The sequence below is a fragment of the Pelodiscus sinensis genome, chromosome 1 (assembly GCF_052426305.1).
Source record: "Pelodiscus sinensis isolate ZL-2025 chromosome 1, ASM5242630v1, whole genome shotgun sequence".
Taxonomy (NCBI): Eukaryota; Metazoa; Chordata; order Testudines; family Trionychidae; genus Pelodiscus; species Pelodiscus sinensis.
Window position 1 is genome coordinate 354,343,981 of NC_143052.1, and position 69,385 is coordinate 354,413,365.

Here is a 69,385-nt window from a genome sequence, read left to right on the forward strand (position 1 = left end):
TGCTGCCACGGCCACTGCCACTCACCTTCTCGCTGTCTGGGGCTCCTCACTGCCCGGTCCTGCTGGGCCAGCTCCTCTGGTCTCCCCCAGCCAAGGCCCCAAGCTGAGGTCCCTGCCCCCACTGAGAAGCAGTACAGACTGACCCACTTCAGGTCCAAGGTGAGTGCAGTTTGGGGCCCAGCCTCCTGAGAGAGCACTCCCCACATAGGATCAGACCCCAACGAATTAGGGGTTTTAACAATATATTGTGCGCACTGGTTGTCCCCCTCTGCCCCCCGAGGTAACAATTACACTGGGTTTGATAGAAAGTAAAAGTGATTTTATTAAGTACAAGCAGTAGGATTGAAGTGGTGATAAGTGAAAACAGGCAGAGCAAAGTAGGTTACAAATCAAAAGACACAAAACCACTTGGCTAATTCTCCACTGAAACCTCAGTACAAACTCTTCAAACTCACCCTAGAACCACTTTTCCAGCTGCCCCTCCAAACCAGGGCTGTCTCCGCCACCCTGGGGTCACAGGCTCCTTCCTTCAGGTGCAGCCCAGCCAAAAGACCAAGGCCTCTCCTTTCCTATTCCGTTTGTTAAGGAATCGAGGCCACTCTCTCTCAACCACTGCTAGGACGTAAGGACAAAAGAGATTGTTCAACAGTTGCTCATCAAGACCTTGAAGGTAACACCCTCCATGTCTCTCATTCACACATTTGAAATGCACAAAGTATTCCCACTCAAGAAGGCCAATTTTGCACACAAAATTGATACCTACATCAAAGTAAGGTAAACAGAACCAGCAGATTGTGACATGAAGATTAATGGGTTACACGACATAATTTGCTCAACGCACTTTTGATTTATGTATATTCATGTCCATAGATCCATTTCATAAAGCAAGGGGGTTGTCCATCATGCCACCATCATGTTCTGCTGGGCCAGATATTCTGATCTCCCCCAGATGAGGCACAGAGTTGGGGTAACCAGACTCCCAAAGAGCAATGCAGACTCTCCACCTCTTCAGCCCTGGGAGAATGCAATGCCAGGGCAAAGTATGCATGAAACCAAATTTCAAAAGAGATCACGTCCCCACATAAATCCGTAGTTCCCTGAGTAAAAGTTTTACACAAAGGAAACTCATGAGGATGTTTGCCCTCTTTATCAATGAAAGTGAAAGCACCCAGACAAAAATCATTTACTAAGCTCAAAAGAAAACACATAGCTAGTGCTAATTCACTAAAAAACACCCTATATTGTAAGCAAGACCACCCACAATGGTATCTTGACAGAATCCTTCAGCATGCTCTCAGGAGTGTGACAAGGGTGCCTGTTGTCACCTTTCCTGTTCTTGATCACAATGAATGACCATCAACGGGGCATGTAGTGGACACTTTTCAAACAGCTAAAGGACGTTGATTTTGCTGACAATACCTCCCTCTTTTCACACCAACATGAAAGCATGGAAGAAAAGGTCCCAACGCTAGACTAAACTGCCTCAATGTTTGGACTGAGCATTAACAAGGGAAAGATCAAGACAATGAGTCCAACCAGTCCAACAGCAACACCATGACACTGAGAGGGGATGACCTGGAAGATGTGAGCAGTTCATCTTCTTGGGGAGTATTAAGGGCAGCGATGGAGGAACACACAAGGATATCAATGCTAGGACAGGGAAAGCAGCAGCTGCATTCAAGACTCTTCATCCCATAGGGTATGTCTAGACTAGCTCGTTAGTTCGAGCTAGGTAGGCAATTGAGGGCAGCCGGAGTTGCAAATGAAGCCCAGGATTCAAATATCCCGGGCTTCATTTTCATGTTCCCGGGTGCCGCCATTTTGAAAACCCCCTTAGTCCGAACTAACTGCCCGCGGTTAGACGAGGAGTAACAGTTAATTTGAACTAAGGAGTCAGTTCGAATTAACGTTTAACTGCCGCGTCTAGCCATGGGCAGTTAGTTCGGACTAAGGGGGATTTCAAAATGGCAGCGTCTGGGAACATGCAAATGAAGCCTGGGATATTTAAATCCCGGGCTTCATTTGCAACTCTGGTTGCTCTCAGTTGCCTACCTAGCTCGAACTCATGAGCTAGTGTAGACATACCCATATGGAGTTCACAAATCATATCTGTGAACATGAAACTGCAGATCTTCAACACAAATGTGAAGAGTGTGCTCTTGTATGGATGTGAGACCTTGCATACTAAAACGTCTTCAAACCACAAGCTACAGACATTCATAAACAGATGCCTGAGTTACATCCTTCACATCAAATGGCAAGACTTTGTCACAAACGAGAAGCTTTGGAACAGAGCAGGACAAGAACCACTTGACATTCAAATCAAGAGAAAAAAGTGGGGATGGCTAGGCCACACTCTGAGAAAACCATCATCCAGCATAGTCTGTCAAGCTCTCACATGGAACCCACAAGGAAAATGCAAAAGAGGTAGACCTCGGACAATGTGGAGAAGATCTACTGAGACTGAAGGACAGCAACAACTGGGGTATTCCTGGAGTCAGCTAGAAGTTTTGTCTCAAGACAGAATGAAGTGGAGGAGACTTGTAGATGATCTATGCTCTACTCGGAGTACAAGGGTTTAAGAAGACGATTGTAAGCAGATTCTTTTCCTAAAGAGCTATACTTGATCTAGGCATAATTTTCAGGACAAAGATGATATTTTACTCTGACCTGGATCCTCAGCTCTTTGTACCCTTCCAGGATTGTCTTGACCAGCCAAAGACAAAGAGCTTCCCCTTGCTTGAATAGTCTTCTCCCCAAGGTGGGGATCTTTTGTTCTATATTCTCTCTTCCATGAAAACTACCTGGGTCAAAAAATGGAATCCCAGTTCCAGGTGGCACAGTCACATGTCTTACTAGTCCAATCACCTTTGGACTTACAAGACAAACAAGGTTGTTTACAAGTTGCTAAGTTGATCATCCAATCATCCAGGCTTCCGGAGCACCAGTAACGGCTCTCATTAGCACATTAAATCATAAAGTCATATACTTCATATTTCTATCTTTACATACAAGAATGATACTTGCACCAAAATAGGATATACAAATGAAGCGGTCTGTAACATTAACATTGATAAGTTACATGAGGTATTTTCTTTAAAGCATCTCCAACTTATGCATATTCATATTCATAAGCCAATTTTCATGCAGACTGGACAGGAACTATCATGCAGATAGGTTATTGTTGGAGGGTTTCGAATGTTCTTCAGAAAGATTTAACACTCATCAAACAAAGCACAGAAAACTTACCCAATAACAACTTTACTGACACAACTGTCAGTTCACTTTCAGCCTCTAGAGAATAGTCGCACAATCCCCTTGTGAATCTCTTTCATTTTCACACTGTAAACGATTGGGTTTAGCACAGGAGGGACAAAGATATAGACATAGGACATAAGAATATGCACAAGAAGAGGGGCATTTTTCCAAAACCTGTGGATAATGGGGACAGCAAGTGTTGGGACATAGAAGAGTAGGACGGCACAGATGTGGGAGATGCAGGTGTTCAGGGCCGTGAGGCGCTGCTCATGGGATGCAACATTTAAAACAGTCCTCAGAATCATGATATAAGAGAGGGTGATGAACAGTGAGTCCAAGCCGTATGTGATGAGAATGGCAAATAGTCCGCAGATGTTATTGAGGGTGGTGTCTGCACACGCCAGCCTCATCACGTCTGAGTGCAAGCAGTAGGCGTGGGACAGCACGTTACTTTTGCAGTATGGCAGCCTCTTAATCAGAAAGGGGAAAGGGAAGAGCATGCTGGTACATTTAACCACAATGACCAGACCAATTCTTACGATCCTGGGATTGGTCAAGATGGCCGCGTAGCGCAGCGGGTTACAGATGGCCACCAAGCGATCGAACGCCATGGCCACTAAAATCCCCGACTCCATGAAGGAAAAGAAGTGAATGAAAAACATCTGGGCCAGGCAGGCGTTGAAAGCGATGTCTGTGAAGTGGAAGCAGAAGGTGCCGAGCACAGTGGGCAGGGTTGACAGAGCCATCCCGAGGTCGTTGACTGCCAACATGCAAAGGAACAGATACATGGGCTGGTGGAGACGCCGGTCTACCCAGACAATGCAGAGAACAAGGCAATTCCCCACCACGGCAGTGACGTATAACACAACGAAGGGGACGGCGATCCAGTGGTAAACCGCCTCCTGGCCTGGGAACCCGGTCAGCTGGAACGTCGCAGGCTGGAAGCTGGTGCTATTGAAACCCACCATGACCAGCCAGCTGCAAACTCCTGTGTACATGCAAAACGAATCCATGAGTTTCCCTGCGACCAGGTGACTGGGGAGGGACGTGCAGTTCTACATTGATTTGCTGAATCCCAACACACAAGAGCCCTCTCTTGCTGGCCTGGGGCTGCTCTCACAGGTATCAGTGGGGACCTGTTTGGAAGGAGCCGGAGGAGCCACGCTCCAGGAATTCAGGGTCATTGCTCTGCAGAAATGGAGCTCGCTTTAGTAGCTGATTTCCAGCAGTAGCTCATTTAAGGGAACCAAGGGATTCTGCCCCCCGCAGCTCTGCTGCCCACCGCTCCAGAACCTTTTGAGGAAGAGGCTGTAGCCATTAAGCTCCCATTGTTTCCAGCAGGGAGAACTCCCCCTTGGACTGACCTGGAATGCCCAATGGGGCCTGCGTGTCCCTGAGCTCTGCAGGGCGCTGTGAATTGCCGGCCCTCTTGGGCATGTGGAGTGCGGGGAGAGTACAGATTTCTCATGGCCCATGGGACGGGCCCAGGTGCAGGGGCATATCAGCACGGCACGGACGGGGAACGAAACAGGCCCAATGACGAGCACTCACAAGGCCCAGGCTGAGTAGGGCTGTGGGGTTCAGGGGGCCGGACGGTAGGTCAGTCGGAGCAGGATTTGTCCATAAGGCTCCAGCTGCAGAAAGAGCTGGATTGTCATTCCCATCACCTGCAGGCAGACTCCTGCCAGCTCTCACCCAGCCGGAGCATTGGAGGAGATGCAGTCGGGGCAGCAGGCAGAGGCGCCGGGCTGGGGGTAGCAGGGAACACCAGGGAGAACAGTGAGAGCTGGATGAGATTCCCCACTCCTGCCATGGCCTGGTGCCCCCAGAACCACCCACCTCCTGCACCAACCAACCCCAAAACACGGGCCAGCGGCAATTGGACAAATATCTAGTATACGACAGAGCTTAGGGACGTGGACTCTCACCCAGAGCAGAGGAGATCTGGGCCTTCAAAGACTTATGTACAAAAATCCACTCCAGCCCGATCCCCTGCTGCCTGGTTTGCTGCCTGGGCATGACAGAGATTTGCTGAGCACCTGGCGTTTGTGCCCTTCTGTCCCAAGAGGATTTGCCTGGAACCAACTGACTGGTGAGGGGCAGAATTTGCCCAGCAAAGATAAGAGAATAGAAACATATTAGGCTTTGTGGGGCTCGTCTTTCCCCTGGAGTCTCCCCACAGAGGGGTCAGAGAATCACCCCCCGTCTCTCCGCGCAGCCGACTCACCGGGTGGGCAGGACAATGATCTTCAGTGGAAGGAACAAGCCCCCGGGCCCGGCTGCCTGGAGCGCAGGCTGCAGCCTGCCAGGCACCGGGAGTATTTATCCAGCATCCTGCCAGCAGCGCCGGGCACTCTCCCCGCCCCTGGGACGCAGGCGGAGGCTGAGGTGTGACCAGGGGCTAATCAGGCACAGACGCCTCGTACAGCAGCAAGAGCTAATTGCCCCCGGCCTGGAGCCTGCCCAGGAACAGAGGCCCAGCCGGCGTGTGCCCAGGGATCCCAGGCAGCCAGCCGAGGGCACTTCTTGTATGCAGCAGGTCACCTGGACAGAGGCCAATCTCTGTGTTCCCTGCTGGCTGCTCTCAGGTGACAGCCCCCATTCTTTGGGTGTGTCCATAGCCCATTGAGAGCCATTGTTCCACAGGGCCTCGGTAATTAGCATGTCCACAGGCTCGGCCCTGCCCAATGCTCAACCACATGCAGGGAAATATTCAGTGTCCATACAAGTACATGCTAATAATTGCACACACAGACATTATACAAACACATGAACAGCGTACATAGGATTAGCAGATAATAAGTTTCTATTCAATACCTCACATGGCCCCCTCCTATACCATTTTTGTGACCAACACCCCCACCTATGGGTGCATCAGTGCTCTGGCTGCTCCCCTCAAGATCCAGCAACGTGACAGGGCCCTGGGCTGGGACCCGTGAGAGAGGGCAGGCCCGGGCCCCCCTACTCCCACGTCCCGGCAATAACGGTCGAACCAAGCACCCGGCGACGGAGGAGAGCCAACGGCAGGTACTGAGGACCTACCCCAGGTGGGGGGGAACACAAGTGGGGCAGCTACGAACACGTCTGGCTCAGTGGGGCTGGCTCACCACTCGTACAGCGAGGCAGGATTTTAGCCTTTCCAGACTCCAGTGGGGAACCAGACAGAGACGCCTGCGTGTCATTTAGGGACCCAGCCTTCTGCATCACATTTGGCTGAATCATGCCCCTCTCTCAGGGTATGTCTACACTGCCACCCTAGTTCGAACGAGGGTAGCAGTGTAGACATACCCCCAGAGACAGCAGCGTGGCCTAAGGGACATGGCGTTAGAATGGGCTTCAGGGGACACAGAGACTAGACCTAGTTCTGCCACAGTCTGAGTGTGTGACCTTGGGTGAGTCACTTCAGCTTCCCATGCCTCAGTGTCCCCATCTATAAAATGGGGCTCACACTCTGCCCTCATTAGGTGCTCGCCTTGTGATCTGCTGGCGAAAGGGGCCATGTAAGAGCTCAGGGTTGTTAATCGTTAGGTCTGGTGGCCTGTGCCCTACAGAAATCCTGCTTCTGGCCTGGTTATGAAAGGGAGAAACCCCCAAGCCAGGCAAGGGTGAGCAGAGACTGAAATCTGGCCATGGCTGCTTCACCAAAGATGTGTCCAGGTGTGGGCCGGAGAATTCTGCCTTTGCGAGAGTCCCACCGGCTCCCCGGACCAGGAATACTTGCCGGCATCCCATCTGGAGCCATCTTTAAACATCAGCGCCCACCGGTCTGCACCGTCCCTTGGATCCTCCCCAGTGCAACAGGCCGGAGCCCACACGGCCCGTGGGAACAATGAGTGTGAGGGGGCGGGCAGAGATGGGTCGGGGGGGACGTGTAGGGTCCGGTACTCCCCCTCCTCCCTGAGGTGGTGGGAGTGGGCAGCGCACGGGGCCGAGGCGGGACCAGAGCGGGAGGGTGAGACTGGAGCCTCTTGTGTCAAATCAGACTGGGAGAGCACCTGGCTGCCGCCTGTCCGGACTCGGCTTTTGGGGTCAGCAGCCAATGAGGCAGAGCCTCCCCCCACCCCACCCCCCAGGCTGCCCCTAGTGCCCCTCCCCAGCCTGGCTCCCTCCCAGGCACCGGGCTACGCTGCACAGAGCAGGGACCGGGGCGGCTCCGACCCCCTTCCCGCCCCGTCTGGCTGCCAGGGAGAGCAGGCGAATGCGCCGGGGGGCTGGTGCAGCGGGAGGGCAGAGCTCCTCCCCACGGCAGGACCCCTGGGACGGCACGGGGACCCCAGGCTGGGCGCAGGGTGCGGAGGGGACAGGTGGGAGGGTCACACGTCCCCCCGGGAGCTTGTGTCCCCTCAGGGTGGGAAGGGCCCTGCCATGGATGTGGGAGGGGAGCCCACAAGGAGTCCCAGAGACCAGGCAGGGGTGGCTGTGCCGGCACCTTGCAGACCATGGGTCACAGGGGAGGGACTGTCTGTGTCTGGCCTTGGCCCTGAGCGCCCTGCGTGTGTGCGGCAGAGGGCAATTCCAGCAGCGTGTGTGTGTGTGTGTGTGTGTGTGTGTGTGTGTGTGTGCGCGCAGTAGAGGGGAATCCCAAAAGCACCCATGGTGTGTGTGTGTGTGTGAGCGCCCTGTGGGTGTGCAGCAGAGGGGAATCCCAGCACCACCCATGGTGTTTGTGTATGTGTGTGTGCGGCAGAGGGGAATCCCAGTGGCACCCGTAGGGGGGGTGTGAGTGGCCGGGAGGGTCCCCGGCGTCTGGGGCACTCTGGGATGGGGATGTCCCCTCACTGGCCCTGTCCCAGGCCCACCTCAGAGAAGGGCTGAGCAGGCGACCGTAGGGATTCGCTGCCTGTGGCAATGGGGCCTCCCCAGCGCCTGATGCCCAGCACACGGAAAAGAAAAGAGCCGGGCTGTGCAGCCCCCTGCGGGCTGGGAGCTGGCCCGTTCCATGGATGTGTAGCGGCTCACACCCCATTGTTCCCACTGGTGTTTAATGACGGTGCCGCTGCCCTCCCTTGGCCCGAGCTGCTGGGCAGTGAGACGTGCACACACCGGAGCAGACACACCTCGCGCCAACACACACACAAACACACACACACACACAAACACAAACACAAACAGGAGCAAGCAAGAGAGAGACCCTGCTACAGTCACAAAGCGTCACTGGTAGAGCAGAACCCTGCTCCCTGGGCTCCCTGTCCTGTGCCCTGCGTCTCCGGCAAAGAAACTGCCCCAAAACCTCCCCGTGCCCAGCTCTCCACAGGCACCGCTAGCTCCTCCCTTAAACCTTTCTAGCCCTCTGAGGTCTGTGTGAGCCAGGGGCGAGCGCGGGGCCAGAGAGGGGCCCTGGCAGTGCGACCCCGGGCAGGGCTTCGCTCTCACACCCCGTCAGCCAGGCTGGACATCCCCGCTGGCACGTGCCTCCCACCCTCCCTTGGATCTGCACCAGGGCAGCGCCCAAGAGGCCCGCAGGGCTTGGCACTGACCTGCCAGCTCTCCAGCACGCTGAGCCTGCCGGGGAGCGGGGTCCCATGTTCATCCTTGCGCACGGAGCAGCCCCAGTCTGGCCCTGAGAGCTGTGTCATTAACACCGGGGGGAGGTGAGATGGCAGCCGGCCAGGGGCAGACGAAAAGTTACGGAGGAGCAGCTCTGAGCTGACGCCCGAGCTGCTGGAGGAAATCCCATGTACGATCGGCTGCTGGAACGGCTCTCGAGGTCGTGTGTCGGGTTTGCATGGCTTTTATTTATCAGTCATTTGCAATCTCCCCTCGCTCCAGCTACCGAGTGTGCAGCTGTGATACAGAGGACATTCACGCTGGGCACCGTCTGCCTCACACAAAGAATTGTGCATAAAGAATGAATAAGAGACAAAACATCTCCCAGAAGGCCACAGTTCACCCACCTCATGTCAGAGTTGGTGTCGTCTCTTTTTGCATGATCAGCCAGACACCTGACACACAAGGAATGTCCTACATATGAAAGGGGACTAGAGATTTTGGTGGCTTCAGTGTGTAGATGCCTAAACCGAGATGTCTTCATGTGCCAGTTCTCGGAGAACCAAAATCCAGCCCTTTAAAAAACCAGGTCCTGTGCAGTATCTTCAGTGAGATGCCCCAGAACAGAAGACCCCCGAATTATTAGTGACTTCAATATCTTGAAAACATCCATCCATCCATCAGCCCATTTCTCCCATCCAGCCAGCCATCCCTCCATCCAGCTATCTCTCATCCATCACCCTACTTCTCCCATCCATCCATCCATCCCTCCATCCCTCCCTCCCTCTCACATCCATCACCCTATTTCTCCTATCCATCCATCCATCCATCCTATTTCTCCCATCTACCCATCCATCCATGTACTTACAAACCAAAGAGAGTTACATCAAGAAACCATCCCACACCCAGTCACCTAGAGAACATTTTGAGGATGCATTTTCGAATCTCCTTGGTTTTTATAGTATAAATGATGGGGTTTAACACAGGGGGTACGAAGAGGTAAAAAGTGGACATTAGGGCATGGACCACGTGAGGGGTGTTCCTGCCATACCTGTGTATGACAGAGACTGCGATCATTGGAATGAAGTAGATTAGCACAGCACAGACATGGGAGACGCAGGTGTTCAGGGCCTTGAGGCGTTCCCGCCCAGAGGCTATATTGAAGATGGTCGTCACAATTACAACGTAGGAGATGGAAATAAGCAACAGGTCTACTCCGAAGACAAAGAGAACAGCAAATAAGCCATAGATATTATTGACTGAGATATCCGCACATGCCAGCTTCATCACGTCAGGGTGCAGACAGTAGGTGTGGGAGAGGGCATTGGAGCGACAGAACGGCAAGCGTTTAATGAGAAAGGGAACTGGAAACATCACGCTGAAGTTTCTAACCACAACAGCCAGCCCGATTCTCACGATCCTGGGGTGGGTCAGGATGGCCGCGTAGCGCAGCGGGTTACAGATGGCCACCAAGCGATCGAACGCCATGGCCACTAAAATCGCAGATTCCATGTGGGAAAAAAAGTGAATGAAAGCCATCTGGGCCAGACAGGCATCGAAAGCGATGTCTGTGAAATGGAAGAGGAAGGTGCCGAGCACAGTGGGCAGGGTTGACAGAGACATCCCGAGATCATTGACTGACAACATGCAAAGGAACAGATACATGGGCTGGTGGAGACGCCGGTCTGCCCAGACAATGCAGAGAACAAGGCAATTCCCCACCATGGCAGTGACGTATAACACAACGAAGGGGACGGCGATCCAGTGGTAAGCCGCCTCCTGGCCTGGGAACCCGGTCAGCTGGAATGTCGCAGGGTGGAAGCTGGTGCTATTGAAACCCACCATGCTGAGCAGTCGCTGTCCCGGCCAGCTCCCAACTCCTGTGTCAGTGCAAAATGAACCTGTGAGTTCCCTTGCGATCAGGGGAGAGACGTGCAGTTCTACACTGATTTGCCGAATCCCAACACACAAGAGCCCTCTCTTGCCGGCCTGGGGCTGCTCTCACAGGTATCAGTGGGGACTGTTTGGAACGGAGCCGGAGGAGCCAGGCTCCAGGAACTCAGGGGCATCTCTCCCCAGAAAAGGAGCTCGCTTTAGTTGCTGATTTCCAGCCCTAGCTCATTTCAAAGGAACCAGGGATCCTGCCCCCCGCAGCTCTGCTGCCCGCAGCTCCAGAGCGATCGCTAGGGAGGAAGTTGATACCTTGGCCCCACACTAGTCACAGTCAGGCCAGACCTGAGGTCACATTGTTACCGGCCGGGAGATTGAACTCCTGGAAGGGCCAGAAAAGTGTCCCTGAGCCCTGCAGGGCCCGGGCACTTGCTGGCCCTCTCAGGCGCATGGAGCGCAGCGGGAGTACAGATTTCTCACGGCCCATGGGACGGGCCCAGGCGCAGGGGCACATCAGCATGGACGGGGGACGAGACAGGCCCAGCGACGCGCACTCACAAGGCCCAGGCTGAGCAGGGTTCAGTGGGGCTGGACGGCAGGTCAGTTTGTCCCCCTGGCTCCGGTGGCGCTAGGAGCTGGGGTTCGATTCCCTGCACCTGTAGGCAGGTCCCTGCCAGCTCTCACCCAGCCAGAGCGCAGGGCACCAGAGGGAGAATGGGGGCAGGGCTGAGCCGTGCCGGGTACAAACCGACCTGCCCCTGTGACTCTGGCCTGGACACGGATCAGCCCTGCCTCTGCGACCGGCCAGAGCGAGCCCAGAGACCCTGCCATGGAGATGCGCCCGGCTTGCTGGGAGCTAGTCTGTGTCTGCGAGCGCTGGCCAGGGACGGGCCCAGCTCCTAGTGTGGGAACCTGAGGGAGCCAGAGTGAAGCCGGGGGAGAAGCCAGCGGCAGAAGGTGGAGATGGGAAGGAAGAAGCCGGTGGGGAATGTGCTGGCCTGTGTGTCTCTTCCCTGGGCACTCCTGGGTTTTACTGCCCCTTGCAGCAGGGTGTGAGCGCGTGAGTGTGAGCGAGCGTCCCTGTGTCTCTGTGTGTTTCTGCATCACACTTTGTCTGCGTGAGTCTTAGCGTGGCAGTGTCAGGGTGAGTGAATGTGTGTCTGTGTGAGTGTCAGTCTGTGTCTGTTTCTCTGTTTGTGTCAGTGTCAATATGAGTGACTGAGTGTGTGTGTGTGTGTCTGACTGGCTGTAACATGCTGAGATGTTCCCATAGAGGGGAGGCGCAGTCGGGGCAGCAGGCAGAGGCGCCGGGCTTGGGGGTAGCAGGGATCACCAGGGAGAACAGTGAGAGCTGGATGAGATTCCCCACTCCTGACATGGCCCGGTGCCCCCAGAGCCACCCACCTCCTGCACCAACCCCCCCAGCAGTGGGCAGAGGAACCCTGGCCAGCGGCCCTGGGACAAATCCCTCCTCTCAGGACAGAGCCCGGGACAAGGCAGAGCAGAGATGGTCTCAGCTTTGAAAGACTCACTGGAAAAATCCCCCCCCCACCCCTTTCCCTGGTTCTGTGCCCGGGCGTGACGGGGGCCTTGCTGTGCACACTGGTGAGGGGGTTGGCTGTTCACTAGGAAAATCGTCCAGAACCACTAGCAAGCAATGGGCAGAATTAGAGAAGCTTTGTGGGGCTGGTCTCTGCCTGGAGTCTCCCCACAGAGGGGTCAGAGAATCACCCCCCGTCTCTCCGCGCAGCCGACTCACCGGGTGGGCAGGACAATGATCTTCAGTGGAAGGAACAAGCCCCCGGCCCCGGCTGCCTGGAGCGCAGGCTGCAGCCTGCCAGGCACGGGGAGTATTTATCCAGCATCCTGGCAGCAGCGCCGGGGACTCCCCCCGCCCCTGGGACACAGGCGGAGGCTGAGGTGTGACCAGGGGCTAATCAGGCACAGACGCCTCGTACAGCAGCAAGAGCTAATTGCCCCCGGCCTGGAGCCTGCCCAGGGATATAGACACGGCCGGCGTGAGTCAGACCCAGGGTCCATCTAACCCAGGATCCATCCTCTGCCAGGGGCCAGGGCCTGGTGCTTCTCAGGGAATGAGCAGAACCGGAGAATTGATCTAGTTCATTATTGACTTCGTCCAGTCCCAGCTCTGGCCCTCAGAGTCAGCAGCACCCGGAGCAGGCGGGGGCCTCCCTGGCTAATCGCCTTCCCTGGATACGTCCCACAGGGTCATTTCTGAACGTGTGATAACCCAGTCAAGCTTTGGCCTGTGCATCAGGCCCTTCAAGCCAAAAGCCTGGAGCAAAAGCTGTCATCTCACCTCTGCCCTGAGTCTCCCTCCCTGCCGGGCAGGGCAGTGGGTGGCACCTGCCCTCCCACCAGCCTGAATCCTCCCTGCTCTGGAGAAACCAGTACAGCGTGTGAGGGGTTTACTTCAAGGCCCCTTGCCAGTCACTTCCCAGCTCTGGGCCACTGCCAACCATGGCCAGATTTCAGTTTCTGCTCACCCTTGCCTGGCTTGGGGGTTTCTCCCTTTCATAACCAGGCCAGAAGCAGGATTTCTGTAGGGCACAGGCCGCCAGACCTAACGATTAACAATCCTGAGCTCTTGCATGGCCCCTTTCGCCAGCAGATCACAAGGCGAGCACCTAACGAGGGCAGAGTGTGAGCCCCATTTTATAGATGGGGACACTGAGGCATGGAAAGGTGAAGTGACTCACCCAAGGTCACACACTCAGACTGTGGCAGAACTAGGTCTAGTCTCTGTGTCCCCTGAAGCCCATTCTAACGCCATGTCCCTTAGGCCACGCTGCTGTCTCTGGGGGTATGTCTACACAGCTACCCCAGTTCTAACTGCTGAGCAGCAAAGGGGAACACAAGGAAGAGTCCTCGGCATCTGCTTTGTAAAACTGGCAGCCTCAGCCACCTCTGAAATTGGCTATAGGCCGAAGCCAGTGGATGCGAACCACACACACCTCCCGGCATAACGACCCCCGTCTCAGCTCTGGCCATCCACAGCAGTTAGAAATGTCGCCCCTTGGGATGACGTCTCTGGTAGGAAGAAGAGAACGGAGAAGCAGGAAGAAACGGGTGTTGCCTGACTTCAGGGAGACACGCAATGAGCGTGTGCGGTGGGACGGACGGACACCCGCGGTCCCTGCTGTGCGCAAGGGATTCCGCTGGCAGATGTGACAAAGCATGTGGCCTCCCCCAGTCACAGCACTTGGTGACCCATGGCTACTAGGACTGTGCTATCCGTCCCCCCTCACCCACCCCTGCCATACTAGGCACTGAGCACACCACAGAGTCTGTGCGGCAGAACGGACGTCAGCTCAGACCAGCGAGTTCTCTGTTTTACAGGTGTGTTTCCTTCCTCCTATTTCCCGTTTATATTCAGCAAGGGCGGTGCGTGGAAGGCTGGGTTGGAGAGCAAAGCCCCAGTCCCGTCGCTTCTGTCCAAGGCTCTGCCCCTTGGCTATGTCTACACTTGCGGCTTCTTGCGCGAGTAATATGCAAATGAGGCTAAGCGTGGAATATCGCTGAGCCTCATTTGCATACCTAATGAGCCACCATTTTTTTCAGAAGATGTTCTTGCGCAAGAAGGAGCATCTACATTGCCCCTTCTTGCGCAAGAAAACCCCTCTTGCGCGATGCCGTTACACCTATTACTTTTCAGGAAGAACGGCGTTGCACAAGAGGGGTTTTCTTGTGCAAGAAGGGGCAGTGTAGATGCTCCTTCTTGCACAAGAGCCTCTTCTGAAAAAAATGGGGGCTGATTAGATATGCAAATGAGGCTCCGCGATATTCCACGCTTAGCCTCATTTGCATATGACTCACGCAAGAAGCCGCGAGTGTAGACGCAGCCCTTCTGTGCCGACTGCAGCCCAGCCCTCGTGCCCACGCAGAGTAGAGGGAAATTACATCCCTTGCCAACGTCATCTGCTGCCCATGGGAGTCAGATCGCAGCCAGCAAGTGTCAGGTGCTGCTCACAGACACTGGACCCCACAGTCCTTCCCCCAAAGGCTTTGATCTCCTTTTACATCTAAGACGGCAATTTAAAGATGTAGAAGGAAATTGCAGAACTTTTTGCAGGCCACTCGCTTTACACCGTTTTAATTACGCAGGTTGTGACAGGGTACGATAACAAAAGACCCCTTGGGGCTCTTCCCTCTCGTGTCGATTATGCCACTGACACCGCCACCTTGCTCTCTGGGGCTCCCCGCCTGTGATGGGGGGGTCACAGATGACCCCTCGGGGGGCCTCTCAGAGTGCTGCCACGGCCACTGCCACTCACCTTCTCGCTGTCTGGGGCTCCTCACTGCCCGGTCCTGCTGGGCCAGCTCCTCTGGTCTCCCCCAGCCAAGGCCCCAAGCTGAGGTCCCTGCCCCCACTGAGAAGCAGTACAGACTGACCCACTTCAGGTCCAAGGTGAGTGCAGTTTGGGGCCCAGCCTCCTGAGAGAGCACTCCCCACATAGGATCAGACCCCAACGAATTAGGGGTTTTAACAATATATTGTGCACACTGGTTGTCCCCCTCTGCCCCCCGAGGTAACAACTACACTGGGTTTGATAGACAGTAAAAGTGATTTTATTTAGTACAAGCAGTAGGATTGAAGTGGTGATAAGTGAAAATAGGCAGAGGAAAGTAGGTTACAAATCAAAAGACACAAAACCACTTGGCTAATTCTACACTGAAACCTCAGTACAAACTCTTCAAACTCACCCTAGAACCACTTTTCCAGCTGCCCCTCCAAACCAGGGCTGTCTCCGCCACCCTGGGGTCACAGGCTCCTTCCTTCAGGTGCAGGGCAGCCAAAAGACCAAGGCCTCTCCTTTCCTATTCCGTTTGTTAAGGAATCGAGGCCGCTCATCAAGACCTTGAAGGTAACACCCTCCATGTCTCTCATTCACACACTTGAAATGCACAAAGTATTCCCACTCAAGAAGGCTAATTTTGCACACAAAATTGATACATACATCAAAATAAGGTAAACAGAACCAGCAGATTGTGACATGAAGATTAATGGGTTACACGACATAATTTGCTCAACGCACTTTTGATTTATGTATATTCATGTCCATAAATCCATTTCATAAAGCATGGGGGGTGTCCATCACACCACCATCATGTTCTGCTGGGCCAGATATTCTGATCTCCCCCAGACAAGGCAGAGAGTTGGGGTAACCAGACTCCCAAAGAGCAATGCAGACTCTCAACCTCTTCAGCCCTGGGAGAATGCAATGCCAGGGCAAAGTATGCATGAAACCAAATTTCAAAAGAGATCACATCCCCACATAAATCCGTAGTTCCCCGAGTAAAAGTTTTACACAAAGGAAACTCATGAGGATGTTTGCCCTCTTTATCAATGAAAGTGAAAGCACCCAGACAAAAATCATTTACTAAGCTCAAAAGAAAACACATAGCTAGTGCTAATTCACTAAAAAACACCCTATATTGTAAGCAAGACCACCCACAATGGTATCTTGACAGAATCCTTCAGCATGCTCTCAGGAGTGTGACAAGGGTGCCTGTTGTCACCTTTCCTGTTCTTGATCACAATGAATGACCATCAACGGGGTATGTAGTGGACACTTTTCAAACAGCTAAAGGACATTGATTTTGCTGACAATATCTCCCTCCTTTCACACCAACATGAAAGCATGGAAGAAAAGGTCCCAACACTAGAAAAAACTGCCTCAATGTTTGGACTGAGCATTAACAAGGGAAAGATCAAGACAATGAGTCCAACCAGTCCAACAACAACACCATCACACTGAGAGGGGATGACCTGCAAGATGTGAGTAGTTCATCTTCTTGGGGAGTATTAAGGGCAGCGATGGAGGAACACACAAGGATATCAATGCTAGGACAGGGAAAGCAGCAGCTGCATTCAAGACTCTTCATCCCATAGGGTATGTCTACACTAGCTCGTTAGTTTGAGCTAGGTAGGCAATTGAGGGCAGCCGGAGTTGCAAATGAAGCCCAGGATTTAAATATCCCAGGCTTCATTTGCATGTTCCCGGGTGCCTCCATTTTGAAATCCCCCTTAGTCCGAACTAACTGCCCGCAGTTAGACGAGGAGTAACAGTTAATTTGAACTAAGGAGTCAGTTCGAATTAACGTTTAACTGCCGCGTCTAGCCATGGGCAGTTAGTTCGGACTAAGGGGGATTTCAAAATGGCAGCGTCTGGGAACATGCAAATGAAGCCTGGGATATTTAAATCCCGGGCTTCATTTGCAACTCTGGTTGCTCTCAGTTGCCTACCTAGCTCGAACTCATGAGCTAGTGTAGACATACCCATATGGAGTTCACAAATCATATCTGTGAACATGAAACTGCAGATCTTCAACACAAATGTGAAGAGTGTGCTCTTGTATGGATGTGAGACCTTGCATACTAAAAAGTCTTCAAACCACAAGCTACAGACATTCATAAACAGATGCCTGAGTTACATCCTTCACATCAAATGGCAAGACTTTGTCACAAACGAGAAGCTTTGGAACAGAGCAGGACAAGAACCACTTGACATTCAAATCAAGAGAAAAAAGTGGGGATGGCTAGGCCACACTCTGAGAAAACCATCATCCAGCATAGTCTGTCAAGCTCTCACATGGAACCCACAAGGAAAATGCAAAAGAGGTAGACCTCGGACAATGTGGAGAAGATCTACTGAGACTGAAGGACAGCAACAACTGGGGTATTCCTGGAGTCAGCTAGAAGTTTTGTCTCAAGACAGAATGAAGTGGAGGAGACTTGTAGATGATCTATGCTCTACTCGGAGTACAAGGGTTTAAGAAGACGATTGTAAGCAGATTCTTTTCCTAAAGAGCTATACTTGATCTAGGCATAATTTTCAGGACAAAGATGATATTTTACTCTGACCTGGATCCTCAGCTCTTTGTACCCTTCCAGGATTGTCTTGACCAGCCAAAGACAAAGAGCTTCCCCTTGCTTGAATAGTCTTCTCCCCAAGGTGGGGATCTTTTGTTCTATATTCTCTCTTCCATGAAAACTACCTGGGTCAAAAAATGGAATCCCAGTTCCAGGTGGCACAGTCACATGTCTTACTAGTCCAATCACCTTTGGACTTACAAGACAAACAAGGTTGTTTACAAGTTGCTAAGTTGATCATCCAATCATCCAGGCTTCCGGAGCACCAGTAACGGCTCTCATTAGCACATTAAATCATAAAGTCATATACTTCATATTTCTATCTTTACATACAAGAATGATACTTGCACCAAAATAGGATATACAAATGAAGCGGTCTGTAACATTAACATTGATAGGTTACATGAGGTATTTTCTTTAAAGCATCTCCAACTTATGCATATTCATATTCATAAGCCAATTTTCATGCAGACTGGACAGGAACTATCATGCAGATAGGTTATTGTTGGAGGGTTTCGAATGTTCTTCAGAAAGATTTAACACTCATCAAACAAAGCACAGAAAACTTACCCAATAACAACTTTACTGACACAACTGTCAGTTCACTTTCAGCCTCTAGAGAATAGTCGCACAATCCCCTTGTGAATCTCTTTCATTTTCACACTGTAAACGATTGGGTTTAGCACAGGAGGGACAAAGATATAGACATAGGACATAAGAATATGCACAAGAAGAGGGGCATTTTTCCAAAACCTGTGGATAATGGGGACAGCAAGTGTTGGGACATAGAAGAGTAGGACGGCACAGATGTGGGAGATGCAGGTGTTCAGGGCCGTGAGGCGCTGCTCATGGGATGCAACATTTAAAACAGTCCTCAGAATCATGATATAAGAGAGGGTGATGAACAGTGAGTCCAAGCCGTATGTGATGAGAATGGCAAATAGTCCGCAGATGTTATTGAGGGTGGTGTCTGCACACATATCTGTGAACATGAAACTGCAGATCTTCAACACAAATGTGAAGAGTGTGCTCTTGTATGGATGTGAGACCTTGCATACTAAAAAGTCTTCAAACCACAAGCTACAGACATTCATAAACAGATGCCTGAGTTACATCCTTCACATCAAATGGCAAGACTTTGTCACAAACGAGAAGCTTTGGAACAGAGCAGGACAAGAACCACTTGACATTCAAATCAAGAGAAAAAAGTGGGGATGGCTAGGCCACACTCTGAGAAAACCATCATCCAGCATAGTCTGTCAAGCTCTCACATGGAACCCACAAGGAAAATGCAAAAGAGGTAGACCTCGGACAATGTGGAGAAGATCTACTGAGACTGAAGGACAGCAACAACTGGGGTATTCCTGGAGTCAGCTAGAAGTTTTGTCTCAAGACAGAATGAAGTGGAGGAGACTTGTAGATGATCTATGCTCTACTCGGAGTACAAGGGTTTAAGAAGACGATTGTAAGCAGATTCTTTTCCTAAAGAGCTATACTTGATCTAGGCATAATTTTCAGGACAAAGATGATATTTTACTCTGACCTGGATCCTCAGCTCTTTGTACCCTTCCAGGATTGTCTTGACCAGCCAAAGACAAAGAGCTTCCCCTTGCTTGAATAGTCTTCTCCCCAAGGTGGGGATCTTTTGTTCTATATTCTCTCTTCCATGAAAACTACCTGGGTCAAAAAATGGAATCCCAGTTCCAGGTGGCACAGTCACATGTCTTACTAGTCCAATCACCTTTGGACTTACAAGACAAACAAGGTTGTTTACAAGTTGCTAAGTTGATCATCCAATCATCCAGGCTTCCGGAGCACCAGTAACGGCTCTCATTAGCACATTAAATCATAAAGTCATATACTTCATATTTCTATCTTTACATACAAGAATGATACTTGCACCAAAATAGGATATACAAATGAAGCGGTCTGTAACATTAACATTGATAGGTTACATGAGGTATTTTCTTTAAAGCATCTCCAACTTATGCATATTCATATTCATAAGCCAATTTTCATGCAGACTGGACAGGAACTATCATGCAGATAGGTTATTGTTGGAGGGTTTCGAATGTTCTTCAGAAAGATTTAACACTCATCAAACAAAGCACAGAAAACTTACCCAATAACAACTTTACTGACACAACTGTCAGTTCACTTTCAGCCTCTAGAGAATAGTCGCACAATCCCCTTGTGAATCTCTTTCATTTTCACACTGTAAACGATTGGGTTTAGCACAGGAGGGACAAAGATATAGACATAGGACATAAGAATATGCACAAGAAGAGGGGCATTTTTCCAAAACCTGTGGATAATGGGGACAGCAAGTGTTGGGACATAGAAGAGTAGGACGGCACAGATGTGGGAGATGCAGGTGTTCAGGGCCGTGAGGCGCTGCTCATGGGATGCAACATTTAAAACAGTCCTCAGAATCATGATATAAGAGAGGGTGATGAACAGTGAGTCCAAGCCGTATGTGATGAGAATGGCAAATAGTCCGCAGATGTTATTGAGGGTGGTGTCTGCACACATATCTGTGAACATGAAACTGCAGATCTTCAACACAAATGTGAAGAGTGTGCTCTTGTATGGATGTGAGACCTTGCATACTAAAAAGTCTTCAAACCACAAGCTACAGACATTCATAAACAGATGCCTGAGTTACATCCTTCACATCAAATGGCAAGACTTTGTCACAAACGAGAAGCTTTGGAACAGAGCAGGACAAGAACCACTTGACATTCAAATCAAGAGAAAAAAGTGGGGATGGCTAGGCCACACTCTGAGAAAACCATCATCCAGCATAGTCTGTCAAGCTCTCACATGGAACCCACAAGGAAAATGCAAAAGAGGTAGACCTCGGACAATGTGGAGAAGATCTACTGAGACTGAAGGACAGCAACAACTGGGGTATTCCTGGAGTCAGCTAGAAGTTTTGTCTCAAGACAGAATGAAGTGGAGGAGACTTGTAGATGATCTATGCTCTACTCGGAGTACAAGGGTTTAAGAAGACGATTGTAAGCAGATTCTTTTCCTAAAGAGCTATACTTGATCTAGGCATAATTTTCAGGACAAAGATGATATTTTACTCTGACCTGGATCCTCAGCTCTTTGTACCCTTCCAGGATTGTCTTGACCAGCCAAAGACAAAGAGCTTCCCCTTGCTTGAATAGTCTTCTCCCCAAGGTGGGGATCTTTTGTTCTATATTCTCTCTTCCATGAAAACTACCTGGGTCAAAAAATGGAATCCCAGTTCCAGGTGGCACAGTCACATGTCTTACTAGTCCAATCACCTTTGGACTTACAAGACAAACAAGGTTGTTTACAAGTTGCTAAGTTGATCATCCAATCATCCAGGCTTCCGGAGCACCAGTAACGGCTCTCATTAGCACATTAAATCATAAAGTCATATACTTCATATTTCTATCTTTACATACAAGAATGATACTTGCACCAAAATAGGATATACAAATGAAGCGGTCTGTAACATTAACATTGATAGGTTACATGAGGTATTTTCTTTAAAGCATCTCCAACTTATGCATATTCATATTCATAAGCCAATTTTCATGCAGACTGGACAGGAACTATCATGCAGATAGGTTATTGTTGGAGGGTTTCGAATGTTCTTCAGAAAGATTTAACACTCATCAAACAAAGCACAGAAAACTTACCCAATAACAACTTTACTGACACAACTGTCAGTTCACTTTCAGCCTCTAGAGAATAGTCGCACAATCCCCTTGTGAATCTCTTTCATTTTCACACTGTAAACGATTGGGTTTAGCACAGGAGGGACAAAGATATAGACATAGGACATAAGAATATGCACAAGAAGAGGGGCATTTTTCCAAAACCTGTGGATAATGGGGACAGCAAGTGTTGGGACATAGAAGAGTAGGACGGCACAGATGTGGGAGATGCAGGTGTTCAGGGCCGTGAGGCGCTGCTCATGGGATGCAACATTTAAAACAGTCCTCAGAATCATGATATAAGAGAGGGTGATGAACAGTGAGTCCAAGCCGTATGTGATGAGAATGGCAAATAGTCCGCAGATGTTATTGAGGGTGGTGTCTGCACACGCCAGCCTCATCACGTCTGAGTGCAAGCAGTAGGCGTGGGACAGCACGTTACTTTTGCAGTATGGCAGCCTCTTAATCAGAAAGGGGAAAGGGAAGAGCATGCTGGTACATTTAACCACAATGACCAGACCAATTCTTACGATCCTGGGATTGGTCAAGATGGCCGCGTAGCGCAGCGGGTTACAGATGGCCACCAAGCGATCGAACGCCATGGCCACTAAAATCCCCGACTCCATGAAGGAAAAGAAGTGAATGAAAAACATCTGGGCCAGGCAGGCGTTGAAAGCGATGTCTGTGAAGTGGAAGCAGAAGGTGCCGAGCACAGTGGGCAGGGTTGACAGAGCCATCCCGAGGTCGTTGACTGCCAACATGCAAAGGAACAGATACATGGGCTGGTGGAGACGCCGGTCTACCCAGACAATGCAGAGAACAAGGCAATTCCCCACCATGGCAGTGACGTACAACACAACGAAGGGGACGGCGATCCAGTGGTAAACCGCCTCCTGGCCTGGGAACCCGGTCAGCTGGAACGTCGCAGGCTGGAAGCTGGTGCTATTGAAACCCACCATGACCAGCCAGCTGCAAACTCCTGTGTACATGCAAAACGAATCCATGAGTTTCCCTGCGACCAGGTGACTGGGGAGGGACGTGCAGTTCTACATTGATTTGCTGAATCCCAACACACAAGAGCCCTCTCTTGCTGGCCTGGGGCTGCTCTCACAGGTATCAGTGGGGACTGTTTGGAAGGAGCCGGAGGAGCCACGCTCCAGGAATTCAGGGTCATTGCTCTGCAGAAATGGAGCTCGCTTTAGTAGCTGATTTCCAGCAGTAGCTCATTTAAGGGAACCAAGGGATTCTGCCCCCCGCAGCTCTGCTGCCCACCGCTCCAGAACCTTTTGAGGAAGAGGCTGTAGCCATTAAGCTCCCATTGTTTCCAGCAGGGAGAACTCCCCCTTGGACTGACCTGGAATGCCCAATGGGGCCTGCGTGTCCCTGAGCTCTGCAGGGCGCTGTGAATTGCCGGCCCTCTTGGGCATGTGGAGTGCGGGGAGAGTACAGATTTCTCATGGCCCATGGGACGGGCCCAGGTGCAGGGGCATATCAGCACGGCACGGACGGGGAACGAAACAGGCCCAATGACGAGCACTCACAAGGCCCAGGCTGAGTAGGGCTGTGGGGTTCAGGGGGCCGGACGGTAGGTCAGTCGGAGCAGGATTTGTCCATAAGGCTCCAGCTGCAGAAAGAGCTGGATTGTCATTCCCATCACCTGCAGGCAGACTCCTGCCAGCTCTCACCCAGCCGGAGCATTGGAGGAGATGCAGTCGGGGCAGCAGGCAGAGGCGCCGGGCTGGGGGGTAGCAGGGAACACCAGGGAGAACAGTGAGAGCTGGATGAGATTCCCCACTCCTGCCATGGCCTGGTGCCCCCAGAACCACCCACCTCCTGCACCAACCAACCCCAAAACACGGGCCAGCGGCAATTGGACAAATATCTAGTATACGACAGAGCTTAGGGACGTGGACTCTCACCCAGAGCAGAGGAGATCTGGGCCTTCAAAGACTTATGTACAAAAATCCACTCCAGCCCGATCCCCTGCTGCCTGGTTTGCTGCCTGGGCATGACAGAGATTTGCTGAGCACCTGGCGTTTGTGCCCTTCTGTCCCAAGAGGATTTGCCTGGAACCAACTGACTGGTGAGGGGCAGAATTTGCCCAGCAAAGATAAGAGAATAGAAACATATTAGGCTTTGTGGGGCTCGTCTTTCCCCTGGAGTCTCCCCACAGAGGGGTCAGAGAATCACCCCCCGTCTCTCCGCGCAGCCGACTCACCGGGTGGGCAGGACAATGATCTTCAGTGGAAGGAACAAGCCCCCGGGCCCGGCTGCCTGGAGCGCAGGCTGCAGCCTGCCAGGCACCGGGAGTATTTATCCAGCATCCTGCCAGCAGCGCCGGGCACTCCCCCCGCCCCTGGGACGCAGGCGGAGGCTGAGGTGTGACCAGGGGCTAATCAGGCACAGACGCCTCGTACAGCAGCAAGAGCTAATTGCCCCCGGCCTGGAGCCTGCCCAGGAACAGAGGCCCAGCCGGCGTGTGCCCAGGGATCCCAGGCAGCCAGCCGAGGGCACTTCTTGTATGCAGCAGGTCACCTGGACAGAGGCCAATCTCTGTGTTCCCTGCTGGCTGCTCTCAGGTGACAGCCCCCATTCTTTGGGTGTGTCCATAGCCCATTGAGAGCCATTGTTCCACAGGGCCTCGGTAATTAGCATGTCCACAGGCTCGGCCCTGCCCAATGCTCAACCACATGCAGGGAAATATTCAGTGTCCATACAAGTACATGCTAATAATTGCACACACAGACATTATACAAACACATGAACAGCGTACATAGGATTAGCAGATAATAAGTTTCTATTCAATACCTCACATGGCCCCCTCCTATACCATTTTTGTGACCAACACCCCCACCTATGGGTGCATCAGTGCTCTGGCTGCTCCCCTCAAGATCCAGCAACGTGACAGGGCCCTGGGCTGGGACCCGTGAGAGAGGGCAGGCACGGGCCCCCCTACTCCCACGTCCCGGCAATAACGGTCGAACCAAGCACCCGGCGACGGAGGAGAGCCAACGGCAGGTACTGAGGACCTACCCCAGGTGGGGGGGAACACAAGTGGGGCAGCTACGAACACGTCTGGCTCAGTGGGGCTGGCTCACCACTCGTACAGCGAGGCAGGATTTTAGCCTTTCCAGACTCCAGTGGGGAACCAGACAGAGACGCCTGCGTGTCATTTAGGGACCCAGCCTTCTGCATCACATTTGGCTGAATCATGCCCCTCTCTCAGGGTATGTCTACACTGCCACCCTAGTTCGAACGAGGGTAGCAGTGTAGACATACCCCCAGAGACAGCAGCGTGGCCTAAGGGACATGGCGTTAGAATGGGCTTCAGGGGACACAGAGACTAGACCTAGTTCTGCCACAGTCTGAGTGTGTGACCTTGGGTGAGTCACTTCAGCTTCCCATGCCTCAGTGTCCCCATCTATAAAATGGGGCTCACACTCTGCCCTCATTAGGTGCTCGCCTTGTGATCTGCTGGCGAAAGGGGCCATGTAAGAGCTCAGGGTTGTTAATCGTTAGGTCTGGTGGCCTGTGCCCTACAGAAATCCTGCTTCTGGCCTGGTTATGAAAGGGAGAAACCCCCAAGCCAGGCAAGGGTGAGCAGAGACTGAAATCTGGCCATGGCTGCTTCACCAAAGATGTGTCCAGGTGTGGGCCGGAGAATTCTGCCTTTGCGAGAGTCCCACCGGCTCCCCGGACCAGGAATACTTGCCGGCATCCCATCTGGAGCCATCTTTAAACATCAGCGCCCACCGGTCTGCACCGTCCCTTGGATCCTCCCCAGTGCAACAGGCCGGAGCCCACACGGCCCGTGGGAACAATGAGTGTGAGGGGGCGGGCAGAGATGGGTCGGGGGGGACGTGTAGGGTCCGGTACTCCCCCTCCTCCCTGAGGTGGTGGGAGTGGGCAGCGCACGGGGCCGAGGCGGGACCAGAGCGGGAGGGTGAGACTGGAGCCTCTTGTGTCAAATCAGACTGGGAGAGCACCTGGCTGCCGCCTGTCCGGACTCGGCTTTTGGGGTCAGCAGCCAATGAGGCAGAGCCTCCCCCCACCCCACCCCCCAGGCTGCCCCTAGTGCCCCTCCCCAGCCTGGCTCCCTCCCAGGCACCGGGCTACGCTGCACAGAGCAGGGACCGGGGCGGCTCCGACCCCCTTCCCGCCCCGTCTGGCTGCCAGGGAGAGCAGGCGAATGCGCCGGGGGGCTGGTGCAGCGGGAGGGCAGAGCTCCTCCCCACGGCAGGACCCCTGGGACGGCACGGGGACCCCAGGCTGGGCGCAGGGTGCGGAGGGGACAGGTGGGAGGGTCACACGTCCCCCCGGGAGCTTGTGTCCCCTCAGGGTGGGAAGGGCCCTGCCATGGATGTGGGAGGGGAGCCCACAAGGAGTCCCAGAGACCAGGCAGGGGTGGCTGAGCCGGCACCTTGCAGACCATGGGTCACAGGGGAGGGACTGTCTGTGTCTGGCCTTGGCCCTGAGCGCCCTGCGTGTGTGCGGCAGAGGGCAATTCCAGCAGCGTGTGTGTGTGTGTGTGTGTGTGTGTGTGTGTGTGTGTGTGTGCGCGCAGTAGAGGGGAATCCCAAAAGCACCCATGGTGTGTGTGTGTGTGTGAGCGCCCTGTGGGTGTGCAGCAGAGGGGAATCCCAGCACCACCCATGGTGTGTGTGTATGTGTGTGTGCGGCAGAGGGGAATCCCAGTGGCACCCGTAGGGGGGGTGTGAGTGGCCGGGAGGGTCCCCGGCGTCTGGGGCACTCTGGGATGGGGATGTCCCCTCACTGGCCCTGTCCCAGGCCCACCTCAGAGAAGGGCTGAGCAGGCGACCGTAGGGATTCGCTGCCTGTGGCAATGGGGCCTCCCCAGCGCCTGATGCCCAGCACACGGAAAAGAAAAGAGCCGGGCTGTGCAGCCCCCTGCGGGCTGGGAGCTGGCCCGTTCCATGGATGTGTAGCGGCTCACACCCCATTGTTCCCACTGGTGTTTAGTGACGGTGCCGCTGCCCTCCCTCGGCCCGAGCTGCTGGGCAGTGAGACGCGCACACACCGGAGCAGACACACCTCGCGCCAACACACACACACACACACACACACACACAAACACAAACAGGAGCAAGCAAGAGAGAGACCCTGCTACAGTCACAAAGCGTCACTGGTAGAGCAGAACCCTGCTCCCTGGGCTCCCTGTCCTGTGCCCTGCGTCTCCGGCAAAGAAACTGCCCCAAAACCTCCCCGTGCCCAGCTCTCCACAGGCACCGCTAGCTCCTCCCTTAAACCTTTCTAGCCCTCTGAGGTCTGTGTGAGCCAGGGGCGAGCGCGGGGCCAGAGAGGGGCCCTGGCAGTGCGACCCCGGGCAGGGCTTCGCTCTCACACCCCGTCAGCCAGGCTGGACATCCCCGCTGGCACGTGCCTCCCACCCTCCCTTGGATCTGCACCAGGGCAGCGCCCAAGAGGCCCGCAGGGCTTGGCACTGGCCTGCCAGCTCTCCAGCACGCTGAGCCTGCCGGGGAGCGGGGTCCCATGTTCATCCTTGCGCACGGAGCAGCCCCAGTCTGGCCCTGAGAGCTGTGTCATTAACACCGGGGGGAGGTGAGATGGCAGCCGGCCAGGGGCAGACGAAAAGTTACGGAGGAGCAGCTCTGAGCTGACGCCCGAGCTGCTGGAGGAAATCCCACGTACGATCGGCTCTCGAGGTCGTGTGTCGGGTTTGCATGGCTTTTATTTATCAGTCATTTGCAATCTCCCCTCGCTCCAGCTACCGAGTGTGCAGCTGTGATACAGAGGACATTCACGCTGGGCACCGTCTGCCTCACACAAAGAATTGTGCATAAAGAATGAATAAGAGACAAAGCATCTCCCAGAAGGCCACAGTTCACCCACCTCATGTCAGAGTTGGTGTCGTCTCTTTTTGCATGATCAGCCAGACACCTGACACACAAGGAATGTCCTACATATGAAAGGGGACTAGAGATTTTGGTGGCTTCAGTGTGTAGATGCCTAAACCGAGATGTCTTCATGTGCCAGTTCTCGGAGAACCAAAATCCAGCCCTTTAAAAAACCAGGTCCTGTGCAGTATCTTCAGTGAGATGCCCCAGAACAGAAGACCCCCGAATTATTAGTGACTTCAATATCTTGAAAACATCCATCCATCCATCAGCCCATTTCTCCCATCCAGCCAGCCATCCCTCCATCCAGCTATCTCTCATCCATCACCCTACTTCTCCCATCCATCCATCCATCCCTCCATCCCTCCCTCCCTCTCTCATCCATCACCCTATTTCTCCTATCCATCCATCCATCCATCCTATTTCTCCCATCTACCCATCCATCCATGTACTTACAAACCAAAGAGAGTTACATCAAGAAACCATCCCACACCCAGTCACCTAGAGAACATTTTGAGGATGCATTTTCGAATCTCCTTGGTTTTTATAGTATAAATGATGGGGTTTAACACAGGGGGTACGAAGAGGTAAAAAGTGGACATTAGGGCATGGACCACGTGAGGGGTGTTCCTGCCATACCTGTGTATGACAGAGACTGCGATCATTGGAATGAAGTAGATTAGCACAGCACAGACATGGGAGACGCAGGTGTTCAGGGCCTTGAGGCGTTCCCGCCCAGAGGCTATATTGAAGATGGTCGTCACAATTACAACGTAGGAGATGGAAATAAGCAACAGGTCTACTCCGAAGACAAAGAGAACAGCAAATAAGCCATAGATATTATTGACTGAGATATCCGCACATGCCAGCTTCATCACGTCAGGGTGCAGACAGTAGGTGTGGGAGAGGGCATTGGAGCGACAGAACGGCAAGCGTTTAATGAGAAAGGGAACAGGAAACATCACGCTGAAGTTTCTAACCACAACAGCCAGCCCGATTCTCACTATCCTGGGGTGGGTCAGGATGGCCGCGTAGCGCAGCGGGTTACAGATGGCCACCAAGCGATCGAACGCCATGGCCACTAAAATCGCAGATTCCATGTGGGAAAAAAAGTGAATGAAAGCCATCTGGGCCAGACAGGCATCGAAAGCGATGTCTGTGAAATGGAAGAGGAAGGTGCCGAGCACAGTGGGCAGGGTTGACAGAGACATCCCGAGATCATTGACTGACAACATGCAAAGGAACAGATACATGGGCTGGTGGAGACGCCGGTCTGCCCAGACAATGCAGAGAACAAGGCAATTCCCCGCCATGGCAGTGACGTATAACACAAGGAAGGGGATAGCGATCCAGTGGTAAGCCGCCTCCTGGCCTGGGAACCCGGTCAGCTGGAATGTCGCAGGGTGGAAGCTGGTGCTATTGAAACCCACCATGCTGAGCAGTCGCTGTCCCGGCCAGCTCCCAACTCCTGTGTCAGTGCAAAATGAACCTGTGAGTTCCCTTGCGATCAGGGGAGAGACGTGCAGTTCTACATTGATTTGCTGAATCCCTGCACACAAGAGCCCTCTCTTGCCGGCCTGGGGCTGCTCTCACAGGTATCAGTGGGGACTGTTTGGAAGGAGCCGGAGGAGCCAGGCTCCAGGAACTCAGGGGCATCTCTCCCCAGAAATGGAGCTCCCTTTAGTTGCTGGTTTCCAGCCCTAGCTCATTTCAAAGGAACCAGGGATCCTGCCCCCCGCAGCTCTGCTGCCCGCAGCTCCAGAGCGATCGCTAGGGAGGAAGTTGATACCTTGGCCCCACACTAGTCACAGTCAGGCCAGACCTGAGGTCACATTGTTACCGGCCAGGAGATTGAACTCCTGGAAGGGCCAGAAAAGTGTCCCTGAGCTCTGCAGGGAGCCGGGCACTTGCTGGCCCTCTCAGGCGCATGGAGCGCAGCGGGAGTACAGATTTCTCACGGCCCATGGGACGGGCCCAGGCGCAGGGGCACATCAGCACGGACGGGGGACGAGACAGGCCCAGCGACGCGCACTCACAAGGCCCAGGCTGAGCAGGGTTCAGTGGGGCTGGACGGCAGCTCGGTTTGTCCCCCTGGCTCCGGTGGCGCTAGGAGCTGGGGTTCGATTCCCTGCACCTGTAGGCAGGCCCCTGCCAGCTCTCACCCAGCCAGAGCGCAGGGCACCAGAGGGAGAATGGGGGCAGGGCTGAGCCGTGCCGGGTACAAACCGACCTGCCCCTGTGACTCTGGCCTGGACACGGATCAGCCCTGCCTCTGCGACCGGCCAGAGCGAGCCCAGAGACCCTGCCATGGAGACGCGCCCGGCTTGCTGGGAGCTAGTCTGTGTCTGCGAGCGCTGGCCAGGGACGGGCCCAGCTCCTAGTGTGGGAACCCGAGGGAGCCAGAGTGAAGCCGGGGGAGAAGCCAGCGGCAGGAGGCGGAGATGGGAAGGAAGAAGCCGGTGGGGAATGTGCTGGCCTGTGTGTCTCTTCCCTGGGCACTCCTGGGTTTTACTGCCCCTTGCAGCAGGGTGTGAGCGCGTGAGTGTGAGCGAGCGTCCCTGTGTCTCTGTGTGTTTCTGCATCACACTTTGTCTGCGTGAGTCTTAGCGTGGCAGTGTCAGGGTGAGTGAATGTGTGTCTGTGTGAGTGTCAGTCTGTGTCTGTTTCTCTGTTTGTGTCAGTGTCAATATGAGTGACTGAGTGTGTGTGTGTGTGTCTGTCTGGGTGTACCATGCTGAGATGTTCCCAGAGAGGGGAGGCGCAGTCGGGGGGGCAGGCAGAGGCACCAGGCTGGGGGGTAGCAGGGAACACCAGGGAGAACAATGAGAGCTGGATGAGATTCCCCACTCCTGCCATGGCCCAGTGCCCCCAAAACCACCCACCCCCTGCACCAACCCCCCCAGCAGTGGGCAGAGGAACCCTGGCCAGCGGCCCTGGGACAAATCCCTCCCCTCAGGACAGAGCCCGGGACAAGGCAGAGCAGAGATGGTCTCAACTTTGAAAGACTCATTGGAAAAATCCCCCCCCACCCCCGCCTTTCCCTGGTTCTCTGCCCGGGCGTGACGGGAGCTTTGTTGCGCACGCTGGCGAGGAGGTTGTCTGTCCATAAGGAAAATCGTCCAGAACCACTAACAAGCAAGGGGCAGAATTAGAGAAGCTTTGTGGGGCTGTTCTCTGCCCTGGACTCTCCCCACAGAGGGGTCAGAGAATCACCCCCCGTCTCTCCGCGCAGCCGACTCACCGGGTGGGCAGGACAATGATCTTCAGTGGAAGGAACAAGCCCCCGGCCCCGGCTGTCTGCAGCATAGTCTGCAGCCTGCCAGGCACCGGGAGTATTTATCCAGCATCCTGGCAGCAGCGCCCGGGACTTCTGCCGCCCCTGGGACACAGGCGGAGGCTGAGGTGTGACAAGGGGCTAATCAGGCACAGACGCCTCGTACAGCAGCAAGAGCTAATTGCCCCCGGCCTGGAGCCTGCCCAGGGATATAGACAGGGCCGGTGTGAGTCAAACCCAGGGTCCATCTAGCCCAGGATCCATCCTCTGCCAGGGGCCAGGGCCTGGTGCTTCACAGGGAATGAGCAGAACCGGAGAATTGATCTAGTTCATTATTGACTTCGTCCAGTCCCAGCTCTGGCCCTCAGAGTCAGCAGCACCCGGAGCCGGCGGGGGCCTCCCTGGCTAATCGCCTTCCCTGGATACGTCCCACAGGGTCATTTCTGAACGTGTGATAACCCAGTCAAGCTTTGGCCTGTGCATCAGGCCCTTCAAGCCAAAAGCCTGGAGCAAAAGCTGTCATCTCACCTCTGCCCTGAGTCTCCCTCCCTGCCGGGCAGGGCAGTGGGTGGCACCTGCCCTCCCACTAGCCTGAATCCTCCCTGCTCTGGAGAAACCAGTACGGCGTGTGAGGGATTTACTTCAAGGCCCCTTGCCAGTCACTTCCCAGCTCTGGGCCACTGCCAACCATGGCCAGATTTCAGTCTCTGCTCACCCTTGCCTGGCTTGGGGGTTTCTCCCTTTCATAACCAGGCCAGAAGCAGGATTTCTGTAGGGCACAGGCGAGCACCTAACGAGGGCAGAGTGTGAGCCCTATTTTATAGATGGGGACACTGAGGCATGGAAAGGTGAAGTGACTCACCCAAGGTCACACACTCAGACTGTGGCAGAACTAGGTCTAGTCTCTGTGTCCCCTGAAGCCCATTCTAACGCCATGTCCCTTAGGCCATGCTGCTGTCTCTGGGGGTATGTCTACACTGCCACCCTAGTTCGAACTGCTGAGCAGCAAAGGGGAACACAAGGAAGAGTCCTCGGCATCTGCTTTGTAAAACTGGCAGCCTCAGCCACCTCTGAAATTGGCTATAGGCCGAAACCAGTGGATGCGAACCACACACACCTCCCGGCATAACGACCCCCGTCTCAGCTCTGGCCATCCACAGAAGTTAGAAATGTCGCCCCTTGAGATGACGTCTCTGGTAGGAAGAAGAGAACGGAGAAGCAGGAAGAAACGGGTGTTGCCTGACTTCAGGGAGACACGCAATGAGCGTGTGCGGTGGGACGGACGGACACCCGCGGTCCCTGCTGTGCGCAAGGGATTCCGTTGGCAGACGTGACAAAGCGTGTGGCTTCCCCCAGTCACAGCACTTGGTGACCCATGGCTACTAGGACTGTGCTATCCGTCCCCCCTCACCCACCCCTGCCATACTAGGCACTGAGCACACCACAGAGTCTGTGCGGCAGAACGGACGTCAGCTGAGACCAGCGAGTTCTCTGTTTTACAGGTGTGTTTCCTTCCTCCTATTTCCCGTTTATATTCAGCAAGGGCGGTGCGTGAAAGGCTGGGTTGGAGAGCAAAGCCCCAGTCCCGTCGCTTCTGTCCAAGGCTCTGCCCCTTGGCTGTGTCTACACTCGCGGCTTCTTGCGCGAGCAATATGCAAATGAGGGTAAGCGTGGAATATCTCTGAGCCTCATTTGCATACTTAATGAGCCACCATTTTTTTCAGAAGAGGCTCTTGCGCAAGAAGGAGCATCTACACGGCCCCTTCTTGTGCAAGAAAAACCCTCTTGCGCGACGCCATCACACCTATTACTTTTCAGGTAGAACGGCATTGCGCAAGAGGGTTTTTCTTGCGCAAGAAGGGGCAGTGTAGACGCTCCTTCTTGCACAAGAGCCTCTTCTGAAAAAAATGGTGGCTCATTAGGTATGCAAATGAGGCTCCGCGATATTCCACGCTTAGCCTCATTTGCATATGACTCATGCAAGAAGCCGCGAGTGTAGACACAGCCCTTCTGTGCCTACTGCAGCCCAGCCCTCGTGCCCACGCAGAGTAGAGGGAAATTACATCCCTTGCCAACGTCACCTGCTGCCCATGGGACTCAGATCGCAGCCAGCAAGTGTCAGGTGCTGCTCACAGACACTGGACCCCACAGTCCTTCCCCCAAAGGCTTTGATCTCCTTTTACATCTAAGACGGCAATTTAAAGATGTAGAAGGAAATTGCAGAACTTTTTGCAGGCCACTCGCTTTACACCGTTTTAATTACGCAGGTTGTGACAGGGTACGATAACAAAAGACCCCTTGGGGCTCTTCCCTCTCGTGTCGATTATGCCACTGACACCGCCACCTTGCTCTCTGGGGCTCCCCGCCTGTGATGGGGGGGTCACAGATGACCCCTCGGGGGGCCTCTCAGAGTGCTGCCACGGCCACTGCCACTCACCTTCTCGCTGTCTGGGGCTCCTCACTGCCCGGTCCTGCTGGGCCAGCTCCTCTGGTCTCCCCCAGCCAAGGCCCCAAGCTGAGGTCCCTGCCCCCACTGAGAAGCAGTACAGACTGACCCACTTCAGGTCCAAGGTGAGTGCAGTTTGGGGCCCAGCCTCCTGAGAGAGCACTCCCCACATAGGATCAGACCCCAACGAATTAGGGGTTTTAACAATATATTGTGCACACTGGTTGTCCCCCTCTGCCCCCCGAGGTAACAACTACACTGGGTTTGATAGACAGTAAAAGTGATTTTATTTAGTACAAGCAGTAGGATTGAAGTGGTGATAAGTGAAAATAGGCAGAGGAAAGTAGGTTACAAATCAAAAGACACAAAACCACTTGGCTAATTCTACACTGAAACCTCAGTACAAACTCTTCAAACTCACCCTAGAACCACTTTTCCAGCTGCCCCTCCAAACCAGGGCTGTCTCCGCCACCCTGGGGTCACAGGCTCCTTCCTTCAGGTGCAGGGCAGCCAAAAGACCAAGGCCTCTCCTTTCCTATTCCGTTTGTTAAGGAATCGAGGCCGCTCATCAAGACCTTGAAGGTAACACCCTCCATGTCTCTCATTCACACACTTGAAATGCACAAAGTATTCCCACTCAAGAAGGCTAATTTTGCACACAAAATTGATACATACATCAAAATAAGGTAAACAGAACCAGCAGATTGTGACATGAAGATTAATGGGTTACACGACATAATTTGCTCAACGCACTTTTGATTTATGTATATTCATGTCCATAAATCCATTTCATAAAGCATGGGGGGTGTCCATCACACCACCATCATGTTCTGCTGGGCCAGATATTCTGATCTCCCCCAGACAAGGCAGAGAGTTGGGGTAACCAGACTCCCAAAGAGCAATGCAGACTCTCAACCTCTTCAGCCCTGGGAGAATGCAATGCCAGGGCAAAGTATGCATGAAACCAAATTTCAAAAGAGATCACATCCCCACATAAATCCGTAGTTCCCCGAGTAAAAGTTTTACACAAAGGAAACTCATGAGGATGTTTGCCCTCTTTATCAATGAAAGTGAAAGCACCCAGACAAAAATCATTTACTAAGCTCAAAAGAAAACACATAGCTAGTGCTAATTCACTAAAAAACACCCTATATTGTAAGCAAGACCACCCACAATGGTATCTTGACAGAATCCTTCAGCATGCTCTCAGGAGTGTGACAAGGGTGCCTGTTGTCACCTTTCCTGTTCTTGATCACAATGAATGACCATCAACGGGGTATGTAGTGGACACTTTTCAAACAGCTAAAGGACATTGATTTTGCTGACAATATCTCCCTCCTTTCACACCAACATGAAAGCATGGAAGAAAAGGTCCCAACACTAGAAAAAACTGCCTCAATGTTTGGACTGAGCATTAACAAGGGAAAGATCAAGACAATGAGTCCAACCAGTCCAACAACAACACCATCACACTGAGAGGGGATGACCTGCAAGATGTGAGCAGTTCATCTTCTTGGGGAGTATTAAGGGCAGCGATGGAGGAACACACAAGGATATCAATGCTAGGACAGGGAAAGCAGCAGCTGCATTCAAGACTCTTCGTCCCATAGGGTATGTCTACACTAGCTCGTTAGTTTGAGCTAGGTAGGCAATTGAGGGCAGCCGGAGTTGCAAATGAAGCCCAGGATTTAAATATCCCAGGCTTCATTTGCATGTTCCCAGACGCTGCCATTTTGAAATCCCCCTTAGTCCGAACTAACTGCCCGCAGTTAGACGAGGAGTAACAGTTAATTTGAACTAAGGAGTCAGTTCGAATTAACGTTTAACTGCCGCGTCTAGCCATGGGCAGTTAGTTCGGACTAAGGGGGATTTCAAAATGGCAGCGTCTGGGAACATGCAAATGAAGCCTGGGATATTTAAATCCCGGGCTTCATTTGCAACTCCGGTTGCTCTCAGTTGCCTACCTAGCTCGAACTCATGAGCTAGTGTAGACATACCCATATGGAGTTCACAAATCATATCTGTGAACATGAAACTGCAGATCTTCAACACAAATGTGAAGAGTGTGCTCTTGTATGGATGTGAGACCTTGCATACTAAAACGTCTTCAAACCACAAGCTACAGACATTCATAAACAGATGCCTGAGTTACATCCTTCACATCAAATGGCAAGACTTTGTCACAAACGAGAAGCTTTGGAACAGAGCAGGACAAGAACCACTTGACATTCAAATCAAGAGAAAAAAGTGGGGATGGCTAGGCCACACTCTGAGAAAACCATCATCCAGCATAGTCTGTTAAGCTCTCACATGGAACCCACAAGGAAAATGCAAAAGAGGTAGACCTCGGACAATGTGGAGAAGATCTACTGAGACTGAAGGACAGCAACAACTGGGGTATTCCTGGAGTCAGCTAGAAGTTTTGTCTCAAGACAGAATGAAGTGGAGGAGACTTGTAGATGATCTATGCTCTACTCGGAGTACAAGGGTTTAAGAAGACGATTGTAAGCAGATTCTTTTCCTAAAGAGCTATACTTGATCTAGGCATAATTTTCAGGACAAAGATGATATTTTACTCTGACCTGGATCCCCAGCTCTTTGTACCCTTCCAGGATTGTCTTGACCAGCCAAAGACAAAGAGCTTCCCCTTGCTTGAATAGTCTTCTCCCCAAGGTGGGGATCTTTTGTTCTATATTCTCTCTTCCATGAAAACTACCTGGGTCAAAAAATGGAATCCCAGTTCCAGGTGGCACAGTCACATGTCTTACTAGTCCAATCACCTTTGGACTTACAAGACAAACAAGGTTGTTTACAAGTTGCTAAGTTGATCATCCAATCATCCAGGCTTCCGGAGCACCAGTAACGGCTCTCATTAGCACATTAAATCATAAAGTCATATACTTCATATTTCTATCTTTACATACAAGAATGATACATGCACCAAAATAGGATATACAAATGAAGCGGTCTGTAACATTAACATTGATAGGTTGCATGAGGTATTTTCTTTAAAGCATCTCCAACTTATGCATATTCATATTCATAAGCCAATTTTCATGCAAACTGGACAGGAACTATCATGCAGATATGTTATTGTTGGAGGGTTTCGAATGTTCTTCAGAAAGATTTAACACTCATCAAACAAAGCACAGAAAACTTACCCAATAACAACTTTACTGACACAACTGTCAGTTCACTTTCAGCCTCTAGAGAATAGTCGCACAATCCCCTTGTGAATCTCTTTCATTTTCACACTGTAAACGATTGGGTTTAGCACAGGAGGGACAAAGATATAGACATAGGACATAAGAATATGCACAAGAAGAGGGGCATTTTTCCAAAACCTGTGGATAATGGGGACAGCAAGTGTTGGGACATAGAAGAGTAGGACGGCACAGATGTGGGAGATGCAGGTGTTCAGGGCCGTGAGGCGCTGCTCATGGGATGCAACATTTAAAACAGTCCTCAGAATCATGATATAAGAGAGGGTGATGAACAGTGAGTCCAAGCCGTATGTGATGAGAATGGCAAATAGTCCACAGATGTTATTGAGGGTGGTGTCTGCACACGCCAGCCTCATCATGTCTGAGTGCAAGCAGTAGGCGTGGGACAGCACGTTACTTTTGCAGTATGGCAGCCTCTTAATCAGAAAGGGGAAAGGGAAGAGCATGCTGGTACATTTAACCACAATGACCAGACCAATTCTTACGATCCTGGGATTGGTCAAGATGGCCGCGTAGCGCAGCGGGTTACAGATGGCCACCAAGCGATCGAACGCCATGGCCACTAAAATCCCCGACTCCATGAAGGAAAAGAAGTGAATGAAAAACATCTGGGCCAGGCAGGCGTTGAAAGCGATGTCTGTGAAGTGGAAGCAGAAGGTGCCGAGCACAGTGGGCAGGGTTGACAGAGCCATCCCGAGGTCGTTGACTGCCAACATGCAAAGGAACAGATACATGGGCTGGTGGAGACGCCGGTCTACCCAGACAATGCAGAGAACAAGGCAATTCCCCACCATGGCAGTGACGTATAACACAATGAAGGGGACGGCGATCCAGTGGTAAACCGCCTCCTGGCCTGGGAACCCGGTCAGCTGGAACGTCGCAGGCTGGAAGCTGGTGCTATTGAAACCCACCATGACCAGCCAGCTGCAAACTCCTGTGTACATGCAAAACGAATCCATGAGTTTCCCTGCGACCAGGTGACAGGGGAGGGACGTGCAGTTCTACATTGTTTGCTGAATCCCAACACACAAGAGCCCTCTCTTGCTGGTCTGGGGCTGCTCTCACAGGTATCAGTGGGGACCTGTTTGGAAGGAGCCAGAGGAGCCAGGCTCCAGGAATTCAGGGCCATCGCTCCGCAGAAATGGAGCTCGCTTTAGTAGCTGATTTCCAGCTGTAGCTCATTTAAGGGAAGCAAGAGATTCTGCCCCCCGCAGCTCTGCTGCCCACCGCTCCAGAACCTTTTGAGGAAGAGGCTGTAGCCATTAAGCTCCCATTGTTTCCAGCAGGGAGAACTCCCCCTTGGACTGACCTGGAATGCCCAATGGGGCCTGCGTGTCCCTGAGCTCTGCAGGGTGCTGTGAATTGCCGGCCCTCTTGGGCATGTGCAGTGCGGGGAGAGTACAGATTTCTCATGGCCCATGGGACGGGCCCAGGTGCAGGGGCACATCAGCACAGCACGGATGGGGAACGAAACAGGCCCAATGATGAGCACTCACAAGGCTCAGGCTGAGTAGGGCTGTGGGGTTCAGGGGGCCGGATGGTAGGTCAGTCGGAGCAGGATTTGTCCATATGGCTCCAGCTGCAGAAAGAGCTGGATTGTCATTCCCATCACCTGTAGGCAGACTCCTGCCAGCTCTCACCCAGCCGGAGCATTGGAGGAGATGCAGTCGGGGCAGCAGGCAGAGGCTGGGGGGTAGCAGAGAACACCAGGGAGAACAGTGAGAGCTGGATGAGATTCCCCACTCCTGCCAAGGCCCGGTGCCCCCAGAGCCACCCACCTCCTGCACCAACCAACCCCAAAACACGGACCAGCAGCAATTGGACAAATATCTAGTATACGACAGAGCTCAGGGACATGGGCTCTCACCCAGAGCAGAGGAGATCTGGGCCTTCAAAGACTTATGTACAAAAATCCACTCCAGCCCGATCCCCTGCTGCCGGGTTTGCTGCCTGGGCATGACAGAGATTTGCTGAGCACCTGGCGTTTGTGCCCTTCTGTCCCAAGAGGATTTGCCAGAAACCAACTGACTGGTGAGGGGCAGAATTTGCCCAGCAAAGATAAGAGAATAGAAACATATTACGCTTTGTGGGGCTCGTCTTTCCCCTGGAGTCTCCCCACAGAGGTGTCAGGGAATCACCCCCCGTCTCTCCACGCAGCCAACTCACCAGGTGGGCAGGACAATGATCTTCAGCATGGAAGGAACAAGCCCCCGGGCCCGGCTGCCTGGAGGCTCAGTCAGGGCAGCAGGCAGAGGTGCTGGGCTGGGGGATAGCAGGGAACACCAGGGAGAACAGTGAGAGCTGGATGAGATTCCCCACTCCTGCCATGGCCCGGTGCCCCCAGAACAACCCACCTCCTGCACCAACCCTCCCAGCAGTGGGCAGAGAAACCCTGGCCAGTGGCCCTGGGACAAATCCCTCCTCTCAGGACAGAGCCGAGGGACATGGATTCTCACAGAGCAGAGGAGATCTGAGTGTTTAAATCTTGCGTAAAACAATCCTCCCTGCCCCTTCCCCAGCTGCCTGGTTTCCTGCCTGGGGGTGACGGGGCTTTGCTGGGCACCCGGCGTTTGGGCTCCTCTGTCCCGAGGAGACTTGCCTGGAACCGACTGGCCAGCGAGGGGCAGAATTTGCCCAGCACAGACGAGAAAAGGAAACGTTTGACGCTTTGTGGGGCTGGTCTCTGCCTGGACTCTCCCCACAGAGGGGTCAGAGAATCACCCCCCGTCTCTCCGCGCAGCCGACTCACCGGGTGGGCAGGACAATGATCTTCAGTGGAAGGAACAAGCCCCCGGGCCCGGCTGCCTGGAGCGCAGGCTGCAGCCTGCCAGGCACCGGGAGTATTTATCCAGCATCCTGGCAGCAGCACCGGGGACTCCCCCCCGCCCCTGGGACACGGCGGAGGCTGAGGTGTGACCAGGGGCTAATCAGGCACAGACGCCTCGTACAGCAGCAAGAGCTAATTGCCCCTGGCCTGGAGCCTGCCCAGGGACAGAGGCCTGGCCGGCGTGTGCCCAGGGATCCCAGGCAGCCAGCCGAGGGCACTTCTTGTATGCAGCAGGTCACCTGGCCAGAGGCCAATCTGTGTTCCCTGCTGGCTGCTCTCAGGTGACAGCCCCCATTCTTTGGGTGTGTCCATAGCCCATTGAGAGCCATTGTTCCACAGGGCCTCGGTAATTAGCATGTCCACAGGCTCGGCCCTGCCCAGTACTCAACCACATGCAGGGAAATATTCAGTATCCATACAAGTACATGCTAATAATTGCACACACAGACATTATACAAACACATGAACAGCGTACACAGGGTTATCAGGTAATAAGTTTCTATTCAATACCTCACATGGCCCCCTTCTATACCATTTTTGGAGCCAACACCCCCACCTATGGGTGCATCAGTGCTCTGGCTGCTCCCCTCAAGATCCAGCAACGTGACAGGGCCCTGGGCTGGGGCCCGTGAAAGAGGGCAGGCACGGGCCCCCCTACTCTCACGTCCCGGCAATAACGGTTGAACCAAGCACCCGGCGACGGGGGAGAGCCAACGGCGGGTACTGAGGACCTACCCCAGGTGGGGGGGAACACGAGTGGGGCAGCTACGCACACGTCTGGCTGAGTGGGGCTGGCTCACCACTCGTACAGCGAGGCAGGATTTTAGCCTTTCCAAACTCCAATGGGGAACCAGACAGAGATGCCTGCGTGTCATTTAGGGACCCAGCCTTCTGCATCACATTTAGCTGAAACATGCCCCTCTCTCAGGGTATGTCTACACTGCCACCCTAGTTCGAACTAGGGTAGCTGTGTAGACATACCCCCAGACACAGCAGCGTGGCCTAAGGGACATGGCGTTAGAATGGGCTTCAGGGGACACAGAGACTAGACCTAGATCTGCCACAGTCTGAGTGTGTGACCTTGGGTGAGTCACTTCAGCTTCCCATGCCTCAGTGTCCCCATCTATAAAATGGGGCTCACACTCTGCCCTCGTTAGGTGCTCGCCTTGTGATCTGCTGGCGAAAGGGGCCATGTAAGAGCTCAGGGTTGTTAATCGTTAGGTCTGGCGGCCTGTGCCCTACAGAAATCCTGCTTCTGGCCTGGTTATGAAAGGGAGAAACCCGCAAGCCAGGCAAGGGTGAGCAGAGACTGAAATCTGGCCATGGCTGCTTCACCAAAGATGTGTCCAGGTGTGGGCCGGAGAATTCTGCCTTTGCGAGAGTCCCACCGGCTCCCCGGACCAGGAATACTTGCCGGCATCCCATCTGGAGCCATCTTTAAACATCAGCGCCCACCGGTCTGCACCGTCCCTTGGATCCTCCCCAGTGCAACAGGCCGGAGCCCACACGGCCCGTGGGAACAATGAGTGTGAGGGGGCGGGCAGAGATGGGTCGGGGGGGACGTGTAGGGTCCGGTACTCCCCCTCCTCCCTGAGGTGGTGGGAGTGGGCAGCGCACGGGGCCGAGGCGGGACCAGAGCGGGAGGGTGAGACTGGAGCCTCTTGTGTCAAATCAGACTGGGAGAGCACCTGGCTGCCGCCTGTCCGGACTCGGCTTTTGGGGTCAGCAGCCAATGAGGCAGAGCCTCCCCCCACCCCACCCCACAGGCTGCCCCTAGTGCCCCTCCCCAGCCTGGCTCCCTCCCAGGCACCGGGCTACGCTGCACAGAGCAGGGATCGGGGCGGCTCCGACCTCCTTCCCGCCCCGTCTGGCTGCCAGGGAGAGCAGCTGAATGCGCCGGGGGGCTGGTGCAGCGGGAGGGCAGAGCTCCTCCCCACGGCAGGACCCCTGGGAGGGCACGGGAGCCCCAGGCTGGGCGCAGGGTGCGGAGGGGACAGGTGGGAGGGTCACACGTCCCCCCGGGAGCTTGTGTCCCCTCAGGGTGGGAAGGGCCCTGCCATGGATGTGGGAGGGGAGCCCACAAGGAGTCCCAGAGACCAGGCAGGGGTGGCCGGACCGGCACCTTGCAGACCTTGGGTCACAGGGGAGGGACTGTCTGTGTCTGGCCTTGGCCCTGAGCGCCCTGCGTGTGTGTGGCAGAGGGCAATTCCAGCAGCGTGTGTGTGTGTGTGTGTGTGTGTGCGTGTGTGTGCGCCCAGTAGAGGGGAATCCCAAAAGCTCCCATGGTGTGTGTGTGTGTGTGTGTGTGTGTGTGTGTGTGTGTGTGTGTGCGCGCGCAGTAGAGGGGAATCCCAAAAGCACCCATGGTGTGTGCGTGTGTGTGTGTGTGTGTGTGTGTGCGCGCAGTAGAGGGGAATCCCAAAAGCACCCATGGTGTGTGCGTGTGTGTGTGTGTGTGTGTGTGCAGTAGAGGGGAATCCCAAAAGCACCCATGGTGTGTGTGTGTGTGTGTGTGTGTGTGTGTGTGTGTGTGTGCGCGCGCAGTAGAGGGGAATCCCAAAAGCACCCATGGTGTGTGCGTGTGTGTGTGTGTGTCTGTGTGTGTGTGCAGTAGAGGGGAATCCCAAAAGCACCCATGGTGTTTGTGTATGTGTGAGCGCCCTGTGGGTGTGCAGCAGAGGGGAATCCCAGCACCACCCATGGTGTTTGTGTATGTGTGTGTGCGGCAGAGGGGAATCCCAGTGGCACCCGTAGGGGGGGTGTGAGTGGCCGGGAGGGTCCCCGGCGTCTGGGGCACTCTGGGATGGGGATGTCCCCTCACTGGCCCTGTCCCAGGCCCACCTCAGAGAAGGGCTGAGCAGGCGACCGTAGGGATTCGCTGCCTGTGGCAATGGGGCCTCCCCAGCGCCTGATGCCCAGCACACGGAAAGGGAAACAGCCGGGCCGTGCAGCCCCCTGCGGGCTGGGAGCTGGCCCGTTCCAGGGTGTGTAGCGGCTCACACCCCATTGTTGGTGCTGGTGTTTAATGACGGTGCCGCTGCCCTCCTTCGGCCCGAGCTGCTGGGCAGTGAGACGTGCACACACCGGAGCAGACACACCTCGCACCAACACACACACAAACACACACAGGAGCAAGCGAGAGACCCTGCTACAGTCACAAAGTGTCACTGGTAGAGCAGAACCGTGCTCCCTGGGCTCCCTGTCCTGTGCCCTGCGTCTCCGGCAAAGAAACTGCCCCAAAACCTCCCCGTGCCCAGCTCTCCAGAGGCACCGCTAGCTCCTCCATTAAACCTTTCTAGCCCCCTGAGCTCCGTGTGAGCCAGGGGCCAGTGCGGGGCCAGAGAGAGGCCCTGGCAGTGCATCCCTGGGCAGGGCTGCGCTCTCACACCCCATCAGCCAGGCTGGACATCCCTGCTGGCTCGTGCCTCCCACCCTCCCTTGGATCTGCACCAGGGCAGCGCCCAAGAGGCCCGCAGGGCTTGGCACTGGCCTGCCAGCTCTCCAGCATGCTGAGCCTGCAGGGGAGCGGGGTCCCGTGTTCATCCTTCCGCACGGAGCAGCCCCAGTCAGGCCCTGAGAGCTGTGTCATTAACACCGGGGGGAGGTGAGATGGCAGCCGGCCAGGGGCAGACGGAAAGTCACGGAGGAGCAGCTCTGAGCTGACGCCCGAGCTGCTGGAGGAAATCCCACGTACGATCAGCTGCTGGAACGGCTCTCGAGGTCGTGTGTCGGGTTTGCATGGCTTTTATTTATCAGTCATTTGCAATCTCCCCTCGCTCCAGCGACCGAGTGTGCAGCTGTGATACAGAGGACATTCTCACTTGCCACCGTCTTCCTCACACAAAGAATTGTGCATAAAGAATAAATTAGAGACAAAACATCTCCCAGAAGGCCACAGTTCACCCACCTCATCTCAGAGTTGGTGTCGTCTCTTTTTGCATGATCAACCAGACACCTGACACACAAGGAATGTCCTACCTATGAAAGGGGACTAGAGATTTTGGTGGCTTCAGTGTGTAGGTGCCCAAACCGAGATGTCTTCATGTGCCAGTTCTCGGAGAACCAAAATCCAGCCCTTTAAAAAACCAGGTCCTGTGCAGTATCTTCAGTGAGATGCCCCAGAACAGAAGATCCCCGAATTATTAGTGACTTCAGTATCTTGAAAACATCCATCCATCCATCAACCCATTTCTCCCAGCCAGCCAGCCAGCCATCCCTCCATCCAGCTATCTCTCATCCATCACCCTACTTCTCCCATCCATCCCTCCCTCCCTTCCTCCCTCATCCATCACCCTATTTCTCCTATCCATCCATTCATCCGTTCATCTGTCCATCCATCCATCCATCCATCCATCCTATTTCTCCCATCTACCCATCCATCCATGTATTTACAAACCAAAGAGAGGTACATTAGAAACCATCCCACACCCAGTTACCTAGAGAACATTTTGAGGATGCATTTTCGAATCTCCTTGGTTTTTATAGTATAAATGATGGGGTTTAACACAGGGGGTACGAAGAGGTAAAAAGTGGACATTAGGGCATGGACCACGTGAGGGGTGTTCCTGCCATACCTGTGTATGACAGAGACTGCGATCATTGGAATGAAGTAGATTAGCACAGCACAGACATGGGAGACGCAGGTGTTTAGGACCTTCAGGCGTTCCCGCCCAGAGGCTATATTGAAGATGGTCGTCACAATTACAACGTAGGAGATGGAAATAAGCGACAGGTCTATTCCGCAGACAAGGAGAACAGCAAATAAGCCATAGATATTATTGACTGAGATATCCGCACACGCCAGCTTCATCACGTCAGGGTGCAGACAGTAGGCGTGGGAGAGGGCATTGGAGTGACAGAACGGCAAGCGTTTAATGAGAAAGGGAACTGGAAACATCACGCTGAAGTTTCTAACCACAACAGCCAACCCGATTCTCACAATCCTGGGGTGGGTCAGGATGGCCGCGTAGCGCAGCGGGTTACAGATGGCCACCAAGCGATCGAACGCCATGGCCACTAAAATCGCAGATTCCATGTGGGAAAAAAAGTGAATGAAAGCCATCTGGGCCAGACAGGCATCGAAAGCGATGTCTGTGAAATGGAAGAGGAAGGGGCCGAGCACGGTGGGCAGGGTTGACAGAGACATCCCGAGGTCGTTGACTGCCAACATGCAAAGGAACAGATACATGGGCTGGTGGAGACGCCGGTCTGCCCAGACAATGCAGAGAACAAGGCAATTCCCCACCATGGCAGTGACGTATAACACAAGGAAGGGGATAGCGATCCAGTGGTAAGCCGCCTCCTTGCCTGGGAACCCGGTCAGCTGGAACGTCGCAGGGTGGAAGCTGGTGCTATTGAAACCCACCATGCTGAGCAGTGGCTGTCCCGGCCAGCTCCCAACCCCTGTGTCAATGCAAAATGAACCTGTGAGTTCCCTTGCGATCAGGGGAGAGACGTGCAGTTCTACACTGATTTGCCGAATCCCAACACACAAGAGCCCTCTCTTGCCGGCCTGGGGCTGCTCTCACAGGTATCAGTGGGGACTGTTTGGAAGGAGCCGGAGGAGCCAGGCTCCAGGAACTCAGGGGCATCTCTCCCCAGAAATGGAGCTCCCTTTAGTTGCTGATTTCCAGCCCTAGCTCATTTCAAAGGAACCAGGGATCCTGCCCCCCGCAGCTCTGCTGCCCGCAGCTCCAGAGCGATCGCTAGGGAGGAAGTTGATACCTTGGCCCCACACTAGTCACAGTCAGGCCAGACCTGAGGTCACATTGTTACCGGCCGGGAGATTGAACTCCTGGAAGGGCCAGAAAAGTGTCCCTGAGCTCTGCAGGGCCCGGGCACTTGCTGGCCCTCTCAGGCGCATGGAGCGCAGCGGGAGTACAGATTTCTCACGGCCCATGGGACGGGCCCAGGCGCAGGGGCACATCAGCACGGACGGGGGACGAGACAGGCCCAGCGACGCGCACTCACAAGGCCCAGGCTGAGCAGAGTTCAGGGGGCTGGACGGCAGGTCAGTTTGTCCCGCTGGCTCCGGTGGCGCTAGGAGCTGGGGTTCGATTCCCTGCACCTGTAGGCAGGTCCCTGCCAGCTCTCACCCAGCCAGAGCACAGGGCACCAGAGGGAGAATGGGGGCAGGGCTGAGCCGTGCCGGGTACAAACCGACCTGCCCCTGTGACTCTGGCCTGGACACGGATCAGCCCTGCCTCTGTGACCGGCCAGAGCGAGCCCAGAGACCCTGCCATGGAGACGCGCCCGGCTTGCTGGGAGCTAGTCTGTCTCTGCGAGCGCTGGCCAGGGACGGGCCCAGCTCCTAGTGTGGGAACCCGAGGGAGCCAGAGTGAAGCCGGGGGAGAAGCCAGCGGCAGGAGGCGGAGATGGGAAGGAAGAAGCCGGTGGGGAATGTGCTGGCCTGTGTGTCTCTTCCCTGGGCACTCCTGGGTTTTACTGCCCCTTGCAGCAGGGTGTGAGCGCGTGAGTGTGAGCGAGCGTCCCTGTGTCTCTGTGTGTTTCTGCATCACACTTTGTCTGCGTGAGTCTTAGCGTGGCAGTGTCAGGGTGAGTGAATGTGTGTCTGTGTGAGTGTCAGTCTGTGTCTGTTTCTCTGTTTGTGTCAGTGTCGATATGAGTGACTGAGTGTGTGTGTGTCTGTCTGTCTGGGTGTAACAAGCTGAGATGTTCCCAGAGAGGGGAGGTGCAGTCGGGGCAGCAGGCAGAGGCGCCGGGCTGGGGGGTAGCAGGGAACACCAGGGAGAACAATGAGAGCTGGATGAGATTCCCCACTCCTGCCATGTCCCAGTGCCCCCAAAACCACCCACCCCCTGCACCAACCCCCCCAGCAGTGGGCAGAGGAACCCTGGCCAGCAGCCCTGGGACAAATCCCTCCTCTCAGGACAGAGCCCGGGACAAGGCAGAGCAGAGATGGTCTCAGCTTTGAAAGACTCATTGGAAAAATCCCCCCCCCCCACCCCTTTCCCTGGTTCTCTGCCCGGGCGTGACGGGAGCTTTGCTGCGCACGCTGGCGAGGGGGCTGTCTGTCCATAAGGAAAATCGTCCAGAACCACTAGCAAGCAATGGGCAGAATTAGAGAAGCTTTGTGGGGCTGGTCTCTGCCCTGGACTCTCCCCACAGAGGGGTCAGAGAATCACCCCCCGTCTCTCCGCGCAGCCGACTCACCGGGTGGGCAGGACAATGATCTTCAGTGGAAGGAACAAGCCCCCGGGCCCGGCTGCCTGGAGCGCAGGCTGCAGCCTGCCAGGCACCGGGAGTATTTATCCAGCATCCTGGCAGCAGCGCCGGGGACTCCTGCCGCCCCTGGGACACAGGCGGAGGCTGAGGTGTGACCAGGGGCTAATCAGGCACAGATGCCTCGTACAGCAGCAAGAGCTAATTGCCCCCTGGCCTGGAGCCTGCCCAGGGATATAGACAGGGCCAGCGTGAGTCCGACCCAGGGTCCATCTAGCCCAGGATCCATCCTCTGCCAGGGGCCAAGGCCTGGTGCTTCACAGGGAATGAGCAGAACCGGAGAATTGATCTAGTTCATTATTGACTTCGTCCAGTCCCAGCTCTGGCCCTCAGAGTCAGCAGCACCCGGAGCAGGCGGGGGCCTCCCTGGCTAATCGCCTTCCCTGGATACGTCCCACAGGGTCATTTCTGAACGTGTGATAACCCAGTCAAGCTTTGGCCTGTGCATCAGGCCCTTCAAGCCAAAAGCCTGGAGCAAAAGCTGTCATCTCACCTCTGCCCTGAGTCTCCCTCCCTGCCGGGCAGGGCAGTGGGTGGCACCTGCCCTCCCACCAGCCTGAATCCTCCCTGCTCTGGAGAAACCAGTACAGCGTGTGAGGGGTTTACTTCAGGGCCCCTTGCCAGTCACTTCCCAGCTCTGGGCCACTGCCAACCATGGCCAGATTTCAGTCTCTGCTCACCCTTGCCTGGCTTGGGGGTTTCTCCCTTTCATAACCAGGCCAGAAGCAGGATTTCTGTAGGGCACAGGCTGCCAGACCTAACGATTAACAATCCTGAGCTCTTACATGGCCCCTTTCGCCAGCAGATCACAAGGCGAGCACCTAACGAGGGCAGAGTGTGAGCCCTATTTTATAGATGGGGACACTGAGGCATGGAAAGGTGAAGTGACTCACCCAAGGTCACAACTCAGACTGTGGCAGAACTAGGTCTAGTCTCTGTGTCCCCTGAAGCCCATTCTAACGCCATGTCCCTTAGGCCATGCTGCTGTCTCTGGGGGTATGTCTACACAGCCACCCTAGTTCGAACTGCTGAGCAGCAAAGGGGAACACAAGGAAGAGTCCTCGGCATCTGCTTTGTAAAACTGGCAGCCTCAGCCACCTCTGAAATTGGCTATAGGCCGAAGCCAGTGGATGCGAACCACACACACCTCCCGGCATAACGACCCCGTCTCAGCTCTGGCCATCCACAGCAGTTAGAAATGTCGCCCCTTGGGATGACGTCTCTGGTAGGAAGAAGAGAACGGAGAAGCAGGAAGAAACGGGTGTTGCCTGACTTCAGGGAGACACGCAATGAGCGTGTGCGGTGGGACGGACGGACACCCGCGGTCCCTGCTGTGCGCAAGGGATTCCGCTGGCAGATGTGACAAAGCGTGTGGCCTCCCCCAGTCACAGAACTTGGTGATCCATGGCTACTAGGACTGTGCTGTCCGTCCCCCCTCACCCAGCCCTGCCATACTAGGCACTGAGCACACCACAGAGTCTGTGCGGCAGAACGGACGTCAGCTCAGACCAGCGAGTTCTCTGTTTTACAGGTGTGTTTCCTTCCTGCTATTTCCCGTTTATATTCAGCAAGGGCGGTGCGTGGAAGGCTGGGTTGGAGAGCAAAGCCCCAGTCCCGTCGCTTCTGTCCAAGCCTCTGCCCCTTGGCTGTGTCTACACTCGCGGCTTCTTGTGCGAGTAATATGCAAATGAGGCTAAGCGTGGAATATCGCCGAGCCTCATTTGCATACCTAATGAGCCACCATTTTTTTCAGAAGAGGCTCTTGCGCAAGAAGGAGCATCTACACGGCCCCTTCTTGTGCAAGAAAACCCCTCTTGTGCAACGCCGTTACACCTATTACTTTTCAGGAAGAACGGCATTGCACAAGAGGGGTTTTCTTGCTCAAGAAGGGGCCGTGTAGATGCTACTTCTGGCGCAAGAGCCTCTTCGGAAAAAAATGGGGGCTCATTAGGTATGCAAATGAGGCTCCGCGATATTCCACGCGTAGCCTCATTTGCATATGACTCACGCAAGAAGCCGCGAGTGTAGACGCAGCCCTTCTGTGCCGACTGCAGCCCAGCCCTCCTGCCCACGCAGAGTAGAGGGAAATTACATCCCTTGCCAACGTCACCTGCTGCCCATGGAGTCAGATCGCAGCCAGCAAGTGTCAGGTGCTGCTCACAGACACTGGACCCACAGTCCTTCCCCCAAAGGCTTTGGTCTCCTTTTACATCTAAGACGGCAATTTAAAGATGTAGAAGGAAATTGCAGAACTTTTTGCAGGCCACTCGCTTTACACCATTTTAATTACGCAGGTTGTGACAGGGTACGGTAACAAAAGACCCCTTGGGGCTCTTCCCTCTCGTGTCGATTATGCCACTGACAGCGCCACCTTGCTCTCTGGGGCTCCCCGTCTGTGATGGGGGGGTCACAGATGACCCCTCGGGGGGCCTCTCAGAGTGCTGCCACGCCACTGCCACTCACCTGCTCGCTGTCTGGGGCTCCTCACTGCCCGGTCCTGCTGGGCCAGCTCCTCTGGTCTCCCCCAGCCAAGGCCCCAAGCTGAGGTCCCTGCCCCCACCGAGAAGCAGTACAGACTGACCCACTTCAGGTCCAAGGTGAGTGCAGTTTGGGGCCCAGGCTCCTGAGAGAGCACCCCCCAGATGGGATCAGACCCCAACGAATTAGGGGTTTTAACACTATATTGTGCACACTGGTTGTCCCCCTCTGCTCCCCGAGGTAACAACTACACTGGGTTTGATAGAAAGTAAAAGTGATTTTATTAAGTACAAGCAGTAGGACTGAAGTGGTGATAAGTGAGAACAGGCAGAGCAAAGTAGGTTACAAATCAAAAGACACAAAACCACTTGGCTAATTCTCCACTGAAACCTCAGTACAAACTCTTCAAACTCACCCTAGAACCACTTTTCCAGCTGCCCCTCCAAACCAGGGCTGTCTCCGCCACCCTGGGGTCACAGGCTCCTTCCTTCAGGTGCAGCCCAGCCAAAAGACCAAGGCCTCTCCTTTCCTATTCCGTTTGTTAAGGAATCGAGGCCACTCTCTCCCAACCACTGCTAGGATGTAAGGACAAAAGAGATTGTTCAACAGTTGCTCATCAAGACCTTGAAGGTAACACCCTCCATGTCTCTCATTCACACATTTGAAATGCACAAAGTATTCCCACTCAAGAAGGCTAATTTTGCACACAAAATTGATACCGACATCAAAGTAAGGTAAACAGAACCAGCAGATTGTGACGTGAAGATTAATGGGTTACACAACATAATTTGCTCAAAGCACTTTTGATTTATGTATATTCATGTCCATAAATCCATTTCATAAAGCATGGGGGGTGTCCATCACGCCACCATCATTGTTCTGCTGGGCCAGATATTCTGATCTCCCCCAGACGAGGCACAGAATTGGAGTAACCAGACTCCCAAAGAGCAATGCGGACTCTCAAGCTCTTCAGCCCTAGGAGAATGCAATGCCAGGGTAAAGTATGCATGAAATTTCCAAAGAGATCACGTCCCCACATAAGTCCGTAGTTCCCTGAGTAAAAGTTTTACACAAAGGAAACTCATGAGGGTCTTTGCCCTCTTTATCAATGAAAGTGAAAGCACCCAGACAAAAATCATTTACTAAGCTCAAAAGAAAACACATAGCTAGTGCTAATTCACTAAAAAACACCCTATATTGTAAGCAAGACCACCCACAATGGTATCTTGACAGAATCCTTCAGCATGCTCTCAGGAGTGTGACAAGGGTGCCTGTTGTCACCTTTCCTGTTCTTGATCACAATGAATGACCATCAACGGGGCATGTAGTGGACACTTTTCAAACAGCTAAAGGACGTTGATTTTGCTGACAATATCTCCCTCTTTTCACACCAACATGAAAGCATGGAAGAAAAGGTCCCAACACTAGAAAAAAACTGCCTCAATGTTTGGACTGAGCATTTAACAAGGGGAAGATCAAGACAATGAGTCCAACCAGTCCAACAACAACACCATCACACTGAGAGGGGATGACCTGGAAGATGTGAGCAGTTCATCTTCTTGGGGAGTATTAAGGGCAGCGATGGAGGAACACACAAGGATATCAATGCTAGGACAGAGAAAGCAGCAGCTGCATTCAAGACTCTTCATCCCATAGGGTATGTCTACACTAGCTCGTTAGTTCGAGCTAGGTAGGCAATTGAGGGCAGCCGGAGTTGCAAATGAAGCCCAGGATTTAAATATCCCGGGCTTTATTTTCATGTTCCCGGGTGCCGCCATTTTGAAAACCCCCTTAGTCCGAACTAACTGCCCGCGGTTAGACGAGGAGTAACAGTTAATTCGAACGAAGGAGTCAGTTCGAATTAACGTTTAACTGCCGCGTCTAGCCGTGGGCAGTTAGTTCGGACTAAGGGGGATTTCAAAATGGCAGCGTCTGGGAACATGCAAATGAAGCCTGGGATATTTAAATCCTGGGCTTCATTTGCAACTCCGGTTGCTCTCAATTGCCTACCTAGCTCGAACTCATGAGCTAGTGTAGACATACCCGTATGGAGTTCACAAATCCTATCTGTGAACATGAAACTGCAGATCTTCAACACAAATGTGAAGAGTGTGCTCTTGTATGGATGTGAGACCTTGCATACTAAAAAGTCTTCAAACCACAAGCTACAGACATTCATAAAGAGATGCCTGAGTTACATCCTTCACATCAAATGGCAAGACTTTGTCACAAACGAGGAGCTTTGGAACAGAGCAGGACAAGAACCACTTGAGATTCAAATCAAGAGAAAAAAGTGGGGATGGCTAGGCCACACTCTGAGAAAACCATCATCCAGCATAGTCTGTCAAGCTCTCACATGGAACCCACAAGGAAAATGCAAAAGAGGTAGACCTCGGACAATGTGGAGAAGATCTACTGAGACTGAAGGACAGCAACAACGGGGGTATTCCTGGAGTCAGCTAGAAGTTTTATCTCAAGACAGAATGAAGTGGAGGAGACTTGTAGATGATCTATGCTCTACTCGGGGTACAACGGTTTAAGAAGAAGATTGTAAGCAGATTCTTTTCCTAAAGAGCTATACTTGATCTAGGCATAATCTTCAGGACAAAGATGATATTTTACTCTGACCTGGATTCCCTCTTTGTACTCTTCAAGGATTGTCTTGACCAGCCAAAGACAAAGGGCTTCCCCTTGCTTGAATAGTCTTCTCCCCAAGGTGGGGATCTTTTGTTCTATATTCTCTCTTCCATGAAAACTACCTGGGTCAAAAAATGGAATCCCAGTTCCAGGTGGCACAGTCACATGTCTTATTAGTCCAATCACCTTTGGACTTACAAGACAAACAAGGTTGTTTACAAGTTGCTAAGTTGATCATCCAATCATCCAGGTTTCCGGAGCACCAGTAACGGCTCTCATTAGCACATTAAATCATAAAGTCATATACTTCATATTTCTATCTTTACATACAAGAATGATACATGCACCAAAATAGGATATACAAATGAAGCGGTCTGTAACATTAGCATTGATAGGTTACATGAGGTATTTTCTTTAAAGCATCTCCAACTTATGCATATTCATATTCATAAGCCAATTTTCATGCAGACTGGACAGGAACTATCATGCAGATATGTTATTGTTGGAGAGTTTAAAATGTTCTTCAGAAAGATTGAACACTCATCAAACAAAGCACAGAAAACTTACCCAATAACAACTTTACTGACACAACTGTCAGTTCACTTTCAGCCTCTAGGGAAGTGTCGCAAAATCCCCTTGTGAATCTCTTTCATTTTCACACTGTAAACGATTGGGTTTAGCACAGGAGGGACAAAGATATAGACATAGGACATAAGAATATGCACAAGAAGAGGGGCATTTTTCCAAAACCTGTGGATAATGGGGACAGCAAGTGTTGGGACATAGAAGAGTAGGACGGCGCAGATGTGGGAGATGCAGGTGTTCAGGGCCGTGAGGCGCTGCTCATGGGATGCAACATTTAAAACAGTCCTCAGAATCATGATATAAGAGAGGGTGATGAACAGTGAGTCCAAGCCGTATGTGATGAGAATGGCAAATAGTCCACAGATGTTATTGAGGGTGGTGTCTGCACATGCCAGCCTCATCATGTCTGAGTGCAAGCAGTAGGCGTGGGACAGCACGTTGCTTTTGCAGACTGGCAGCCTCTTAATCAGAAAGGGGAAAGGGAAGAGCATGCTGGTACATTTAACCACAATGACCAGCCCGATTCCCACGATCCTGGGGTGGGTCAGGATGGCCGCGTAGCGCAGCGGGTTACAGATGGCCACCAAGCGATCGAACGCCATGGCCAGTAAAATCCCCGACTCCATGAAGGAAAAGAATTGAATGAAAAACATCTGGACCAGACAGCCGTTGAAAGCGATGTCTGTGAAATAGAAGCAGAAGGTGCCGAGCACAGTGGGCAGGGTTGACAGAGCCATCCCGAGGTCGCTGATTGCCAACATGCAAAGGAACAGATACATGGGCTGGTGGAGACGCCGGTCTGCCCAGACAATGCAGAGAACAAGGCAATTCCCCACCATGGCAGTGACGTATAACACAACGAAGGGGATGGCGATCCAGTGGTAAGCCGCCTCCTGGCCTGGGAACCCGGTCAGCTGGAACGTCGCAGGCTGGAAGCTGGTGCTATTGAAACCCACCATGACCAGCCAGCTGCAAACTCCTGTGTACATGCAAAACGAATCCATGAGTTTCCCTGCGACCAGGTGACAGGGGAGGGATGTGCAGTTCTACATTGATTTGCCGAATCCCAACACACAAGAGCCCTCTCTTGCCGGCCTGGGGCTGCTCTCACAGGTATCAGTGGGGACTGTTTGGAAGGAGCCGGAGGAGCCAGGCTCCAGGAACTCAGGGCCATCGCTCCGCAGAAATGGAGCTCGCTTTAGTAGCTGGTTTCCAGCAGTAGCTCATTTAAGGGAAGCAAGAGATTCTGCCCCCCGCAGCTCTGCTGCCCACCGCTCCAGAACCTTTTGAGGAAGAGGCTGTAGCCATTAAGCTCCCATTGTTTCCAGCAGGGAGAACTCCCCCTTGGACTGACCTGGAATGCCCAATGGGGCCTGCGTGTCCCTGAGCTCTGCAGGGTGCTGTGAATTGCCGGCCCTCCTGGGCATGTGCAGTGCGGGGAGAGTACAGATTTCTCATGGCCCATGGGACGGGCCCAGGTCCAGGGGCACATCAGCACGGCACGGACGGGGAACGAAACTGGCCCAATGACGAGCACTCACAAGGCCCAGGCTGAGTAGGGCTGTGGGGTTCAGGGGGCCGGACGGTAGGTCAGTCGGAGCAGGATTTGTCCATATGGCTCCAGCTGCAGAAAGAGCTGGATTGTCATTCCCATCACCTGCAGGCAGACTCCTGCCAGCTCTCACCGAGCCGGAGCATTGGAGGAGATGCAGTCAGGGCAGCAGGCAGAGGCGCCGGGCTGGGGGGTAGCAGGGAACACCAGGGAGAGCAATGAGAGCTGGATGAGATTCCCCACTCCTGCCATGGCCCGGTGCCCCCAGAGCCACCCACCTCCTGCACCAACCAACCCCAAAACACGGGCCAGCGGCAATTGGACAAATATCTAGTATACAACAGAGCTCAGGGACGTGGACTCTCACCCAGAGCAGAGGAGATCTTGGCCTTCAAAGACTTATGTACAAAAATCCACTCCAGCCCGATCCCCTGCTGCCTGGGTTGCTGCCTCGGCATGACAGAGATTTGCTGAGCACCTGGCGTTTGTGCCCTTCTGTCCCAAGAGGATTTGCCAGGAACCAACTGACTGGTGAGGGGCAGAATTTGCCCAGCAAAGATAAGAGAATAGAAACATATTACGCTTTGTGGGGCTCGTCTTTCCCCTGGAGTCTCCCCACAGAGGTGCCAGGGAATCACCCCCCGTCTCTCCACGCAGCCGACTCACCGGGTGGGCAGGACAATGATCTTCAGTGGAAGGAACAAGCCCCCGGGCCCGGCTGCCTGGAGCGCAGGCTGCAGCCTGCCAGGCACCGGGAGTATTTGTCCAGCATCCTGGCAGCAGCACCGGGGACTCCCCCCGCCCCTGGGACACAGGCGGAGGCTGAGGTGTGACCAGGGGCTAATCAGGCACAGACGCCTCGTACAGCAGCAAGAGCTAATTGCCCCCTGGCCTGGAGCCTGCCCAGGAACAGAGGCCTGGCCGGCGTGTGCCCAGGGATCCCAGCCAGCCCTGAACAGCCCCTGTGACGCCTTCCTGGTTACCCCGTCGCCAACAGCACTGTCCCCCCGAGCAGCCCGCGTCTGGCACCCTCCCGAGCCCAGGGCCATGGGATGGGCGCACGGCAGCTCTGACTCGTCCCTAAGGAGCGTGACAGTCCCAAGGCCTCGGGCACGGTACCCCCCAGGTTCGTGAATATTTCACAGTTTGCCCCGACACACGTGTCCAGCCACTTGCCGGGGTGAACCGGCCACAGAGCCCCCTGCTGGAGGCTTCTGGCCTTGCCACACTGGCCCAGCAAACCACAGACTGAGACCCCCCCGGGGAGATGGAATAGGGCCAAGGAAGCGTCCAATCAGGGCCCAGCAAACCAGGTAAAAGGAAGCTGCTGAGGCACAGAGAGGCAGTTCCTCCTTGGAGCTCCAGGGGCTCAGCCTTGGCAGGGGGCTGGGTTGCAGGGGGGCCGCCGTAGCAGGGCGTGCGGACACATGCACTCGGCCAAGGGGGCTGCTCGCCTCAGGGGAGTGACCCCCCGTTACCACCCAGTTCTTATAAACGACACCAATGTCTATGTTGCACACGGTTCTTCCCGCCGCAGTGCGGCCCCTGTACCACCGCCACCTCCCAGCTGAGAGGCGGGGGAGGGGCCAGAGCGGAGCGCCAGCCGGCGCGCCGAGACTGGGCGGAGCTACATGTCAGCCGCGATGTGCGCGGCAGGCGATGTCACGGCGGGAGGACGGCGGCGCAGCATTTTAAACCCGGGAGGGAGGCAGGAAAGGGAACGCCCGGGGAGGAGAGGACGCCCGGGGAGGAGAGGACGCCCAGGGAGGAAGGAGGATGCCCGGGGAGGAAGGAAGATGCCCGGGAGGGAAAACACCCGGGAAGGGAGTCACACGGCGGGGGCCGGTCCCACGGGGCGGCAGTAGGACCAGAGAGAGACTGGGGGGCAGGAAGTAGCCCAGGGCGGGGCTTGGAGTTGGTGAGCCGGTGAGTTGTGGGCATTAGCCTGGCCGGCTGGGCAGGTTCCAGCGAACCTGTCCTTAGGGACCTGGGCTGGGGCCCGTGAGAGAGGGCAGGCCCGGGCCCCCCTACTCCCACGTCCCGGCAATAACGGTTGAACCAAGCGCCCGACGACGGGGGAGAGCCAACGGCGGGTACTGAGGACCTACCCCAGGTGGGGGGGAACACGAGTGGGGCAGCTACGCACACGTCTGGCTGAGTGGGGCTGGCTCACCACTCGTACAGCGAGGCAGGATTTTAGCCTTTCCAAACTCCAATGGGGAACCAGACAGAGACGCCTGCGTGTCATTTAGGGACCCAGCCTTCTGCATCACATTTAGCTGAAACATGCCCCTCTCTCAGGGTATGTCTACACTGCCACCCTAGTTCGAACTAGGGTAGCTGTGTAGACATACCCCCAGAGACAGCAGCGTGGCCTAAGGGACATGGCATTAGAATGGGCTTCAGGGGACACAGAGACTAGACCTAGTTCTGCCACAGTCTGAGTGTGTGACCTTGGGTGAGTCACTTCAGCTTCCCATGCCTCAGTGTCCCCATCTATAAAATGGGGCTCACACTCTGCCCTCATTAGGTGCTCGCCTTGTGATCTGCTGGCGAAAGGGGCCATGTAAGAGCTCAGGGTTGTTAATCGTTAGGTCTGGTGGCCTGTGCCCTACAGAAATCCTGCTTCTGGCCTGGTTATGAAAGGGAGAAACCCCCAAGCCAGGCAAGGGTGAGCAGAGACTGAAATCTGGCCATGGCTGCTTCACCAAAGATGTGTCCAGATGTGGGCCGGAGAATTCTGCCTTTGCGAGAGTCCCACCGGCTCCCCGGACCAGGAATACTTGCCGGCATCCCATCTGGAGCCATCTTTAAACATCAGCGCCCACCGGTCTGCACCGTCCCTTGGATTCTCCCCAGTGCAACAGGCCGGAGCCCACACGGCCCGTGGGAACAATGAGTGTGAGGGGGCGGGCAGAGATGGGTCGGGGGGGACGTGTAGGGTCCGGTACTCCCCCTCCTCCCTGAGGTGGTGGGAGTGGGCAGCGCACGGGGCCGAGGCGGGACCAGAGCGGGAGGGTGAGACTGGAGCCTCTTGTGTCAAATCAGACTGGGAGAGCACCTGGCTGCTGCCTGTCCGGACTCGGCTTTTGGGGTCAGCAGCCAATGAGGCAGAGCCTCCCCCCACCCCACCCCACAGGCTGCCCCTAGTGCCCCTCCCCAGCCTGGCTCCCTCCCAGGCACCGGGCTACGCTGCACAGAGCAGGGACCGGGGCGGCTCCGACCCCCTTCCCACCCCGTCTGGCTGCCAGGGAGAGCAGCCGAATGCGTCGGGGGGCTGGTGCAGCGGGAGGGCAGAGCTTCTCCCCACGGCAGGACCCCTGGGAGGGCACGGGAGCCCCAGGCCGGGCGCAGGGTGCGGAGGGGACAGGTGGGAGGGTCACACGTCCCCCTGGGAGCTTGTGTCCCCTCAGGGTGGGAAGGGCCCTGCCATGGATATGGGAGGGGAGCCCACAAGGAGTCCCAGAGACCAGGCAGGGGTGGCTTGGCTGGCAGCTTGCAGACCTTGGGTCACAGGGGAGGGACTGTCTGTGTCTGGCCTTGGCCCTGAGCGCCCTGCGTGTGTGCGGCAGAGGGCAATTCCAGCAGCGTGTGTGTGTGTGTGTGTGTGTGTGTGTGTGTGTGTGTGTGTGCGCGCGCAGTAGAGGGGAATCCCAAAAGCACCCATGGTGTGTGTGTGTGTGTGAGCGCCCTGTGGGTGTGCAGCAGAGGGGAATCTCAGCACCACCCATGGTGTTTGTGTATGTGTGTGTGCGGCAGAGGGGAATCCCAGTGGCACCCGTAGGGGGGGTGTGAGTGGCCGGGAGGGTCCCCGGCGTCTGGGGCACTCTGGGATGGGGATGTCCCCTCACTGGCCCTGTCCCAGGCCCACCTCAGAGAAGGGCTGAGCAGGCCGCCGTAGGGATTCGCTGCCTGTGGCAATGGAGCCTCCCCAGCGCCTGATGCCCAGCACACGGAAAAGAAAAGATCCAGGCCGTGCAGCCCCCTGCGGGCTGGGAGCTGGCCCGTTCCATGGATGTTTAGCGGCTCACACCCCAATGTTGGTGCTGGTGTTTAATGACGGTGCCGCTGCCCTCCCTCGGCCCGAGCTGCTGGGCAGTGAGACGCGCACACACCGGAGCAGACACACCTCGCGCCAACACACACACACACACACACACACACACACACACACACACACATACACACACACAGGAGCAAGCAAGAGAGAGACCCTGCTACAGTCACAAAGCGTCACTGGTAGACAGAACCCTGCTCCCTGGGCTCCCTGTCCTGTGCCCTGAGTCTCCGGCAAAGAAACTGCCCCAAAACCTCTCCGTGCCCAGCTCTCCAGAGGCACCGCTAGCTCCTCCCTTAAACCTTTCTAGCCCCCTGAGCTCTGTGTGAGCCAGGGGCCAGTGCGGGGCCAGAGAGCGGCCCTGGCAGTGCGACCCCGGGCAGGGCTGCGCTCTCACACCCCCTCAGCCAGGCTGGACATCCCCGCTGGCTCGTGCCTTCCGCCCTCCCTTGGATCTGCACCAGGGCAGCGCCCAACGGGCCCGCAGGGCTTGCCAGCTCTCCAGCACGCTGAGCCTGCCGGGGAGCGGGGCCCCATGTTCATCCTTCCGCACGGAGCAGCCACTGTCTGGCCCTGAGAGCTGTGTCATTAACACCGGGGGGAGGTGAGATGGCAGCCGGCCAGGGGCAGACGGAAAGTCACGGAGGAGCAACTCTGAGCTGACGCCCGAGCTGCTGGAGGAAATCCCACATATGATCAGGTGCTGGAACGGCTCTCAAGGTCGTGTGTCGGGTTTGCATGGCTTTTATTTATCAGTCATTTGCAATCTCCCCTCGCTCCAGCGACCGAGTGTGCAGCTGTGATACAGAGGACATTCACGCTGGGCACCGTCTGCCTCACACAAAGAATTGTGCATAAAGAACGAATGAACTAGAGACAAAACATCTCCCAGAAGGCCACAGTTCACCCACCTCATCTCAGAGTTGGTGTCATCTCTTTTTGCATGATCAACCAGACACCTGACACACAAGGAATGTCCTACATAGGAAAGGGGACTAGAGATTTTGGTGTCTTCAGTGTGTAGATGCCCAAACAGAGATGTCTTCATGTGCCAGTTCTCGGAGAACCAAAATCCAGCCCTTTAAAAAACCAGGTCCTGTGCAGTATCTTCAGTGAGATGCCCCGGAATAGAAACCCCCCCAAATCATTAGTGACTTCAGTATCTTGAAAACATCCATCCATCCATCAGCCCATTTCTTTCATCCAGCCAGCCATCTCCCATCCATCCATCCCTCCCTCCCTCCCTTCCTCCCTCATCCATCACCCTATTTCTCCTATCCATCCATTCATCCGTGCATCCGTCCATCCATCCGTCCATCCATCCTATTTCTCCCATCTACCCATCCATCCATGTACTTACAAACCAAAGAGAGGTACATTAGAAACCATCCCACACCCAGTTACCTAGAGAACATTTTGAGGATGCATTTTCGAATCTCCTTGGTTTTTATAGTATAAATGATGGGGTTTAACACAGGGGGTACGAAGAGGTAAAAAGTGGACATTAGGGCATGGACCACGTGAGGGGTATTCCTGCCATACCTGTGTATGACAGAGACTGCGATCATTGGAATGAAGTAGATTAGCACAGCACAGACATGGGAGACGCAGGTGTTCAGGGCCTTGAGGCGTTCCCGCCCAGAGGCTATATTGAAGATGGTCATCACAATTACAACGTAGGAGATGGAAATAAGCGACAGGTCTACTCCGAAGACAAGGAGAACAGCAAATAAGCCATAGATATTATTGACTGAGATATCCGCACATGCCAGCTTCATCACGTCAGGGTGCAGACAGTAGGCGTGGGAGAGGGCATTGGAGCGACAGAACGGCAAGCGTTTAATGAGAAAGGGAACAGGAAACACCACGCTGAAGTTTCTAACCACAACAGCCAGCCCGATTCCCATGATCCTGGGGCGGGTCAAGATGGCTGCGTAGCGCAGCGGGTTACAGATGGCCACCAAGCGATCGAACGCCATGGCCAGTAAAATCCCCGACTCCATGTGGGAAAACAAGTGAATGAAAAACATCTGGGCCAGGCAGGCGTGGAAAGCGATGTCTGTGGAGTGGAAGCAGAAGGTTCCGAGCACGGTGGGCAGGGTTGACAGAGACAAACCGAGATCGTTGACTGACAACATGCAAAGGAACAGATACATGGGCTGGTGGAGACGCCGGTCTGCCCAGACAATGCAGAGAACAAGGCAATTCCCCACCATGGCAGTGACGTATAACACAACGAAGGGGACGGCGATCCAGTGGTAAGCCGCCTCCTGGCCTGGGAACCCGGCCAGCTGGAACGTCGCAGGGTGGAAGCTGGTGCTATTGAAACCCACCATGCTGAGCAGTCGCTGTCCCGGCCAGCTCCCAACTCCTGTGTAAATGCAAAATGAACCTGTGAGTTCCCCTGGGACGAGGGGAGGGACGTGCAGTTCTATATTGATTTGCCGCATCCCAACACACAAGAGCCCTCTCTTGCCGGCCTGGGGCTGCTCTCACAGGTATCAGTGGGGACTGTTTGGAAGGAGCCGGAGGAGCCAGGCTCCAGGAACTCAGGGGCATCTCTCCCCAGAAATGGAGCTCCCTTTAGTTGCTGATTTCCAGCCCTAGCTCATTTCAAAGGAACCAGGGATCCTGCCCCCCGCAGCTCTGCTGCCCACCGCTCCAGAGCCATCGCTAGGGAGGAAGTTGATACCTTGGCCCCACACTAGTCACAGTCAGGCCAGACCTGAGGTCACATTGTTACCGGCCGGGAGATTGAACTCCTGGAAGGGCCAGAAAAGTGTCCCTGAGCCCTGCAGGGCCCGGGCACTTGCTGGCCCTCTCGGGTGTGTGGAGCGCAGCGGGAGTACAGATTTCTCACGGCCCATGGGACGGGCCCAGGCGCAGGGGCACATCAGCACGGACGGGGGACGAGACAGGCCCAGCGACACGCACGCACAAGGCCCAGGCTGAGCAGGGTTCAGTGGGGCTGGACGGCAGCAGGGTTTGTCACTCTGGCTATGGTGGCGCTAGGAGCTGGGGTGTGATTCCCCTGCCAGCTCTCGCCCAACCAGAGCATGGTGTGTGGCTGGCAGGAGGGCAGGACTGAGCCGGGATGGGTACAAACCGACCTGCCCCTGTGATTCTAGGCTGGACACGGATCAGCCCTGCCTCTGCGACTGGCCAGAGCGAGCCCAGAGACCCTGCCATGAACATGCGCCCGGCTTGCTGGGAGCTAGTCTGTGTCTGCGAGCGCTGGCCAGGGACGGGCCCAGCTCCTAGTGTGGGAACCCGAGGGAGCCAGAGTGAAGCCGGGGGAGAAGCCAGCGGCAGGAGGCGGAGATGGGAAGGAAGAAGCCGGTGGGGAATGTGCTGGCCTGTGTGTCTCTTCCCTGGGCACTCCTGGGTTTTACTGCCCCTTGCAGCAGGGTGTGAGCGCGTGAGTGTGAGCGAGCGTCCCTGTGTCTCTGTGTGTTTCTGCATCACACTTTGTCTGCGTGAGTCTTAGCGTGGCAGTGTCAGGGTGAGTGAATGTGTGTCTGTGTGAGTGTCAGTCTGTGTCTGTTTCTCTGTTTGTGTCAGTGTCAATATGAGTGACTGAGTGTGTGTGTGTGTCTGACTGGGTGTAACATGCTGAGATGTTCCCATAGAGGGGAGGTGCAGTCGGGGCAGCAGGCAGAGGCGCTGGGCTGGGGGGTAGCAGGGATCACCAGGGAGAACAATGAGAGCTGGATGAGATTCCCCACTCCTGCCATGGCCCAGTGCCGCCAGAGCCACCCACCTCCTGCACCAACCCCCCCAGCAGTGGGCAGAGGAACCCTGGCCAGCGGCCCTGGGACAAATCCCTCCTCTCAGGACAGAGCCCGGGACAAGGCAGAGCAGAGATGGTCTCAACTTTGAAAGACTCATTGGAAAAATCCCCCCCCACCCCCGCCTTTCCCTGGTTCTCTGCCCGGGCGTGACGGGAGCTTTGTTGCGCACGCTGGCGATGAGGTTGTCTGTCCATAAGGAAAATCGTCCAGAACCACTAACAAGCAAGGGGCAGAATTAGAGAAGCTTTGTGGGGCTGTTCTCTGCCCTGGACTCTCCCCACAGAGGGGTCAGAGAATCACCCCCCGTCTCTCCGCGCAGCCGACTCACCGGGTGGGTAGGACAATGATCTTCAGTGGAAGGAACAAGCCCCCGGGCCCGGCTGTCTGCAGCATAGTCTGCAGCCTGCCAGGCACCGGGAGTATTTATCCAGCATCCTGGCAGCAGCGCCGGGGACTCCCCCCGCCCCTGGGACACAGGCGGAGGCTGAGGTGTGACCAGGGGCTAATCAGGCACAGACGCCTCGTACAGCAGCAAGAGCTAATTGCCCCCGGCCTGGAGCCTGCCCAGGGACAGAGGCCCGGCCGGCGTGAGTCAGACCCAGGGTCCATCTAGCCCAGGATCCGTCGTTTGACAGGGGCCAGGGCCTGGTGGTTCACAGGGAATGAGCAGAACCGGACAATTGATCTAGTTCATTATTTATGTCGTCCAGTCCCAGCTCTGGCCCTCAGAGTCAGCAGCACCCGGAGCTGGCGGGGGCCTCCCTGGCTAATCGCCTTCCCTGGATACGTCCCACAGGGTCATTTCTGAACGTGTGATAACCCAGTCAAGCTTTGGCCTGTGCATCAGGCCCTTCAAGCCAAAAGCCTGGAGCAAAAGCTGTCATCTCACCTCTGCCCTGAGTCTCCCTCCCTGCCGGGCAGGGCAGTGGGTGGCACCTGCCCTCCCACCAGCCTGAATCCTCCCTGCTCTGGAGAAACCAGTACAGCGTGTGAGGGGTTTACTTCAGGGCCCCTTGCCAGTCACTTCCCAGCTCTGGGCCACTGCCAACCATGGCCAGATTTCAGTCTCTGCTCACCCTTGCCTGGCTTGGGGGTTTCTCCCTTTCATAACCAGGCCAGAAGCAGGATTTCTGTAGGGCACAGGCCGCCAGACCTAACGATTAACAACTCTGAGCTCTTACATGGCCCCTTTTGCCAGCAGATCACAAGGCGAGCACCTAACGAGGGCAGAGTGTGAGCCCCATTTTATATATGGGTACGCTGAGGCATGGAAAGGTGAAGTGACTCACCCAAGGTCACAACTCAGACTGTGGCAGAACTAGGTCTAGTCTCTGTGTCCCCTGAAGCCCATTCTAACGCCATGTCCCTTAGGCCACGCTGCTGTCTCTGGGGGTATGTCTACACAGCCGCCCTAGTTCGAACTGCTAAGCAGCAAAGGGGAACACAAGGAAGAGTCCTCGGCATCTGCTTTGTAAAACTGGCAGCCTCAGCCACCTCTGAAATTGGCTATAGGCCGAAGCCAGTGGATGCGAACCACACACACCTCCCGGCATAACGACCCCGTCTCAGCTCTGGCCATCCACAGCAGTTAGAAATGTCGCCCCTTGGGATGACGTCTCTGGTAGGAAGAAGAGAACGGAGAAGCAGGAAGAAACGGGTGTTGCCTGACTTCAGGGAGACACGCAATGAGCGTGTGCGGTGGGACGGACGGACACCCGTGGTCCCTGCTGTGCGCAAGGGATTCCGCTGGCAGATGTGACAAAGCGTGTGGCCTCTCCCAGTCACAGCACTTGGTGACCCATGGCTACTAGGACTGTGCTATCCGTCCCCCCTCACCCAGCCCTGCCAAACTAGGCACTGAGCACACCACAGAGTCTGTGCGGCAGAACGGACGTCAGCTCAGACCAGCGAGTTCTCTGTTTTACAGGTGTGTTTCCTTCCTCCTATTTCCCGTTTATATTCAGCAAGGGCGGTGCGTGGAAGGCTGGGTTGGAGAGCAAAGCCCCAGTCCCGTCGCTTCTGTCCAAGGCTCTGCCCCTTGGCTGTGTCTACACTCGCGGCTTCTTGCGCGAGTAATATGCAAATGAGGCTAAGCGTGGAATATCGCTGAGCCTCATTTGCATACCTAATGAGCCACCATTATGTTCAGAAGAGGCTCTTGCGCAAGAAGGAGCATCTACACGGCCCCTTCTTGCGCAGGAAAACCCCTCTTGTGCAACGCCGTTACACCTATTACTTTTCAGGAAGAACAGCGTTGCACAAGAGGGGTTTTCTTGCACAAGAAGGGGCCGTGTAGATGCTCCTTCTGGCGCAAGAGCCTCTTCTGAAAAAAATGGTGGCTCATTAGGTATGCAAATGAAGCTCCGCGATATTCCACGCGTAGCCTCATTTGCATATGACTCACGCAAGAAGCCGCGAGTGTAGACGCAGCCCTTCTGTGCCGACTGCAGCCCAGCCCTCGTGCCCACGCAGAGTAGAGGGAAATTACATCCCTTGCCAACGTCACCTGCTGCCCATGGGACTCAGATCGCAGCCAGCAAGTGTCAGGTGCTGCTCACAGACACTGGACCCCACAGTCCTTCCCCCAAAGGCTTTGGTCTCCTTTTACATCTAAGACGGCAATTTAAAGATGTAGAAGGAAATTACAGAACTTTTTGCAGGCCACTCGCTTTACACCATTTTAATTACGCAGGTTGTGACAGGGTACGGTAACAAAAGACCCCTTGGGGCTCTTCCCTCTCGTGTCGATTATGCCACTGACACTGCCACCTTGCTCTCTGGGGCTCCCCGCCTGTGATGGGGGGTCACAGATGACCCCTCGGGGGGCCTCTCAGAGTGCTGCCACGGCCACTGCCACTCACCTTCTCGCTGTCTGGGGCTCCTCACTGCCCGGTCCTGCTGGGCCAGCTCCTCTGGTCTCCCCCAGCCAAGGCCCCAAGCTGAGGTCCCTGCCCCCACCGAGAAGCAGTACAGACTGACCCACTTCAGGTCCAAGGTGAGTGCAGTTTGGGGCCCAGCCTCCTGAGAGCGCACCCCCCAGATGGGATCAGACCCCAACGAATTAGGGGTTTTAACAATATATTGTGCACACAGATTGTCCCCCCCTTTCCCTCCCGAGGTAACAACTACACTGGGTTTGATAGAAAGTAAAAGTGATTTTATTAAGTACAAGCAGTAGGACTGAAGTGGTGATAAGTGAAAATAGGCAGAGCAAAGTAGGTTACAAATCAAAAGACACAAAACCACTTGGCTAATTCTACACTGAAACCTCAGTAAAACTCTTCAAACTCACCCTAGAACCACTTTTCCAGCTGCCCCTCCAAACCAGGGCTGTCTCCGCCACTCTGGGGTCACAGGCTCCTTCCTTCAGGTGCAGCCCAGCCAAAAGACCAAGGCCTCTCCTTTCCTATTCCGTTTGTTAAGGAATCAAGGCCACTCTCTCCCAACCACTGCTAGGACGTAAGGACAAAAGAGATTGTTCAACAGTTGCTCATCAAGACCTTGAAGGTAACACCCTCCATGTCTCATTCACACATTTGAAATGCACAAAGTATTCCCACTCAAGAAGGCTAATTTTGCACACAAAATTGATACCTACATCAAAGTAAGGTAAACAGAACCAGCAGATTGTGACGTGAAGATTAATGGGTTACACGACATAATTTGCTCAAAGCACTTTTGATTTATGTATATTCATGTCCATAAATCCATTTCATAAAGCATGGGGGGTGTCCATCACACCACCAACATGTTCTGCTGGGCCAGATATTCTGATCTCCCCCAGACAAGGCAGAGTTGGGGTAACCAGACTCCCAAAGAGCAATGCGGACTCTCAACCTCTTCAGCCCTGGGAGAATGCAATGCCAGGGTAAAGTATGCATGAAACCAAATTTCAAAAGAGATCACATCCCCACATAAGTCCGTAGTTCCCTGAGTAAAAGTTTTACACAAAGGAAACTCATGAGGATGTTTGCCCTCTTTATCAATGAAAGTGAAAGCACCCAGACAAAAATCATTTACTAAGCTCAAAAGAAAACACATAGTTAGTGCTAATTCACTAAAAACACCCTATATTGTAAGCAAGACCACCCACAATGGTATCTTGACAGAATCCTTCAGCATGCTCTCAGGAGTGTGACAAGGGTGCCTGTTGTCACCTTTCCTGTTCTTGATCACAATGAATGACCATCAACAGGGCATGTAGTGGACACTTTTCAAACAGCTAAAGGACGTTGATTTTGCTGACAATATCTCCCTCCTTTCACACCAACATGAAAGCATGGAAGAAAAGGTCCCAACACTAGAAAAAACTGCCTCAATGTTTGGACTGAGCATTAACAAGGGAAAGATCAAGACAATGAGTCCAACCAGTCCAACAGCAACACCATCACACTGAGAGGGGATAACCTGGAAGATGTGAGCAGTTCATCTTCTTGGGGAGTATTAAGGGCAGCGATGGAGGAACACACAAGGATATCAATGCTAGGACAGGGAAAGCAGCAGCTGCATTCAAGACTCTTCATCCCATAGGGTATGTCTACACTAGCTCGTTAGTTCGAGCTAGGTAGGCAATTGAGGGCAGCCGGAGTTGCAAATGAAGCCCAGGATTTAAATATCCCGGGCTTCATTTTCATGTTCCCGGGTGCTGCCATTTTGAAATCCCCCTTAGTCCGAACTAATTGCCCACGGTTAGACGAGGAGTAACAGTTAATTCGAACTAAGGAGTCAGTTCGAATAAACGTTTAACTGCCGCGTCTAGCCATGGGCAGTTAGTTCGGACTAAGGGGGATTTCAAAATGGCAGCATCTGGGAACATGCAAATGAAGCCTGGGATATTTAAATCCCGGGCTTCATTTGCAACTCCGGTTGCTCTCAGTTGCCTACCTAGCTCGAACTAATGAGCTAGTGTAGACATACCCATATGGAGTTCACAAATCATATCTGTGAACATGAAACTGCAGACCTTCAACACAAATGTGAAGAGTGTGCTCTTGTATGGATGTGAGACCTTGCATACTAAAAAGTCTTCAAACCACAAGCTATAGACATTCATAAAGAGATGCCTGAGTTACATCCTTCACATCAAATGGCAAGACTTTGTCACAAACGAGGAGCTTTGGAACAGAGCAGGACAAGAACCACTTGAGATTCAGATCAAGAGAAAAAAGTGGGGATGGCTAGGCCACACTCTGAGAAAACCATCATCCAGCATAGTCTGTCAAGCTCTCACATGGAACCCACAAGGAAAATGCAAAAGAGGAAGACCTCGGACAATGTGGAGAAGATCTACTGAGAAGATCTACTGAGATTGAAGGACAGCAACAACTGGGGTATTCCTGGAGTCAGCTAGAAGTTTTGTCTCAAGACAGAATGAAGTGGAGGAGACTTGTAGATGATCTATGCTCTACTCGGAGTACAAGGGTTTAAGAAGACGATTGTAAGCAGATTCTTTTCCTAAAGAGCTATACTTGATCTAGGCATAATTTTCAGGACAAAGATGATATTTTACTCTGACCGGGATCCCCAGCTCTTTGTACCCTTCCAGGATTGTCTTGACCAGCCAAAGACAAAGAGCTTCCCCTTGCTTGAATAGTCTTCTCCCCAAGGTGGGGATCTTTTGTTCTATATTCTCTCTTCCATGAAAACTACCTGGGTCAAAAAATGGAATCCCAGTTCCAGGTGGCACAGTCACATGTCTTACTAGTCCAATCACCTTTGGACTTACAAGACAAACAAGGTTGTTTACAAGTTGCTAAGTTGATCATCCAATCATCCAGGCTTCCGGAGCACCAGTAACGGCTCTCATTAGCACATTAAATCATAAAGTCATATACTTCATATTTCTATCTTTACATACAAGAATGATACATGCACCAAAATAGGATATACAAATGAAGCGGTCTGTAACATTCACATTGATAGGTTACATGAGGTATTTTCTTTAAAGCATCTCCAACTTATGCATATTCATATTCCAAATTTTCATACAGACTAGACGGGAACTATCATGCAGATGTGTAATTGTTGGAGAGTTTAAAATGTTCTTCAGAAAGATTGAACACTCATCAAACAAAGCACAGAAAACTTACCCAATAACAACTTTACTGACACAACTGTCAGTTCACTTTCAGCCTCTAGAGAATAGTCGCAAAATCCCCTTGTGAATCTCTTTCATTTTCACACTGTAAACGATTGGGTTTAGCACAGGAGGGACAAAGATATAGACATAGGACATAAGAATATGCACAAGAAGAGGGGCATTTTTCCAAAACCTGTGGATAATGGGGACAGCAAGTGTTGGGACATAGAAGAGTAGGACGGCGCAGATGTGGGAGATGCAGGTGTTCAGGGCCGTGAGGCGCTGCTCATGGGATGCGACATTTAAAACAGTCTTCAGAATTATGATATAAGAGAGGGTGATGAACAGTGAGTCCAAGCCGTATGTGATGAGAATGGCAAATAGTCCGCAGATGTTATTGAGGGTGGTGTCTGCACATGCCAGCCTCATCATGTCTGAGTGCAAGCAGTAGGCGTGGGACAGCACGTTACTTTTGCAGTATGGTAGCCTCTTAATCAGAAAGGGGAAAGGGAAGAGCATGCTGGTACATTTAACCACAATGACCAGACCAATTCTTACGATCCTGGGATTGGTCAAGATGGCTGCGTAGCGCAGCGGGTTACAGATGGCCACCAAGCGATCGAACGCCATGGCCACTAAAATCCCCGACTCCATGAAGGAAAAGAAGTGAATGAAAAACATCTGGACCAGACAGGCATGGAAAGCGATGTCTGTGGAATGGAAGCAGAAGGTGCCGAGCACGGTGGGCAGGGTTGACAGAGCCATCCCGAGGTCGTTGACTGCCAACATGCAAAGGAACAGATACATGGGCTGGTGGAGACGCCGGTCTGCCCAGACAATGCAGAGAACAAGGCAATTCCCCGCCATGGCAGTGACGTATAACACAAGGAAGGGGACAGCGATCCAGTGGTAAACCGCCTCCTGGCCTGGGAACCCGGTCAGCTGGAACGTCGCAGGCTGGAAGCTGGTGCTATTGAAACCCACCATAACCAGCCAGCTGCAAACTCCTGTGTACATGCAAAACGAATCCATGAGTTTCCCTGCGACCAGGTGACAGGGGAGGGATGTGCAGTTCTACATTGATTTGCCGAATCCCAACACACAAGAGCCCTCTCTTGCCGGCCTGGGGCTGCTCTCACAGGTATCAGTGGGGACTGTTTGGAAGGAGCCGGAGGAGCCAGGCTCCAGGAACTCAGGGCCATCGCTCCGCAGAAATGGAGCTCGCTTTAGTAGCTGATTTCCAGCAGTAGCTCATTTAAGGGAAGCAAGAGATTCTGCCCCCCGCAGCTCTGCTGCCCACCGCTCCAGAACCTTTTGAGGAAGAGGCTGTAGCCATTAAGCTCCCATTGTTTCCAGCAGGGAGAACTCCCCCTTGGACTGACCTGGAATGCCCAATGGGGCCTGCGTGTCCCTGAGCTCTGCAGGGTGCTGTGAATTGCCGGCCCTCTTGGGCATGTGCAGTGCGGGGAGAGTACAGATTTCTCATGGCCCATGGGACGGGCCCAAGTGCAGGGGCACATCAGCACGGCACGGACGGGGAACGAAACAGGCCCAATGACGAGCACTCACAAGGCCCAGGCTGAGTAGGGCTGTGGGGTTCAGGGGGCCGGACGGTAGGTCAGTCGGAGCAGGATTTGTCCATATGGCTCCAGCTGCAGAAAGAGCTGGATTGTCATTCCCATCACCTGCAGGCAGACTCCTGCCAGCTCTCACCGAGCCGGAGCATTGGAGGAGATGCAGTCGGGGCAGCAGGCAGAGGCGCCGGGATGGGGGGTAGCAGGGATCACCAGGGAGAGCAATGAGAGCTGGATGAGATTCCCACTCCTGCCATGGCCCGGTGCCCCCAGAGCCAGCCACCCCCTGCACCGACCCCCCCAGCAGTGGGCAGAGGAACCCTGGCCAGCGGCCCTGGGACAAATCCCTCCTCTCAGGACAAAGCCGAGGGACGTGGATTCTCACAGAGCGTGGAGGAGCTCTGAGTGTTTAAATCTTGTGTAAAAAAATCCCCCCTGCCCCTTCCCCAGCTGCCTGGTTTCCTGCCTGGGGGTGACGGGGCTTTGCTGGGCACCCGGCGTTTGGGCTCCTCTGCCCCGAG

The 69,385-nt window shown here is 54.1% G+C and overlaps 9 protein-coding genes across 9 annotated transcripts; all 9 read right to left on the reverse strand.

The window, feature by feature from the left end:
• Positions 1-3,287: 3,287 nt before the first annotated feature.
• On the reverse strand, positions 3,288-4,226 carry LOC142827380 (olfactory receptor 51I1-like). The gene has a single exon (XM_075922700.2). The coding sequence runs from the start codon at positions 4,224-4,226 to the stop codon at positions 3,288-3,290; it is 939 nt and encodes a 312-aa protein (XP_075778815.2).
• Positions 4,227-9,654: 5,428 nt separating this feature from the next.
• Positions 9,655-10,590, reverse strand: LOC149526060 (olfactory receptor 51I1-like). The gene has a single exon (XM_089770064.1). It carries the CDS (start codon positions 10,588-10,590, stop codon positions 9,655-9,657), a length of 936 nt encoding a protein of 311 aa, XP_089626190.1.
• A 10,571-nt stretch (positions 10,591-21,161) lies between these two features.
• Positions 21,162-22,181, reverse strand: LOC149526061 (olfactory receptor 51I1-like). Its single transcript, XM_089777083.1, has one exon. The coding sequence runs from the start codon at positions 22,179-22,181 to the stop codon at positions 21,243-21,245; it is 939 nt and encodes a 312-aa protein (XP_089633209.1). The 3' UTR covers positions 21,162-21,242.
• Positions 22,182-27,595: 5,414 nt separating this feature from the next.
• LOC102448318 (olfactory receptor 51I1-like) lies at positions 27,596-28,531 on the reverse strand. The gene has a single exon (XM_075922673.2). The coding sequence runs from the start codon at positions 28,529-28,531 to the stop codon at positions 27,596-27,598; it is 936 nt and encodes a 311-aa protein (XP_075778788.2).
• A 7,486-nt stretch (positions 28,532-36,017) lies between these two features.
• Positions 36,018-36,956, reverse strand: LOC149526062 (olfactory receptor 51I1-like). The gene has a single exon (XM_089777085.1). It carries the CDS (start codon positions 36,954-36,956, stop codon positions 36,018-36,020), a length of 939 nt encoding a protein of 312 aa, XP_089633211.1.
• A 6,345-nt stretch (positions 36,957-43,301) lies between these two features.
• Positions 43,302-44,237, reverse strand: LOC149526063 (olfactory receptor 51I1-like). Its single transcript, XM_089770163.1, has one exon. It carries the CDS (start codon positions 44,235-44,237, stop codon positions 43,302-43,304), a length of 936 nt encoding a protein of 311 aa, XP_089626289.1.
• Positions 44,238-51,831: 7,594 nt separating this feature from the next.
• Positions 51,832-52,770, reverse strand: LOC149526064 (olfactory receptor 51I1-like). Its single transcript, XM_089777087.1, has one exon. The coding sequence runs from the start codon at positions 52,768-52,770 to the stop codon at positions 51,832-51,834; it is 939 nt and encodes a 312-aa protein (XP_089633213.1).
• A 6,050-nt stretch (positions 52,771-58,820) lies between these two features.
• Positions 58,821-59,756, reverse strand: LOC149526065 (olfactory receptor 51I1-like). The gene has a single exon (XM_089770202.1). The coding sequence runs from the start codon at positions 59,754-59,756 to the stop codon at positions 58,821-58,823; it is 936 nt and encodes a 311-aa protein (XP_089626328.1).
• A 7,582-nt stretch (positions 59,757-67,338) lies between these two features.
• On the reverse strand, positions 67,339-68,277 carry LOC149526066 (olfactory receptor 51I1-like). The gene has a single exon (XM_089777088.1). The coding sequence runs from the start codon at positions 68,275-68,277 to the stop codon at positions 67,339-67,341; it is 939 nt and encodes a 312-aa protein (XP_089633214.1).
• Positions 68,278-69,385: the final 1,108 nt, after the last annotated feature.

Excerpts from the sequence above, each read along its gene's own strand:
- LOC149526061 (XM_089777083.1), bottom strand. The coding sequence starts at position 22,181 with ATGGTGGGTTTCAATAGCACCAGCTTCCAGCCTGCGACGTTCCAGCTG.
- LOC142827380 (XM_075922700.2), bottom strand. The coding sequence starts at position 4,226 with ATGGTGGGTTTCAATAGCACCAGCTTCCAGCCTGCGACGTTCCAGCTG.
- LOC149526062 (XM_089777085.1), bottom strand. The coding sequence starts at position 36,956 with ATGGTGGGTTTCAATAGCACCAGCTTCCAGCCTGCGACGTTCCAGCTG.
- LOC102448318 (XM_075922673.2), bottom strand. The coding sequence starts at position 28,531 with ATGGTGGGTTTCAATAGCACCAGCTTCCACCCTGCGACATTCCAGCTG.
- LOC149526066 (XM_089777088.1), bottom strand. The coding sequence starts at position 68,277 with ATGGTGGGTTTCAATAGCACCAGCTTCCAGCCTGCGACGTTCCAGCTG.
- LOC149526064 (XM_089777087.1), bottom strand. The coding sequence starts at position 52,770 with ATGGTGGGTTTCAATAGCACCAGCTTCCAGCCTGCGACGTTCCAGCTG.
- LOC149526063 (XM_089770163.1), bottom strand. The coding sequence starts at position 44,237 with ATGGTGGGTTTCAATAGCACCAGCTTCCACCCTGCGACGTTCCAGCTG.
- LOC149526065 (XM_089770202.1), bottom strand. The coding sequence starts at position 59,756 with ATGGTGGGTTTCAATAGCACCAGCTTCCACCCTGCGACGTTCCAGCTG.
- LOC149526060 (XM_089770064.1), bottom strand. The coding sequence starts at position 10,590 with ATGGTGGGTTTCAATAGCACCAGCTTCCACCCTGCGACATTCCAGCTG.